The following is a 52746-nucleotide window of genomic DNA, read 5'->3' as shown; positions in this document are numbered from 1 at the left end:
CTAGGTCAGATAGGTTCCCAATCTCTCAACCTCATAATTAGCTACCAAAAATCAAGTTAGAGTAGCTAGCTTGTCTAATTATCTTAGCTGGCATGCCTGCTGGTAAGGTTGGTAGACTTTACAAAAGTAAGTGATTACTAAATATACTGAATAAGACTCACATTCCTTTCAATATTTTACCCAGAAATGCAGAGAAGCATATTTAGTGTCTTTAATTTACTGCAGTGGGCTAAATCAGGGTCACACAGAGTGTTTCTTGGTAGTCTTAAACAAATCTACTTTGAAACAAAGGTATACACCTCACACACATGGTTATGGGCTTTAAAAAAAGAAGACACCTGTACCATGACAGATATAGATGAAATGTATTCCATTTTGAGTTTGCATTCCAATATTACACTGTATATACATCACAGAAGACAGAAATATACTGTACCAAAAACGTTTGACATAGAAAAACCGAATTTTCAGCATTTATTTAAAAAATGTATGTTTATTAATTATGAAATTATGAAAAATATTAATAGCATTCCACCCATGAGGCCACTAGCGGCGATTTGGTCATTTGACTGCAGGAAAGGGCTAGAAAAAGAACCACCAGTCAGGAGGATAGAGACAGCTCAAGAGGTATGCTTAGATACACAGAAAAAATTTACATATTTTTTACATAAAATTAATTATACTGATTATGGCTCTAGAATGCAGGAAAAAGTTGTTTCAGGTGTTTGAAAAATGCTAAATTCTCCATCTTCCCCAGTCATCCCCCAGCCCCTTCAGATTTTGTGGGTGCATGATGCCCCTGGTTGCAACTGTGAAGGTGAATGAGTAATTACAAATCTATTTTCATCATAAGGCTGCACTACACCATACCATGGATTTGATAACTGTCATCTCAATCATTATACGATTTCATGTTATTTATGAGGAGAAATATAAGTAATTGGGGCCCTTATGGAAGAAAGTATTATTGAAATGTAACAGTACAGGAACCTTTGAGAACAGAGAACAGTAGAGCCAATATAATGCTGAACCATAGACACAGGAGGACAGATATTCACACACAAACATGCAGTGTAGTAGCTCAACTCTATGGTAGTAGCAGGGCCGGCTCCAGGCATAAGCAACATAAGCGGTCGCTTAGGGCCCCCGGCAGCTAGCGGGCCTGTCATGCCAAAAAATGCCCCCCGGCCAAAAAGTGTCCCCCTCTGCGTCACAATGTGTTTGTCTGTGACAATTTTGTTGTTTAACCAAGTTTTGTTTAGCTAATAAAATGAAAATTTTACTTCGAACTACTTTTGGGTACCTTGGTAACATTACAACATGAAATCCATGTCTTAAACGTTTCTATGTTTCGGAAATGGCAAAGAAAACGTCTAATCTGCTTGACACATTAAAGTTACTTATCTTACAGATCACAAAGTCAGCTAATTTCCACTTCATTCATATACAAATCCATTTGGTTCATACACTGGCTTTTCTGGCTGTCATGTTTTTATTTTAACCTGCCGTTCCCTTATCTACACTGAAATAATATAATTTCAGTAGCCCTCTATTATGATTCATATTGTTCTGTCTTGCATAGCTCATTAGTGCACCCTTGTGGTTGAATATATATGTACAGTGGGGGAAAAAAGTATTTAGTCAGCCACCAATTGTGCAAGTTCTCCCACTTAAAAAGATGAGAGAGGCCTGTAATTTTCATCATAGGTACACGTCAACTATGACAGACTAAATGAGGAAAATAAATCCAGAAAATCACATTGTAGGATTTTTTATGAATTTATTTGCAAATTATGGTGGAAAATAAGTATTTGGTCAATAACAAAAGTTTCTCAATACTTTGTTATATACCCTTTGTTGGCAATGACACAGGTCAAACGTTTTCTGTAAGTCTTCACAAGGTTTTCACACACTGTTGCTGGTATTTTGGCCCATTCCTCCATGCAGATCTCCTCTAGAGCAGTGATGTTTTGGGGCTGTCGCTGGGCAACACGGACTTTCAACTCCCTCCAAAGATTTTCTATGGGGTTGAGATCTGGAGACTGGCTAGAGCCACTCCAGGACCTTGAAATGCTTCTTACGAAGCCACTCCTTCGTTGCCCGGGCGGTGTGTTTGGGATCATTGTCATGCTGAAAGACCCAGCCACGTTTCATCTTCAATGTCCTTGCTGATGGAAGGAGGTTTTCACTCAAAATCTCACGATACATGGCTCCATTCATTCTTTCCTTTACACGGATCAGTCGTCCTGGTCCCTTTGCAGAAAAACAGCCCCAAAGCATGATGTTTCCACCCCCATGCTTCACAGTAGGTATGGTGTTCTTTGGATGCAACTCAGCATTCTTTGTCCTCCAAACACGATGAGTTGAGTTTTTACCAAAAAGTTATATTTTGGTTTCATCTGACCATATGACATTCTCCCAATCCTCTTCTGGATCATCCAAATGCACTCTAGCAAACTTCAGACGGGCCTGGACATGTACTGGATTAAGCAGGGGGACACGTCTGGCACTGCAGGATTTGAGTCCCTGGCGGCGTAGTGTGTTACTGATGGTAGGCTTTGTTACTTTGGTCCCAGCTCTCTGCAGGTCATTCACTAGGTCCCCCTGTGTGGTTCTGGGATTTTTGCTCACCGTTCTTGTGATCATTTTGACCCCACGGGGTGTGATCTTGCGTGGAGCCCCAGATCGAGGGAGATTATCAGTGGTCTTGTATGTCTTCCATTTCCTAATAATTGCTCCCACAGTTGATTTCTTCAAACCAAGCTGCTTACCTATTGCAGATTCAGTCTTCCCAGCCTGGTGCAGGTCTACAATTTTGTTTCTGGTGTCCTTTGACAGCTCTTTGGTCTTGGCCTTAGTGGAGTTTGGAGTGTGACTGTTTGAGGTTGTGGACAGGTGTCTTTTATACTGATAACAAGTTCAAACAGGTGCCATTAATACAGGTAACGAGTGGAGGACAGAGGAGCCTCTTAAAGAAGAAGTTACAGGTCTGTGAGAGCCAGAAATCTTGCTTGTTTGTAGGTGACCAAATACTTATTTTCCACCATAATTTGCAAATAAATTCATTAAAAATCCTACAATGTGATTTTCTGGAAAAAAAATTCTCAATTTGTCTGTCATAGTTGACGTGTACCTATGATGAAAATTACAGGCCTCTCTCATCTTTTTAAGTGGGAGAACTTGCACAATTGGTGGCTGACTAAATACTTTTTTCCCCCACTGTATCTATTGTAGGTTCTAGGATACAACAATGAATAATGTGGAACTAATAAATACCATCAGAGGACACCTTACAACCTACAATAATGAACACCTTGTGAAACAGCTGTGAAAATCAACCTGGCAATATGTAAGATTTTAATACATAAACTTTGATTATTTTTTTTTACAGTTGTGTCATTAATTTATTTTCACAGATGTTTTGTACACTCACATGGCAATCAGACTGAAATACTGAATTCTGGTGTGTGGAATATAGAGGAGGTGGTTGCTGTGTGGGTGGGAGGGTCTGCCTGTCACTTGTTCTCAACAGGCAGTCTCAGAAGGGGGACTTGAAGAGGGAGACTGCAAAGTCCAGGCACTGCTGCTCTCTTCGTTCTGAGTGTTTGCAGTGCTAGTATTTTTAGTTAATCTGGTATCTCACATATTATGTGCCCAATATGACAGAGCAAGAAAACTTTCTTAGCAGATAATGACAACATGACAATAACAGTAGCTGTAGATGATGTAATGAAAAGTTGGAGGGTGGTTGGTAATGGAGGACATCAGATGGATCCACGTCTGGGTGTTGGGCAGAACCCCTAGGTCCTGGAGAGCAGGAGCAGAGTTAAAGGGAACAGCGTAGGAGACAGAAGTAAACAAGCAAACACAGGTTACACTTTACTGTGAGAAAATTTGATGGATTAGTGCAGTGTTATAAATGTGAGATACATACTTTTCAACAGTTTTGGAAGGTATAGCCTACCTCAAGCTGGTCCCCCTCCGACTCAGAGCACAGAGAATCAGACTGATCCAAACTCACTGGCTCTGGTGAATGGGATACCTACTGGGGGGCTCGGACAGTCGATGGTCCTAAAGTCATTTGGAGAGGTAAATTGAAGAGGTACATTTTTATAAGCTCAGCATAACTACCATTTCTTGCTTTCTCAAATGTCAACCAAAGCTTAACATACTTTGTCTATTGGGCTTCACCGAAGTGTAGGGCGTCAGTGCTTTCAGTGGTCGACCGTCCAACTGCTCCAACTGGAGAGGATTGTTGGCTTCCACCGAGGTAACCCTAGGAAGACAAAGAGAAACATATCAGTGTTAGGGAAACTAAAATTAGCTTCAGGTTATTTTGTGTGCAAATGCAAATTGTTATTATTTGAGATTCTTTATACTCACCTTAACAGATGGTGACCCCAGCTAGGAGCAAAAGAGCAGCGAGGTTTCCCAGGTCTCGCCTTCCTTTTGTCCTTCTTTCAAACCAAATAATTTGCCTGGATGTCGTAGCACTTGGTCCCCTTCTTGATTCTGCTCCAGTAGCTCTCCTTCTCTTTCTCCTGCGCCTTGTCGATGTTCAGTCTCCTTGATTGATAACAGGAATAAATGCAATTATATTTCATATTACAAATACATTTCTTACATATCTCTTGGAGGGCCAGAAAATAAATTAACAGCGGACAATCATTTTTACCTGGTCAAAAACCTCCACATCCTTCTCAGTCCGTGCCTGAAGGTGGTCCTCGAAGGCGTTCTGATCTGGTTCGACAACTTCCACCACATCAGGTGGGGTTTCAGTGATCTGAAGGTACGTTACACAAAAATAGCAAAAGACAAACACAAATTTGAAAGACTACAGTATATGCAATAATTGTATATACAATTGCATTGTTTACCTCAGTCAACAGCTGCGGCTCCCGTCCGTACTCAGTGGAGGCCTGGATGCTGCTGTTGTGTGCAAAGAGAATTACCTTCAGGTTGTTCTCCCACCCTTCCTGGTACCAATCAAGGGACTCGCCCATGGCAGTCTTGAGGGTCTGGTTGGTCCATTCACCAAACCTGGAGGAGGGGGTAGGAAAGCGATATCTATTGACAATGTAAGATATTGAAATATGTCTGATCATGTACCATGAAAAAACAAATTGTAAAAAATAAATAAAACAAACCATTAGTGACAGAATATAACCTATAACATCCGTACTTTGTTACAGTGTTCATGACCTCGGTCACTCAAGATGACCTCAGGAGAACCGTGGGTGTTGAAGATGTCATCATCGCCTTGGAGGTGGCCTCGCCAGTCTTGTCCTTGATGGGTATCATACAAAACGAAAATCTATTTTTGGTTCCAAGCACCCTTTTTAATGGGTTACAGAAAGGAATTTAAAGTTAAGCACATACTCTTCCTTTACTGACCTTAATGGGTATTGCCTCGACCCACTTGGTAAAGTGATCGGTCGCCGTCAGACACCAGCTGTTACTTTGATTTGTTTAACACTTTTTTGGTTGCTATATGATTCCATATGTGTTATTTCATCGTTTTGATGTCTTCACTATTATTCTACAATGTAGAAAATAGTAAAAATAAAGAAAAACCCTGGAATGAGTAGGTGTGTCCAAACTTTTGACTGTTGCTGTATATGTATAGCTAGCAACATGTAGATGACCAACTAGCTAGATGGAAAATGGTTGTTGAAAATTCTGTCCAGTTATCTAATAGAAGTTAATTGCTTAACGTTACCCTGAATTGTGAATATTTCTGAATGTTGCGCCTGTGGTCGAAATCAGTGGTTCCTTCATAGTCCTTCGCCTGGTTGGAAAGATAAAATAGAATCTCCTCGAGGGATGCCATTGAAGTGCAAGCTACATACAAGCAGAAAGCTACAATAAGTTACAGTAGCTAGCTAGCTAACGTTAGCTACTGTAGCTGGCTAGCTGACTAGGCAGGCTGAGGTAAATAAGTACAGTTCTCTCCGCCCTGTGGCAAAATTTGTAGAACTGCAGAAAAGTTGCTTTAAAACTGCAAAAATGTCTCTCTGCCCCATGGCAAAATGAGTAGAATTGCATTAATTTTTGTATACAATTGAAAAATGATCTCCTCCCCATGGCTAAATGTGTAGAACTGCATAAATGCTTTAAAACTGAAACATTTTCTCTACGCCCAAATCTTGCTTAGGGCCGGCCCAAGGTAATACAACCTTTAGCAGTGTTTCCCAAACTAGGTCCTGTATATGCACATTTTGGTTTTTGCCCTAGTAATACACAGCTGATTCAAATAACCAACTCATTATCAAGCTTTGATTATTTGAATCTGCTGTGTAGTGCCAGGGCAAAAAACTAAATGTGCACCTGGGAAACCCTACTCTATGGTAGTGAGACCAGCGCAACTAGAGTGGCCACTATATGGAGAAAGCAGCCTGTTGTCGCCATCTAGTGGTTCATAATAGTACCAGATTCATTAATACGCTGAATTGGTGCACGCCGCTCTTATAGTATTGTCATTAAGAAGAGTCACATTCTGATGAATGTCTTCGCTCCAAGAACCCTAAACAGGCAGCATGCTGATCGTTGTTTTATTTATATGGATTTTCAGTTTATTCTATTTATACCAAATAAGAAATCCTATTTAGATCATTATTGATGATAGCCTAACCATTAGGCTATCAGCTTATCCGAATTGTTCCAATGAAATTAATAGGCTAATGTTGATGAACGAAATGATAATGATGATGATGATACAAATACATCTATAAATATAGGCCTATACTAATGAATAACATAGCTCTCTGAAATAAAGCTTAATCATGTTCAAATGAACGAATGTTGTTGCTAGCATGATCTGTTATAGTACAATATGATATGATAAACATACAACCCTATATTATGTTACTAGCTACTAACAGAGCGAATGTATAGCCAAAGAGATTTCTATAGCCTCGAGTCAAGACAGGAACGTGTTATTATTATCATTATTACCAAGCCCCTCACAGCGTGTGCTGCATGCTGGTCGCCCTCCAGCGCCTTTAACAGAGTTGACCACGCGCCTCACCGAGAGGATAGGAATAATAATCAACCGGTTTCCTTCCCTAACGGAGCGCAGCAAGCAGCAACAGCTCGCAACTTGGAGATCCTCCGATTCAAATGGGTTCTGGTGGATTTTAGATGTATTGTTTTGGCTTTCTCCATCACTATGTTCATTATTGGATTTATCAGTATTGTTGACTGTGGATTTCATACATGAAGATACCATTTTGTTTAATAGCCCAGAGACAGCGGATTCATAACGACTATATAACAGAGAGGACTTCTGGTGTATTTCTGGATTTCTGCTCTTAGGAGTTGATGTTTCATTTGGAGGGAAGCCCGAGCTGTTTGCGCGTGTGTGTCTGTCTGTGTGTGTGTGTGTGTGTGTGTGTGTGTGTGTGTTTAGGTTACTTTGTGAGTGATTGTATGAGGATTCCGCACTTCCATCCTCAACAGTTAATGATGACAGAGAGCAGAGAAGTGTGTTATTGAGACGCATAGCGTGGAAACACACACACAGAAACCTGCACGCACACACACACACACACGCGCGCGCACACACACACACACACAGTGCTGTCACACACTGTCTGCGGATGAGCTCTGTCATGCAGTCGTTCCTCTCTCCAGTGAACAAGGCAATTCTAGTAGCTCTGTTCATCTTCGCCATCCTCCTCATCCTCTATGTGATCCTCTGGTACATCTGTAGAGACGTGGATTGCGACCACGGCATCTGATCTGATTAACACCGGGAACACCACCGAATAACCTAACGGTGGAGGGTGACCCTCGAACACCACCGAATAACCTAACGGTGGAGAGAGACCCGTCTGACAGAGGGTCACCCTGGTAAGTCAGCACGTCTCCTCCGCTTCACGCTCCTGTGTGTGTGTGTGTGTGTGTGTGTGTGTGTGTGTGTGTGTGTGTGTGTGTGTGTGTGTGTGTGTGTGTGTGTGTGTGGCTCTGTAGTGTCAGAACAAGTGTTTTCTCTGACAGGAACATGACAGAAACAGACACAGTCCCGCGCATAACCTGTTTCCCGGTTGCGCCTCCAGGCTCCAGTCCGTTATGAAAGGTATTTTTAAATCTTATTTACCAGTTATGTCTTGAGGCTAAATATCTCTTTGGAGATAGAAACCTGGCAAAAAGGTCAGTTGGGAATTCTACTTTTTTTGGCCAATCACAATACAAAACGAGGAGCATATAAATGTGTCTTCATTTTGGTTTATTGGGTTCTTATTCGCCTGTAATGCCTCCAGATAACAGTAACAGTATCGCTGTGGGCTGGCCACAGAGCCTAAGGTGACACAATGTCCCCCCGACAGGAATGTTCTGTTATCTTCTCCAGTTTGAGCGGAGCAGTAGCGGCTAGAATACCAGATTAGAGCACGAGGACAGGCAAAGACACTGCGCGGGAACCGGCGCCGTCCCAGTGGGCACGTTTGGGCTGTGGCAATACCAATGTATCATCGTTGCGTGTGTGTGTGTGTTCGCCCGTGCGTGAGTGCGTGCGTGGGTTGTGCATATGACAGGGTTTCCCAGACTCTGTCCTTGGGATCCCAAGGGGGGCACGTTTTGTTTGTTTTTTGCCCTAGCACTACAAAGCTGATAAAAATAATAAACTTATCATTAAGCTTTGATAATTTGAATCAGCTGTGTATAGTGTTAGGGAAAAAAAACAGAACGTGCACCCCTTGGGGTCCCGAGGATCGAGTTTGGGAAAAGCTGGATATGAACTGCATAGTCGTGTATTATCTGACATTGGCATTATCATCGAACAGTTCTACATTTAGCAGACGCTCTTATTCAGAGCAACGTAGTCGGCTCGGTGTTTAGAACCAGCGACCTTCGGTTACTGGCCCAACGCTTTTAATCGCTAGGCTACCTGCCGCCTAACACGATCAAACAATAATACTTTATTTTAAAGGATTATTCTTCCCCCTATAGAATCCAATTTCTTACCTGAGCTTTTCTTGTGTCATGCAGCAATCATTTGATGTTTGTCGCTAGTACTCTATTCCCTGACGCTGGCAAACGCGTTCGTGACCTCTGCTGCTGCCCAATAAAGAATATCTAAAGACTACTGTCTTTCAGTGTGGGATTAATCTCTTCTATCATATGCCTTTACAACCCTGCACCCTAATACATTTATTACAATAATAGCGATGAGCATGCCATTTATTCTTCTAATCATCACAGCCATGCCGAGTCAATGTTGCTTTTTACGCAGGTCTTAGACTTCAGCTGACATTTGGCGCTTTGCGTGATTGTATTCAGTATATAATGCACCTTCAGGCATGTCGGCCACTTGGCAGTGTGTGTGTGTCTGAGTGCGTGTGTCTGAGTGCATGTGTGTGTGCATTGTACTTGTCCATATACTTAAATAATAGGCCTACTTAAAGAAATGATAAATAGATCAACAGCCAGACAGTGTTCTGATCCAGCTGAACCTGTATAAACTGACTGACAGAATAATGGCTTCTATCCTGCCTGGAAGAAACAGATAAACCATCCACATACCAACATGAGGGGCTGAAGGACACATCAAGGACACAATGTATAGCCGCCCTTCTCTGTGTGTGTGTAAGATAGTGTATTTCTAGGTTGAGGGTCAGTGAAGCGGTTCATCCTTGTGTGTGTGGAGATCACATGGACCGAGACTAAGTGTGCTTGTCACACAGGAAGATGACAGTATAGGGAACAAATATCTTTAGATTACTAACACTACAACTAGGTTATGGTATGTGAGACAGTCTGTGAAAAATGAAATATTTTTACACAAAAAAAAACAGTTCATCAAGACAACATGGAACAGGCTCCTTTCTTCTAAACAGATGAGCTTACACATAGACAGCGTTCTGACTGGGCTTCGAGTGATTGATGTTGGGTGTTTAAAAAATGCTTCTCTGGGAGTCAGGCCAGTCAACCTTTCATGGTCAACTATAGAAGGGATGTGTGTGTTTGGGTCCTCTGTAGCTCAATTGGTAGAGCCTGGTGCTTGTAACGCCAGGGTAGTGGGTTCGATCCCCGCGACCACCCATACGTAAAAAAAAATAATTATGCACACATGACTGTAAGTCGCTTTGGATAAAATCGTCTGCTAAATGGCATATTATATCATAGACTGTCTAGACACACACACACACACAAACTGTCTGTGTCATCACACTCGTACTCAGACGTTATTATTATCAAACACTCAGTGGTAAAGCCAGAGTCCTGTACTGTGTGACTCAGAGTATGTTTTCAGATGTCAGTATAAAGTGGCCCCCCACGGTTTCCTCTTTGTCTGTGCTATGAGCTCAAGGTCACTGTGATGTGACTTGTCATTATCCTCTCATTCCCTCCCAGTCTCTCCTTCCCTCCCAGTCTCTCCTTCCCTCCCACTCTCTCCTTCTATCTCTCCATCTCCTTATTTACTCCCTTAAAATCAAATGTATTTGTCACATGCTTCGTAAACAACAGTTACGGGCCCTTCCCAACAATGCAAAGAGAACATTTTTGAAATAATAGAAAAATAATAACACAAGGAATAAATTCACAACTGAGCTCGCTCGGTGTCTCTCTCCTCTCTCTGCCTCTAGGGCTTTACAGACGGTACCTCCTTATCCCTCTCTTTAACCCAGGTTAAAACTGTCCCAGGGCTAGCTTACCCTCCTGACACACAGGCATTTGTTAACCCAAGGATTAACATTAAACCAGGGTTAAAAGTCAGCTCAAACGTGTTCCCTGAAGCCCACATTTTTTTCATGTTTTATTATAAAGACAGTAGAAACAGCCAGGTAATCGAAAGAGAAGGTTGTGTGTGGAAATAGCGGTGGGACGGGGATTCAATCCCACACTCGATTATATTGACATACATACACCAAAGGCATTGGAAGTAACCACTAGACCAAACCCCAGGGCCACACTGGCTGTTTTGGGTGATTTCCGGGGTAAATATCAAAAAGTCGGTACTACTAACCCTACTCTGGAGCAGGTCCAGCTAACCCCTGGGATAAGGTTGGGGTTATTCCACTTTCAAACCTCCATTAGCCCTGGGCTTCGAGGCTCCCTTAGCCATTGGAAGTTCTTAGTCCTGGGCTAAGCTGAATGTGTTCTCTGTGTTGGTTAGCACACACACCCTCGAGTCCTGTCATGCTCCATGTCCACTGCACTTATCTTCAAGTTATGCAACATGTAGCACACACTCACTCACTCACTCATTCACTCACACACTCTCTTTCTCTCTCTCTTTCTCAATGTATGTAAATTGTAAAGTATTTTGTCTGTAATGTATTTTTCGTTATGTGTCGGACCCCAGTAAGGCTAGCTGTCACCATTGGCGTCGGCTAATGGGGATCCTAGTAAATAAAATAAAATAAAATACACATAAACACACACACACGTTAAGTCTGTGTTTTTCATGTGAGTAAACATGGCCTCCAGATATAAATGGCGTGTGGTTCAGTGTTGGGATGGGGTCACTCGCTGGAGTGAGGGATTCGGCTGTCTGCCTGTCATTATAAAGAGACCGGAGAAGTGCACGCAAACACAGCCTTCAGTTAATGGGGTTTCTGGGTTGTATTTTACCTACTCTCAGGCTGTACCTGATCGGGTTGAGAGTTTTACTGAATCAAATGTTCTGCCATCATTTCACGTTGCCAGGTTAGTGTAATATAGCTAGGCTAATTAACCAGTTTCTCTATACGAGTATGATGATCTGTATGTGATGATAGAGCTGCTGTTCATGCCAGCTAGAATATAAAATGGCTTTGCCAAAGATTGTTTTGCTGGTCATTTTAGCTGTTTTAACACAAAGCAGGAGCTTAACAGACCATCTCCGCTGCCCACATTTCCTCTCAGCTCCTCCATAAATAGTGGGTTCTGTAGCAATATTGATGTTACTCATATTGATGTTACACAGGAAACGGAAACCAATTATTATTTACCGTCTTCATGTACTTGAGGTGCTGGTTAACAACATGCATAGTAAAGTTTGCTTAACTATATATCTTTGTCTGTCGTGACTACAACACAAAGCCTATTGAAACATGGTGGCAGCGGTACTCAAAAGAACCTGGATCTCATTGATGTAAATGAAGAATACATCCCAGGCGGCAGTTTGGAAAAGTGCTGCGTTTACAAGCTAGTCATCACGTCGAACGTCAACGCCAACTGGCTATCATGAGTGATTCTATGCTAAAAGCTAACCGGCTATTGGACACAAGCAAATTCGTGAGTAGCTAACATTCCATTCTACAAATAAATTGCCATGGAAAATGCACTGAAACCTCAGGGAAAAATAGACTTTGATGATTGCAATTTAGCACTTACCTGGAAAAGATGGAAAGAGGAATTCAATTTCCACATGGCTCTTACAATGGGAGAAAAACCTGATGACTACAAAGTGAAGCTATTGTATTATCTCATTGGCGAAAAAGGCAGAGAGATTTGTGAGACCATCTGTGTGGGCAGTACAAAATACAATCTCTTTGTTGAGGAAGTAATTGCAGCACTGGATGCATTTTGTGATCCCAAGAAAAATGAAAACAATTGAGAGATATAATTTTTTCATGCGCAGTCAGGGCCAAGATGAGAGTTTAGACAAATATCTCACTGAATTGAGGACCCTAGTGGCCACCTGCAACTTTGGAGTAATCACAGACTCTCTTATCAGGGACAGGATTGTGTGTGGCAGGTGTGACCCACACTTAAGAGAGTGCTTACTCAGAGAGACTGATCTCAGTTTAGAGAAATGTGTACAGATTGGAAGAGCTGCAGAACTGTCCAGACAGATAGCTAAAGTCATACATGTGCAGGGCCCTGTAGCAGTGCATGCAGTAACACAGAAAGAGAGACCGAGAGGAAGAGGAGACCCTACAGAGGGACAGAGCATTATACAATGCAGATACTGTGCACAGACACATGAGAAAAAATGAAAAATCCCCTTCATATGTACATAAATGTAAATCCTGTGAGAAAAAAACAATCCCTTCTCTACGGTTTGCAAAAGTGCAGGGACCAGCAAGAGAAACAGAGTCCTGGCAATGGAAAATGTGTCAGCTGACTCAGAAAGCGGTGAGGATGTTCTCTGCATCACACTAGGGCCAAAGTCAGAGAGCATCAACGTGGTACAAGAGAAAACCACAGACCCCAATGCAGCTCTCTTTGCAACCATGCTGGTCAACAAAAAGTCAGTCAAATTTCAGCTAGATTGTGGTGCTAGTTGTAATGTTATCCCTGCAAACCTCATAAAAGCCAGTCACCTAGAGCCCTGCAGTCAGGTATTGGTGATGTATAACAAGAGTACTCTGACGCCACAGGGGAAGTGCACACTTAAAGTGATCAATCCACGCAATAAGAAAACCTACAGAGTTGAGTTCATCGTAGTCAACAAGTATCTGCACAGGCCCATTCTAGTCAGTAAGGCTATCCAGGCAATGGAGTTGATTACTGTGCAGCATCACAACATCCTGGCCATCGAGAAAGCAACAGGATCCTGGACTAAAGAGCAAATAAAACAGGAGCACGCTGATGTATTCCAGGGAGACGGATGCTTACCCGGCAAACTGAAGCTAGAAGTGGATGAGTGAGTGGAGCGTGTCCAGCTGCCAAAGAGAAGAATGCCAGTAGCACTATGTAAACCACTCGTAGGAGGAGCTCGGTGGTCTAGAGAAACCTGAATAAAATGTTCAAAACCCATCACAGATTGGATTAACAGCCTGATCGTAGTGCAGAAACCGTCTGGAAAATTACAAGTGTGTATTGATCCAAAACCTCTCAACAAGGCGCTCAAGAGGAGCCATTAACCACTTCCCACTATTGAAGATGTGCTGCCAGACCTGAACAGAGAATGCGTGTTCTCTGTTTGTGATGTAAAAAATGGATTTTAGCATGTGGAACTGGAGGAGGAATCCAGCTATCTCACCACGTTCTCTACTCCAATGGGACGCTACAGGTGGCTGCGCATGCCAATGGGAATCAGTCCAGCCCCAGAGATCTTTCAGAGGAAGTTGAACCAGGCAATGGAAGGTCTTCCAGGAGTCAAAATCATTGCAGATGACATCCTGATTGTGGGAGAAGGAGACAACGATGAAGCAGCGACTATGGACCATGACAAGAACCTGAGAATGCTCCTGGACAGATGCAGGAAGCTCAATATCAAGCTGAATCTGGAGAAGCTGCAGCTCAGGCTGAAGGAAGTGCCCTACATTGGCCACCTGCTAACATCAGAGGGGTTGAAAGTGGATTCAGGAAAAGTGACAGCCATCAGACAGATGCCTAGGCCTACAGATGTGCAGGGGGTGCAGCGCTTCCTGGGCATGGTAAACTACCTATCCAAGTTCTGGAGCCACGCCACGGAGTTCTGCGAGCCACTGCGACAGCTAACACATAAGGACTCACTTTTGGAGTGGTCAGAGAGACATGAGCTGGCTTTCAAGAAAATCAGGGATACCATTGCACAGACCTCTGTGCTGAAATTGTCACGGATTCAGCCGAGGCTGCTCCTCCTCCTTGCTCGGGCAGGCTTCGGCGTTCGTCGTCTCCGGAGTACTAACTGCTGCCGATCGATGTTTCGGTGTTTGTCTTGTTTGGTCTTTATTGTTTACACCTGTTTCCCATTATGTTGGATTGTATTCCCTATATTAACCCCTGTCTCTCATTAGTTATTTTGTGTGTTATTGTTTGTTGTCATTCCGGCAGTTCTTGTATGTACGGGTCTTTTCCTCCCTGTTTGGAGGTTTGTTGTTTTGTACGTTGATTTTACTGTGTTCAGTAAAATACGTTGCCAGCCGCTCTGTGTCCTGCTTTTGACTTCGCTAACCGCATACACGTCGCGTGACAGAATAACACACCTAGACATGGAGTCAGCAGGAGCGGCGGTGCCAGCTGGATCACTGGAGGAGCGCATTACACAACAAGCGGCCATGATCCAGGCTCTCGGCACCGCCATGGAAGGGGTGATGAACACCTTGGGGCGATGGGAAAGAGGAGGTTTGCCCACACCTCCTCCGACGATACCACCACCATCAGCTATACCCATCGTTTCACCTCCGGAGTCCAGTGGGATTCGGCTCTCGCTCCCGAGGGCTTATGATGGCACCGCGGCCGGGTGTCAGGGTTTCCTGCTCCAAGTGGAACTCTACCTGGCAACCATCCACCCGGTGCCCTCGGGATACGAGAGCGTGTCCGCCCTCATCTCCTGTCTGTCCGGCAAGGCACTGGAGTGGGCCAACGCCGAGTGGGGGGGAATAGACACCGCTACAGTCAACTATGCAGAGTTCACCCGCCGCTTCAGGGCGGTGTTCGATCATCCCCCAGAGGGGAAGGCGGCGGGTGAGCGTCTGTTCCACCTCAGACAGGGGAAGAGGAGCGCGCAGGAGTTCGCACTGGACTTCCGGACTCTGGCTGCCAATGCGGGATGGAATGAGAGGCCCCTCATCGACCACTACAGGTACAGCCTGAGGGAGGACGTTCGTCAGGAGTTGGCCTGCAGGGACACCAACCTAAGCTTCGATCAGCTGGTGGACATGTCAATTCGCCTAGATACCCTGTTGGCTACCCGCGGCGTCCGGAGTCGGGGCCGTCCATTCCATCCTCCAGCACTTCCGAGCCGAGCCCTATGGAGCTCGGGGGTGCTGGTGCTAGGGAGACGAGGAGAGAGACCAGGAGAGAGGCCGTCCCCTGCACCAACTGTGGCCGCAGAGGACACACTGCGGTTCGGTGCTGGGGAGGGTCTCCTAGGAATCGAGGCAGTAGGCAGCGCACTGATGAGTCATTCCAGGTGAGTAAGCACCCAACTCACCCAGAGCTCTCTGTTGTACATATGTGTATTAAAGTTGTGTTTCCCTAGGTTTCTTCTCACTCCCAGCATAAGGCGCTAGTAGATTCAGGCGCAGCTGGGAATTTTATCGATCGCCGGTTCACGTATAAGTTAGGGATTCCTATTGTACCAGTTGATGTGCCCTTCCCCATCCATGCCCTAGATAGCCGCCCTTTGGGGTCGGGATTGATTAGGGAGGTCAGAGCGCCACTTAAGATGAAGACGCAGGAGGGCCATGAGGAGAGATTTGATTGACTCTCCTGCATTTCCCGTGGTGTTGGGGCTTCCCTGGTTAACATCTCATGACCCCAACATTTCATGGCAACAGAGGGCTCTCAAGGGATGGTCTGATCAGTGTGTCGGGCGGTGTGTAGGTGTTTCCGTAGGGGCAACGACGGTGGAAAGTCCGAATCAAATTCCCACCATGCACATTCCTCCTGAGTATGCCGATTTGGCACTCGCCTTCTGTAAAAAGAAGGCGACTCAATTACCACCTCATCGACAGGGGGATTGTGCGATAGACCTCCAGGTAGGCGCTGCGCTTCCTCGTAGTCATGTGTATCCTCTGTCTCAGGAGGAGACGGCAGCTATGGAGACATATGTCACCGAATCTCTGAGACAGGGATACATACGGCCGTCCACTTCCCCTGCGTCCTCGAGTTTCTTTTTTGTGAAGAAGAAGGATGGGGGTTTACGCCCGTGTATTGATTACCGTGGTCTCAATCAGATTACAATCAAATACAGCTATCCTCTCCCTCTGATTGCTAGTATGACGGAGTCATTACACGGGGCGCGATTCTTCACAAAATTGGATCTCAGGAGCGCGTACAACCTGGTGCGCATTAGGGAGGGGAGATGAGTGGAAGACAGCATTCAGTACCACCTCGGGTCACTATGAGTACCTCGTCATGCCATACGGTTTAATGAATGCTCCTTCAGTCTTCCAATCATTTGTGGACGAGATTTTCCGGGATTTGCATGGACAGGGTGTAGTGGTGTATATTGATGACATTCTAATATACTCCGCTACACGAGCCGAGCATGTGTCCCTGGTGCGTCGGGTGCTGGGTAGACTGTTGGAGCATGACCTGTATGTGAAGGCGGAGAAATGTCTGTTCTTCCAGGAGTCCATCTCCTTCCTGGGACATCGGTTGTCCACGTCAGGGGTGGAGATGGAGATTGACCGCGTTTCAGCCGTGCGTAATTGGCAGACTCCCACCACGGTGAAGGAGGTGCAGCGGTTTTTGGGTTTTGCCAATTACTACCGGAGGTTTATCCGGGGTTTTGGACAGGTAGCAGCTCCCATCACCTCCCTGCTAAGGGGGGGGGTCCGGTGCGTTTGCAGTGGTCGGCTGAGGCGGACAGGGCGTTTAGACATCTGAAGGACCTGTTCACCTCGGCTCCGGTGCTGGCACATCCGGATCCCTCTTTGGCGTTCCAAGTTGAGGTGGATGTGTCCGAGGCGGGGATCGGTGCTATACTGTCTCAGCGCTCGGGCACGCCTCCAAAACTCCACCCCTGTGCTTTCTATTCCAAGAATCTCAGTCCGGCGGAACGCAATTATGACGTGGGGGACAGGGAGCTGCTAGCGGTGGTCCAAGCCCTGAAGGTGTGGAGGCATTGGCTTGAGGGGGCTAAACACCTTTTTCTCATTCTGACTGACCATCGTAACCTGGAGTACATCCGGGCAGCGAGGAGACTGAACCCTCGTCAGGCTAGGTGGGCCATGTTTCTTACCCGGTTTGTATTTAAGCTCACTTATAGACCAGGGTCACAGAACGCTAAGGCAGACGCCCTGTCCCGACGATATGACACAGAGGAGAGGTCCATTGAGCCCACTCCCATACTTCCGGAGTCTTGTCTGGTGGCACCGGTGGTGTGGGAGGTCGATGCGGAAATCGAGCGGTCGTTACGTACCGACCCTACTCCCCCAGAGTGTCCAGAGGGACGGAGATACGTGCCGCTCGAGGTCCGTGATCGACTGATATATTGGGCTCACACGTCACCCTCCTCTGGTCATGCTGGTATTGGTCGGACAGTGCACTGCCTTAGCGGGAAGTACTGGTGGCCCACCTTAGCTAGGGACGTGAGGGTTTACGTTTCTTCCTGCTCGGTGTGCGCCCAGTGTAAGGCGCCTAGACACCTGCCCAGAGGGAAGTTACAACCTCTACCCGTTCCACAACGGCCGTGGTCTCACCTATCGGTGGATTTTGTCACGGACCTTCCCCCCTCCCAGGGGAATACCACGATCTTCGTCGTTGTGGATCGGTTTTCTAAGGCCTGCCGTCTCATTCCTATGCCAGGTCTTCCTACCGCCCTACAAACGGCCGACGCCCTGTTTACTCACGTCTTCCGGCACTACGGGGTGCCTGAGGATATAGTGTCTGATCGGGGTCCACAGTTCACCTCTAGAGTCTGGAGGGCGTTTATGGAACATTTGGGGGTCTTGATTAGCCTTACCTCGGGTTTTCACCCTGAGAGTAATGGGCAGGTGGAGAGAGTAAACCAGGGTGTGGGTAGGTTTCTGAGGTCCTATTGCCAGGACCGGCAGGAGGAGTGGTCGGGGTATATCCCCTGGGCAGAGATAGCCCAAAACTCACTCCGCCACTCCTCCACTAATCTTACACCTTTTCAGTGTGTGCTGGGTTATCAGCCGGTCCTAGCACCCTGGCATCAGAGCCAGATCGAAGCCCCTGCAATGGATGAGTGGTTTCGGCGCTCGGAGGAAACATGGAACGCTGCGCATGTCCATCTGCAGCGGGCTATCAGACGGCAAAAGGCGAGCGCCGATCACCACCGCAGTGAGGCTCCGGTTTATGCACCGGGAGATCGGGTCTGGCTCTCGACCCGAAACCTGCCCCTTCGCCTGCCCTGCCGGAAGCTGGGTCGGCGGTTTGTGGGGCCATTTAAAGTCCTGAGGAGATTGAACGAGGTATGTTATAGGTTACAACTGCCCATTAATTACCGCATTAACCCCTCGTTCCATGTGTCTCTCCTCAGGCCGGTGGTAGCTGGTCCACTCCAGGAGAATGAGATACGAGAGGCTCCTCCGCCCCCACTAGACATCGAGGGGGCTCCGGCGTACTCAGTCCGTTCCATCGTGGATTCGAGGCGTCGGATGGGGGGTCTGCAGTATCTCGTGGAGTGGGAGGGATACGGTCCAGAGGAACGGTGCTCGGTCCCTAGGAGGGACATCCTAGATCCCTCCCTGTTGAGGGATTTCCACCGGAGTCATCCGACTCGCCCTGCTCCGCGTCCTCCTGGCTGTCCCCGAGGCCGGGGTCGGCGCACGGCTGGTGCCGCGCGTCAAGGGGGGGGGGGTACTGTCACGGATTCAGCCGAGGCTGCTCCTCCTCCTTGCTCGGGCAGGCTTCGGCGTTCGTCATCCCCGGAGTACTAGCTGCTGACGATCGATGTTTCGGTGTTTGTCTTGTTTGGTCTTTATTGTTTACACCTGTTTCCCATTATGTTGGATTGTATTCCCTATATTAACCCCTGTCTCTCATTAGTTATTTTGTGTGTTATTGTTTGTTGTCATTCCGGCAGTTCTTGTATGTACGGGTCTTTTCCTCCCTGTTTGGAGGTTTGTTGTTTTGTACGTTGATTTTACTGTGTTCAGTAAAATACGTTGCCAGCCGCTCTGTGTCCTGCTTTTGACTTCGCTAACCGCATACACGTCGCGTGACAGAAATACTACAACCCAACAGAGCAGCTTGTACTACAATGTGATGCTTCACAAAGTGGGTTAGGAGCAGCCTTGATGCAGGGAGGACAACCAGTTGCATACGCCAGCAGAGCCCTGACACAGACTGCAAAAGGGTATGCATAGCTAGAGAAGAAGCTGCTTGCAGTGGTGTTTGGCATGGAGAGGTTCCACCAATTCACATATGGACGAACTGTCGAAGTGCAGTCGGATCACAAGCCTCTAGAGAGCATCATCACAAAGCCTCTCCTCAGCGCACCAAAAGACTACAACGCATGATCATGAGACTTCAAAACTACAAGGTCAGTCTCTGATACGTTCCTGGAAGACGTGATGCTGGCCGACACCCTGAGCGACCTGTGGAGGTCGAAGTGGAATCAATCAACATGATACACTACCTGCCTGTGTCAAGCGAGAGACTAAAGACCATCCAGAAAGCCACTGATCTGGACCGGGAGCTCCAGACACTGAAAACATGGATCCTGCAGGGGTGGCCTGAAGTGAAAGAAATTGTACCCTTGGAAGAAGCCATGTATTTTCACAACAGAGATGAGCTGAGTGTGAAAAATTAAATTATCTTCAGAGGTGAGCAAGTCGTTGTGCCTGCTGCCCTCAGGTCAGAGATAATGCAGAGAATCCATTCCTCACACATAGAAATCGAGGGATGTCTGAGAAGAGCTCACCAGTGTGTCTACTGGCTGGGCATGAATTCACAGCTGAGAACATACATGGAACAATGTAGCACCTGCACTGCATGGGGTGTGAAGCAGCAGAAAGACACGCTGAGGCCACACAAAGCACCAAAGCGTCCCTGGCAAAAAATAGGGACTGACCTGTTCCAGTTCAACAACAGATACTACATGGTCACAGTTGATAATCTCTCACATTTCTGGGAAATGGACCATTTGGAGAACACACAGTCTAAATGGTCATTTGAAAACTGAAGACACACTTTGCACGCTATGGGATACCTGACATCCTTTACTCAGACAATGGCCCCCAGTACTCTTCAGATGAGTTCCGAAGTTTCAGCAAGGCTTGGAACTTTAAACACAAAAAAGTCTCCAGGATACCCGCAAAGTAATGAGAAAGTGGAATCGGCAGTGAAAACAGTCAAAAGACTAATGGCAAAAGCGAAGAGAGCAGGTGCTGACCCATACCTGGCCAAGCTGGATCACAGAAATAACCCGTCACAAGGAATAGACAGCAGCCCTGCAATGGCGCTCATGGGAAGACGTACAAAGACACTACTGCTAAAGAATGAAAATCTGCTGAGACCGGTGATGACAAACTATCAGCAGGAGAAGTTCAAAGAAAGACAGCAGAGACAGGCAAAGTACTACGACACCTCTGCTAAGGATCTAACAGTGCTGCAACAAGATGACAGGGTGTTCAGCCACTCACAGGACAGAAACAGTTGTGGCAGAGGGCCACAGTAGTCAGGCCTTCTAAAGCAAAGGTCCTATGAGGTGAAGACAGAACAGGGACAAGTCTTCAGTAGGAACAGGCGAAACCTGAGGAAGAGCAGAGAAATAGAGGAGGATTTCCCCACTGTTGAGGAGCCTGGCACAGAGCCAGTAAACAGAGCACCAGCTGACACCCAGCAGGGTGTGGAACACAACCTAGAGGTGGACGCTGCACCTCAACAAGAAGATCCAAACATCTCAGGTCAAGCACCTCCTGATGTAATCAACACTCCCCACACAAGGTCTGGTAGGGCCATCCGAATACCTATACATCTGAAATACTTTGTGTGAATGTAAATTTATAATTTAAAAAAATAATGTAATGGACAGTCAGAGACATTAAACAAACATTCAGTTCACATTCCAGTTTATTGCAGACATGGACTACAAGCCAAAGTTAGATGGAGTCTGCCTTTGTTTGCACGCACACGCACACACACACACACACACAAACACACACACAGCTCACAGGTATGAGCTGAGGGGGAGGGACAGCAAGATGTCAATCATGTTATAAACTACAGTCTTTTTGTCTGTAATGTATTTTTCGTTATGTGTCGGAGCCCAGTAAGACTAGCTGTCACCATTGGTGTCAGCTAATGGGGATCCTAATAAAATCTCATCACAAATACATCACAAAAACAGACTTACGTGCTGGAAAATAAGAAACTACACCCACCTACATGTCATAAACATGTAAACATGCCATACAAACATCATAATGGCCTAAAGAAGTACACTATAGGGAATAGGGTAGGGGTGTTTCAACACTTGGTCCCTTTCACCCAATCTCTGTGAACTCTGTGCGGGTCGCTTAATTTTTTGTGCATGTGACCCCTCAAAAGAGCCCCCTAAGCGAACCGAACTGAGACCATCTCGAGAGGTGGTCTGAGTTCGGTTCGCTTGAATTCCGTTGTCTGGTTCTCTTTTTTAGGGCAACGGGAACACAAAGCTCCCCAGTTTATCTTGTCATTATTCCCGCACCACACACTAGACTAGTGCAACACCGTTTCCCCTGCCATAACCCTTAAAATTGGTGCCACAAATGAGAGAAGATGATCATGTGCAGGTTCGCAGAAAAAAAACGTGTGCTGTTTTTGGATATTGATTAGCAATTGTCAAGGATGCACATAAATTCAAAAATATGTGTGGAGTTTTCAGTTCAGATTGTTTGTTTTCAATATGTGATCTATCGGCTAAGAGAGCTTCATAAGCTGTTTATTTGATTGTGGGGTTTGAATAGTGTAAGAAGACAACATATTTTGTGAGAATCACAACATATGGTACAAACTCAATTCTAGCTCAATTCTATTCTAGGAGCAGGAGCCTAGATATGGTGTACAATTTTCAATTACAGCATTATTTAGTCTGCAGTTATTCTTCTGCTATTTATTCTGTTACCAATAATATTTACATGTTAATAGTATCTTCTGATTACAATTATTATGTATTTTAACTAAATGCAATCTATTAACTTCCAAAATGTAAGTAGGTATCTAACTGTCCGATAACACGTTCTGATGGAATGGCTTGTCCTGCACATTGTACAAACCCAGTGTCACGGATCCCCCCGGTACTGCTGCTCATTCCATTCACCAGTTCCGGAGGTCTACGTCACCGGCTTTCTAGGCGTCACTGACATGGATCATTACCACCAGCCCCGACTGTCTTGTCTCATTATGCACACCTGGTTCCCATTCCCCCTGATTAGTATGTGTATATATGTGCCCTCTGTTCCCCATTGCCCTTGTCGATTATTGTTCCATGTCCGTTGGTCTCGTGAGTACCGTGTATTGTGCTCTGGTTGTTTACGAGTCTCGTCCAGTGTATTGTGTAGAGGTTACACGTCGCTCTTTGTTTGGGTTACATCCCTTTTGTATATATATACATGCAGGGGCGGTGTGTTCAATAGGGCGATATGGGCGACGCACTGCCAAACGGGAAAAGGAAGGGATTTTTTTTCTAATCAATTATATCACGGCAACAGTAGTTATCAGTGTTGTAATGTCCAATCAGGCTAAAGTCGTGCTTCAAATGGCTCCCCCTTTTTGGGGGCGATTTCAGTCAGGTTGAAAATCGCCCAGAAGTCTGTCATAGACTCCCATGTAAAATCTATTTTTTTCAAATTTCAGAGCTTTCAATACAATCTCTATGGGTGTCTGAGGGCTTGCACTTACGCGCTTTCGTCATACGTAACGTAACCATGAACGTAACTAAGAAAAGAGCGGATTGTGTCTTTGAAAGAAGTTCCTTTTTGTCGGCGAACAAATGAAGATAAATTGGCAACGAAACAATTAGGACCTCCCAGACCAAATTTAATAATTCAACAGGTTTCTACTAAAGGCGGAAAGTCCTACACCCGAGGATTTTCAAAAAATTGGTACGAACGAAAAAATAACATTGCCACTCAACTGGATGAGGGATACAGGCTAGCTGTCCGCCGCCACAACGATGAGGTTAGTGTTGATAATCACAAGTTTACTGGAGAACTGAGACCAAGTAGAGACTTTGGACAGGGTGGATATGGTATAATAAAGGCAGTTTATTCAGAGGTAAAGATATCTGTAATCGCGTGCACGGACCCGTTCGTCAAACTCTTAGGGAGCTATACATTAAGCCCCATTACTTACCATATCAGATAAGAGAAATTGCTGCAGCTACATATATTTTACATCCTGGCCCTACATAGTTCACTATTTGCATCACTTACCAAAATATTACATGTGGTCATATATGCTTGGAAAGTGGAGATGCCATAGAACGTCAAAAAAGTAAACATTGCTGGAGACACATTGCCGTTTTGGAGAAGACATCGCGTTTGCTAGCGAAGAGATTTGTTGTGGCAAATGAACTTGGGCTGGGAATTGCCAGGAACCTCACGATAAGATATATGCATTGCGAGTCTCATGATTCTATACGTATTGCGATTCGATACTGTGTGTCATGGGCCTCTCACTCCACCGGGTTACCACCTTAATTTTCTTCCACTCTGCTCACCACTCTCTCTACTCAGCCTAACTAGCTCCACCTGTCCCTGCTCTGCTCTGCTCTAATTACTCTGCCAGCTGCGCTGCATTACCCACTACCTCTCCCAGTATTTAAGGCCCTGTCTTTCAGCTCTCCGGTGTCAGATCGTCTGCAAAGCTCACACCCGGAACCTGTTTGCTCGCGCTTCTGGCTCACCCTGGTTTTGTGACCCCGGACCTGCCTGTTTTTTGGATACTCTTCTGCCTCAGGAGATCCAGACCTGCTTCTGCCATTACGACTCCTGACTACTCTTCAATCCCGGTAACTCTGACCAGCCTTCTGCCTTGCTACTACGTATTTTGGATTTCCCTTGAACTGTACTGCTGCCTGGTTTCATTCCGCCCTGTTGTGTCTGTGTCTCCCCCCAGGACTTCTGGACCACCCACCACCGGCTTCATAGGGACGCATCGCTGCCACTGGGGGGCACAGACCCAGCGCATTGGACGGGATCCCTGTTACCCCTGGAGCCTTCATTCACTCCCTACTTCCCTTTTCCCTTAAGTTTAATAAACTTTCTGGTGTGACGCAATTGTGGTCCTCTGGTCGTCTGTCTGAATCGTGACAGTACGATCTGACCATTATGGACTCAGCGCACACTTTCCCGACATGGAAACCGATGAGCATGAGCAGCAGTTCCAGCAGCAGCAACAACAACTCGCCATGATCATTCAACTCCTCACCAACCTTACCCCAGCCAGTCTGCCCACCAGCCCAGCCCCCGAGTTACCTGCCCCGGTCATTGCAGCCGCTGCTCCGGAACCCAAGATTGGAAACCCCGAGCGGTTCAACGGCGATTCAACCCAGGTCCGGCCATTCCTGACTAGCTGCCGACTTCAGTTCTCCTTGCAGCCAAGGACCTTCGCCACGGAGGGGGCTAAAGTTGGGTATGCCATCACTCACCTGACGGGCCGAGCTCGACTCTGGGGAACAGCAGAGTTCGAACGTCAAACCCCCGCATGTGCAACCTTCGACCTGTTTGCTGAAGGTGTTTGACCTGGATTCACCCACCGCAGAGGCGTCTCGTGAACTGTTCAGTATTCGACAAGGCAGACGTACAGTCGCAGACCATTCCATCGACTTCCGAACCCTGGCTAGACGAAGTTCTTGGAACACACCATCGTTGGTGGACGCGTTCTTCCATAGTTTGGCTGACTATATCAAGGACGAGTTGGTCTCCCATGAACTGCCTTCCACTCTTGATGAAGCCATCGCACTGACTGTCAGGATCGACAGAAGGATACAGACCCGTCGTCGTGAGAGGGGGCGCCAAGGTCCACCTACTACCGGCATTCGGAGAGATCCGACTGGGCTCCTGTCATCTACTGCCACTCACCCAGGTCAGCTTGATCAGTCTGAGCCTATGGAGATTGGGCGAGCCTCCCTCACTCCTGCAGAGCGCCAGCGCCGCTTCACCTCAAACCTCTGCCTCTATTGTGGAGGTGATGGACATCGTGTGGTAACCTGCCCTTTAAAGGGCCGAAGCTCACCGGGCGTAGGGGGAGTCCGGTTGAGTTCAATGACCATCCAGTCCTCCGACCGCAAACCCCTGCTGCAAGTTCACCTCCGCCTCTCTGACTCAACTCACACCCTGGCTGCTCTGGTGGATTCTGGCGCCCGAAGCCAACATAATGGACATCAAGCTGGCACGCCAACTGGGACTGGAGAACCTCCGTTTGACACCTCCTATTCCTGCCCGGGCACTGGACGGACACTTACTCGGATCGGTCACTCATGTCACGGCCCCGGTCTCGATGGGTCTGTCCGGAAAACCATCAAGAAACTATCCAGTTTCACCTGCTCCCCTCTCCAGGCCAACCCCTCATCCTGGGTTACCCATGGCTCCGCCCGGCACAACCCCTCAGCTCGACTGGGTGACCGGGGTGATCAGGGAGTGGGGAGAGGACTGCCACCGTACCTGCCTGCTTGCTGCCGCACTACCCCCTCGGCCAGTACCTACTAACTCCGCTCCTGACCTCTCCAATGTCCCAGAATGCTACCATGGTCTCAGAGAGGTGTTTAACAAAGCAAGAGCCACATCTCTGCCCCCTCACCGACCGTACGACTGTGCCATCGACCTCCTCCCCTGGAACAGCTCCTCCAAGGGGTCGTCTTTATTCGTTGTCTGCTCCTGAAAGAAAGTCCATGGAGGACTACATCAATGGCTCTCTGTCCGCAGGATTAATCCGTTCATCTTCATCTCCTGCTGGTGCTGGCTTCTTCTTTGTGGGGAAGAAGGACGGATCTCTTCGCCCCTGCATCGACTACAGGGGACTCAACGACATCACAGTGAAAAACCGTTACCCTCTGCCTCTGCTCACCTCTGCTTTTGAGTTGCTCCAGGGAGCCACTGTTTTTACCAAGTTGGATCTCAGAAACGCTTACCACCTAGTGCGGATCCGGGAGGGAGATGAATGGAAAACCGCATTCAATACACCAACAGGCCACTACGAGTATCTGGTTATGCCTTTTGGCCTCACCAATGCTCCTGCTGTGTTCCAGGCTCTAGTGAATGATGTACTGCGGGACATGTTAAACAAGTTTGTCTTCGTTTACCTGGATGACATCTTAATTTACTCCAGAAACCTGTCTGAACACACCCGCCATGTCCAGCAAGTCCTTCATCGTCTTCTGGAGAATTCCCTCTACGCCAAGGCAGAGAAATGTGAGTTTCACGTCAAGACAGTGGCCTTCCTGGGGTACATAGTGGCAGAGGGAAGTATCCAAATGGATCCTGCCAAAGTATCAGCAGTCACTTCATGGCCAGTTCCGGAGAACAGAAAGAAGCTGCAACAGTTTCTGGGGTTTGCTAACTTCTATAGGAAGTTTATCCGGAACTACAGTACCGTTGCTGCCCCTCTCACTGCTCTAACCAGCACCAAGCAACCCTTCACCTGGACCCCAGCAGCCGACAAAGCCTTCAGTACCCTCAAGGTGAGGTTCACCTCCGCTCCCATCCTCCAGATGCCTGATGTGGACCGGCAATTCATTGTGGAGGTGGACGCCTCGGATGTGGGAGTTGGTGCTGTGATTTCTCAGTGGGCTGCGGAGGATAGGAAGCTCCATCCCTGTGCCTTTTTCTCACGTCGGTTGTCCCCCTCTGAGTGCAATTACGACATAGGGAACCGTGAGCTGCTGGCTGTGAAGCTTGCCTTGGAGGAGTGGCGTCACTGGCTGGAGGGGTCCACCATTCCATTTCTCGTTTGGACCGATCATAAGAACTTGGAGTACATCCGCACGGCCAAACGGTTGAACTCCAGGCAGTCCCGCTGGGCCCTGTTCTTCACCAGGTTTAATTTCACTCTGTCATACCGGCCTGGATCACGCAACACCAAGCCAGACGCCCTCTCCCGTCAATTCCAGAAGGATGACACCCCCTCCAAGGACCCTGTGTCGATTCTGCCAAGTCCCTGCATCGTTGCAGCTCTGACCTGGGCTGTTGAGGAACAGGTGCTGGAGGCTCTCCGTAACCAGCCAGGTCCCAGCACTTGCCCAGCTGACCGCCTTTTTGTCCCCGAAGACCTGAGGTCCCAGGTCATTCAGTGGGGACATGACTCCCGCCTAGCTTGTCACCCCTGGCTCCACCCGCACTTACAACCTGCTCGCCCAGAGGTTCTGGTGGCCCTCTCTGAGGAAGGATGTACGGGAATTCGTCCAAGCCTGCCCCATCTGCAACCAACACAAGTCGTCCTGCCAGCCCCCAGCCGGATTGCTGCAGCCCCTGCCTGTGCCCAGACGTCCCTGGTCTCACATCGCCCTTGACTTTGTCACGGGGCTGCCCCCTTCAAGTGGCATGACCGTCATTCTCACCATCGTTGACCGTTTCAGCAAGATGGCACACTTCATTCCCCTCCCCAAGCTCCCAACCGCCAAGGAGACCGCCCAGGTGGTCCTGGAACACGTCTTCCGGATCCACGGACTGCCAAAGGATGTTGTTTCTGACCGTGGTCCACAATTCTCCTCCGCTTTTTGGAAGGAGTTCTGTCACCTGCTGGGAGCCACAGTCAGTCTGACTTCCGGATTCCATCCCCAATCCAATGGGCAGTCAGAGCGGGCTAATCAGGAGCTCGAGAAGGCACTGCGATGCATGACTTCACGCAACCCCCACTCCTGGTCGCAGCAATTGACATGGGTGGAGTACGCACACAATTCTCTGACCTGCTCTGCCATCGGTATGTCCCCTTTCCAATGTGTTTATGGATACCAGCCTCCTCTATTTGCCAGCCAGGAGGAGGAGGTTACTTGCCCATCTGCACTTGCTTTTGCCCGTCGATGTCGCCGCACCTGGTCACAAGCCCGAGCCACACTCCTCAGGTCCGTTGCCAGCTACACTACCGGGGCCAACCGTCGGAGAATTCCTGCTCCCACCTACCATGTTGGTCAAAGGGTGTGGTTGTCATCGAAGAACCTGCCACTCAGGGTGGAGTCGCAGAAGCTGGCACCTCGGTTCATTGGCCCATTCCCTATCATAAGAGTGATTAGCCCAACTGCTGTCCGGCTCCAACTGCCTAATTCCCTGAGGGTGCACCCCACTTTCCATGTGTCTAAGATTAAGCCCATCCATGAGAGTCCGCTGGTCCCTGCTGCGCCTGGTCCTCCTCCTCCACGGCTCGTCGATGGTGGTCTGGTTTACACCGTCCGCCGCCTGCTTCGGTCCAGACGGAGGGGTAGGGGTCTCCAGTACCTCATTGACTGGGAGGGCTATGGACCTGAGGAAAGGACCTGGGTGCCAGCTAGTCGGATTGTGGATAGGACTCTCATCACCGCTTTCCACCAACGGCATCCTGATCAACCTGCAATCCGTAGGGGCCGCCCCAGAGGGGTCCCTAACCGTCCGGCCCGCTCGGCTTCCTGTCCTGTGCCTGATCCTGTCTCGGGACCTGTCCCATCTCCCGACCACGGCCCTCCGGCTTCCTCCGAGGATGAGGACGTTCACTCGGACCGTTCGGAGGAGTTCTAGCCCTCCTCCGGCTCCCCTCCTCCCGCCCGGCGTGGTGTTGCTCTTGGGACTTCTGGGGCCGTCCCTTGGGGGGTTCTGTCATGGGCCTCTCACTCCACCGGGTTACCACCTTAATTTTCTTCCACTCTGCTCACCACTCTCTCTACTCAGCCTAACTAGCTCCACCTGTCCCTGCTCTGCTCTGCTCTAATTACTCTGCCAGCTGCGCTGCATTACCCACTACCTCTCCCAGTATTTAAGGCCCTGTCTTTCAGCTCTCCGGTGTCAGATCGTCTGCAAAGCTCACACCCGGAACCTGTTTGCTCGCGCTTCTGGCTCACCCTGGTTTTGTGACCCCGGACCTGCCTGTTTTTTGGATACTCTTCTGCCTCAGGAGATCCAGACCTGCTTCTGCCATTACGACTCCTGACTACTCTTCAATCCCGGTAACTCTGACCAGCCTTCTGCCTTGCTACTACGTATTTTGGATTTCCCTTGAACTGTACTGCTGCCTGGTTTCATTCCGCCCTGTTGTGTCTGTGTCTCCCCCCAGGACTTCTGGACCACCCACCACCGGCTTCATAGGACGCATCGCTGCCACTGGGGGGGGCACAGACCCAGCGCATTGGACGGGATCCCTGTTACCCCTGGAGCCTTCATTCACTCCCTACTTCCCTTTTCCCTTAAGTTTAATAAACTTTCTGGTGTGACGCAATTGTGGTCCTCTGGTCGTCTGTCTGAATCGTGACACTGTGATTTTATTGCGCACCATATGTCTGTTGCAGAGGGATCAGAAAGCCATGAGAACGAGTTTTGATCAGTCATGGAAATAAAAGTGCTGAAAACAAATTGGCTCCCAATGTGAAAAGATTGAGAACAAGCTATGAAGGAACAATAATGGTGTTTTGGTGCAGGTACAGCCAACTAGCGCTAAAATATTGCGATATTGTCAATACAGTATATCGTAAAGTATCACTATGTAACTCGATTTCTTTCACCCCAATCCCTCAAATTAACGGTAAATAACTGAATTGTTTGCCCCACATTTAGCTAAGATGATTAGCTAGCCAGCTAAAATGTTTTATTTAGTTAGCAGTCGCATCTACAATAGTTTACTGTCAATAACATGTCTCCAAAAATGACGTGGTGTCTCCAATTGTGTTGACATTTTACAATTGCGATGCGCATCCATGAGTATCCACTTTCTGTAGCTCAGCTGGTAGAGCACGGCGCTTGTAACGCCAAGGTAGTGGGTTCGATCCCCGGGACCACCCATACACAAAAATGTATGCACGCATGACTGTAAGTCGCTTTGGATAAAAGCGTCTGCTAAATGGCATATTATTATTATTATTATCTGAAGAGAGCCCCAAACATTGTGTGCAGACATTTTATGCAATAAATGAAGTAGGTTGAATCTAGTAGTTCTGATCTTCTGATTGGTCCTGATGAGTTGGGCGAGGTCCCCCTCCAGGCTACTGTCACTGTTGCATTGGCTCTGAGTCGGGTTCTCTGTCTTCAAATGTTCAGCCTAAGAGAGGGGATTTTTGTGTGTGTGTGTGTGTGTTTAACAGTGATGATGTGTGTGTGTGTGTGTGTGTGTGTGTGTGTGTGTGTGTTTAACAGTGATGATGTGTGTGTGTGTGTGTGTTTGTGTGTGTGTGTGTGTGTGTCCTCAGAGCAAGAACTCGTGAGTTGGAAGAACTGAGAGGCCTATGGCGTGGGTGTTGTCCTTGGCCACCTGCTGACAAGGCTGACAAGATAGGACCCTTTTGTCCATTGTTATTGGATAGGAACAGAACTTATAACCAGCTCCTGACCTAAATAGATCTTAGCACAACATTTTACTCAACATATCATATTCCATATTCACTATAACAAATATATTTACTACGACATTAGCAAGAACCGCCACATCCTCAGCCGGCTAATCCAGTGTGTGAAGTTTTGCGGAGTGTTTGAGTTAGCTTTGCGAGGCAAAGATGAAACTGAGGGCTCCACCAACCCTGGTAAGCCAACACTTTTGAGATCAGTCAATAAATGCTTCTGGTATTGACTTATATGCTGCCCCTGTCTTCATGTTGTTGCTGGACATATCTTTTTTAAAATGTGTGTAGGTCACCTAAATCATCAGAAAAATTGCCCCCCCTGAGAATTTTTTCAGGAGCCGCCACTGTATACATGTTTGTGTTGGGTGGAGTAATAAAAACCCTAATACGTATTCCTGCGCCTGTCTTCTAATCATTATACAACGTGACACGCAGAGTAAATTGAGTGAATTTTGGAAAAAGATCTTGGTTCCTTTCTAAACATAGCAATGTGATTGCAAAGAGGACTCGGACCACAAAATAGGTGAAGTGAACTGGCAAAAGTTCAAAGGCAAGGGCAGTGTGAATACAAAGAGAACTGAGTTATTTTGCTTTTTTTACCCCAGAGTTCTCTTTAGAGAGGACTGAGATCGGTTATTTTAAAGAGGACTATATGTGAAAACACCCTAAGATTTGCAACATGTTTATTACTCCATTCATAAAATAACTTTCATTTATTTCCTTTCTCAAGAGCTGCCCAGACAACATGGCATAGTTGCTATAGTGACGGGAGACACCAGGGGAATCTGCTTTGAGACCACAAGACACATGGCCAGCCTGGGGGCACACATTATCATAGGTAGGCATACAGTAACACACCATACTGTACTCTATAGGCCTACCAATGTGAATGTGTTATACCTAACATAGTTCAGGTGTGTTTGTGCATGTGTATCTCTCTTTCTCGCTCTCTCGCTCTCTCTCTGTCTGAGTGTGTTTACTTAGGAGATTAAAACATCAGTATCCTCTCTTCCCTCCCCTCTTCTCTCTTCTCTCTCTCTAGCTGGACAGCATGAGTGGGAGGGTGTGTCTGCTGTGAAGAGGATTTGTGAGGAGAACAGAGAGGCCAAAGGTAACATACACAGTCCACACAGCCCTGTTTGGTTTTGTGTCTCCTTGGCTCTGGATATTACTGATTGGCTGGAGAGTGAACACACCTTTTCCCAGGTAGAAATCAGTCCCTAGTTAAAAGACAGATTGAACCTCTGCTCTAGTGCGTCACGTCAGTTAGAGGTAGAGAGGGCGTCATTGAAGTAGATTTCCAGGCTGGGACTGTTGTAGGATCGATTTCTGTTCGTTAAGACTAAGAGGCAGGCGTTAAGGGGTGTTGGGTAATTGGGGGGGAGGGGTGGGGGGCGGCGGCATCGTGACAGTGCTCTGAATGACGGGGGTGAGTTGGAAGTGGGGGGAGGTGAGGAGCATCTAGCTCTGTCCTCTGAATGACAATGTGCCGATGGGGCGATGAGGTGGTGGTAGGGAGGCGTGTATGCAGTTGCATGCGTGTGCGTTCGCGTGTGTGCTTGTGTCTGAGTGACAATATGACGGAAGGTTTATTAGTATGTGAGGCAAGAGCTTCTCACCAAATGTCTTCTAGCTCCTGGTGTGTGTGTGTATGGAGGAGAGGAGCGGAGATGGGTAAGCAGAGAGCAGAGGAGAAAGGAGAGGAGACAGAACAGTGTGTTAACCAGTGATGTAATGGAGGATAAACCTAAGTAAACACACCACTGAATAGTGAAGTGTTTATCCACCTAATAGCATTTTTTGCATTAGCGTTAAGCTCTGAGTTTCCCATCTACTGGGCACTATATTAAATATATTACTGCAATAGCTAGACTATTTGATAGACAGTAGCAGTGGTGTATTGGGTCAGAGTGGAGTAGCCCTGGTTACATTAGCAAAATGAAAAGCTTATAGGTGTAAAATGTGCTTATCTCTCTGGCATGGAGCACAGATCCTTTGTTATTATTACAGGTAGAACAGGTGGAGTAGAAGAGAGGGATGGAGGGGTGGAAAGAGGAGGAGGGAAGGAGTAGAGTGCACCCTAAATACCCCATTGTTGAGAGGAAAGTAGCAGAGCACATGTTTTGCTAGAGCCAATCAAAACATGCCACATATTCTCCTTGTTCAAAATATATGTCACGCCCTGACTCAGGGGACGTTTATTTGTTGAGTCAGGGTGTGTATATTCCGTGTTGTGTTGTATCTATGGTGTAGTATCTAGTATGTCTATTTCTATGTTGGCCGGTGTGGTTCCCAATCAGAGGCAGCTGTCGCTCGTTGTCTCTGATTGGGGACAATACTTAGGCAGCCTATTGGCACTAGTGGGTTGTGGGATCTTGTTCCGTGTGAGGTATGTTGTTTGTCTACCTTGGACTTCACGTTTCGTTTAATTTGTTGTTTTGTCGTGGTGTTTATTAAATATAAATAAACATGTATGCATATCACGCTGCGCCTTGGTCCGTCTCGTCTGTAAACGAACGTGACAGAAGATCCCACCAAACGAGGACCAAGCAGCGTGTCCAGGAGCAGACAGCCTGGACCTGGGAGGAGATCCTGGACTTGGGAGGAGATTCAGGCCGGGATGGATCGCCGTCCTTGGGAGGAGACAGTGGTGGCGCGGTATAGAGAGGAGCAGCGGCAACGCGGAAGGCGCCGGCCGAGGAAGAAGCCCGAGAGACAGCCCCAATAATTTTTTTTGGGGGGGCTAAAAGGGTGGTTGGCGGAGCCTAGAGGTAGAGCAGAGCCAACTCCCCGTACTCACGCGAGGAGGAGTGTGACTGGGCAGGCTCCATGTTATGCGGAGCTACGTACTGTGTCGCCAGTGTTCCGGCACAGTCCTGTACGTCCTGTGCTAGCACCACGCATGTGTCGTGCGAAGATGGGCATTCAGCCAGGACGGGGTGTGCCGGCTCAACACTCCTGGTGTCCAGTACGCCTCCTCGGTCCCGCATATCCTGCGCCTGTTCTACGAGCTGTATCGCCAGTGCGCGTGCACAGCCCAGTGCATCCTGTGCCAGCGCCCTGCATGTGTAGTGCGAAAGTGGGCAGCCAGCCAGGGCGGGTTGTGCCAGCTCTCCGCTCCAGACCTCCAGTCCGCCTTCGCAGTCCGGTCCGGCCCGTTCCTGCTCCTCGCACCAAACCAGTGGTGCGTGTTCCCAGCCCGGCCCGGCCTGTTCCTGCCCCTCGCACCAAGCCAGTGGTGCGCGTCGCCAGCCCGGCCCGGCCTGTTCCTGCCCTTCGCACCAAGCCAGTGGTGCGCGTCGCCAGTCCGGTACGGCCCGTTCCTGCTCCCTGCACCAAGCCAGTGGTGCGCGTCGTCAGCCCGGTCCAGCCCGTTCCTGCTCCCCGCACCAAGCCAGTGGTGCGTGTGTCCAGTCCGGCACGGCCCGAGCCTGTTCCACCGGTGCCTGGTCCGGCACCGGTCAGCTGCTCCACTCCGGAGCCAGAGCAGTCCGCTCCACCGGTGCCCAGTTCAGCTCCGGTCAGCTGCTCCACTCCGGAGCCAGAGCAATCCGCTCCACCGGGGTCCAGTCCAGCTCCGGTCAGCGGATCCACTCCGGAGACAGAGCAGTCCGCTCCACCGGTGCCCAGTTCAGCTCCGGTAAGCTGCTCCACTCCGGAGCCAGAGCAATCCGCTCCACCGGGGTCCAGTCCAGCTCCGGTCAGCGGCTCCACTCCGGAGCCAGAGTAGTCCGCTCCACCGGTGCCTGATCCAGCTCCGGTCAGCGGCTCCACTCCGGAGCCAGAGCAGTTCGCTCCACCATCGTCGGGTCCAGCTCCAGTCAGCGGTTCCAGTCCAGACCCAGACGTCAGCCTCTCTCCAGGTTCGGGGTCTCCCACACCAGGGTCCAGACAGGGCTTGGTACTTCGTGGGAGGAAGGAGAGGGGAAGCAGCGCGCCGAGGTCCAGACCTGACCAGGGGTGCAACAGGGAGGCGGAGAATAGGTGTTGGTCACACCCGGAGCCGGATCCGCCTCCGAGGCGGAATGCCCACCCGGCCCCTACCCTGTTATGTTTATGTGGCGCGGTCGGAGTCCGCACCTTTGGAGGGGGTACTGTCACGCCCTGACTCAGGGGACGTTTATTTGTTGAGTCAGGGTGTGTATATTCCGTGTTGTGTTGTTTCTATGGTGTAGTATCTAGTATTTCTATGTTGGCCGGTGTGGTTCCCAATCAGAGGCAGCTGTCGCTCGTTGTCTCTGATTGGGGACCATACTTAGGCAGCCTATTGGCACTAGTGGGTTGTGGGATCTTGTTCCGTGTGAGGTATGTTGTTTGTCTACCTTGGACTTCACATTTCGTTTCATTTGTTGTTTTGTCGTGGTGTTTATTCAATATAAATAAACATGTATGCATATTACGCTGCGCCTTGGTCCGTCTCGTCTGTAAACGAACGTGACAATATAGAACTGGCACGGCCAGTTTACAGCACCATCTGCACATGCTCAGACAGACAGGATGACAGGTACAGGCAGACAGAGGTACAGGCAGACAGAGGTACAGGCAGACAGACAGACAGACAGACAGACGCAAGCTAGCTATAAACACACAGGGTTAGGGCTGGAATTTGTATTATTCAACACACACTTACTTTTTACACACACACACACAGCCAGAGGCATTTAGGGCTTTCACACTGTACATTTTGGTTTCACCCTGGTTTAACTAATGCTAGCCCTCAGACACTTTTAACGAGGGGTTGGAACTGAAATTATTTTCCAATCGTTCCGTTCCGAGCAGAACCCCTATTTATTTTGTTCCACTCCACTGTTCCAACTAGCATAATAAAGGTCTGAACCAGTTCGGACCAAAAAAAATGAGCTGTTCATATACTTCCTTTTCGTTACTTTTTTACCACGTGAAATCATCAACATTTACATTTAGATCATTCATTTATTTCAGCAATTAGCATGGATAGATCAGCTTGCTATGGACCGGGTAAGGTAGTCGTTTACACGTTTGGTTTTATGGACAGATGAGAGCAGGCGCAAGATGCAACTGACAGTTTTTGGGGTGGAGAGAGAGCAAGAGAAAGGGGTGGACATGGAGGGGGCTTGGCTTGAAGAGCTGAGCATCATGATATGTGACTTGATATGTGTATAGGCTACTATAACTATATTATATACGAGACATTAGGAATATTTTTGGAACAAAAAAATAACATTATTAACTAGTTCTCAAGATTTGAAAAGAACGGTTCTGTTCCGGAACACTAGAGATCACTTTTGTTCACGGTTCTGTTTCTGTTCATCAAATAATTTCCTTATTTTTCTGTTCTGTTCCATGAACCGGTTCCAACCCCTGCTTTTAACCCAGCATAAGTTTAGCCCTGGGTTAAAATAAATCCAGTGTGAAAAGCCCTTTTTCAGTCTGAAACACACACACACACACACACACACACACACACACACACACACACAGACAGAGCTGAGGTCCTACAGCATGTCCTGCTGGTGCTGCTGCACTATACTTACTGTATGAGATATTAGGAGGAGGTATTGGTATATTGTAATGTGTATGAAGATAGCAGCAGTATGTGTCCTTTCCTTTTCTATTAGAGCAGAGCCCAGTGTAGGAGATAAATACATTTAGGCTGCTTTGATGTTCCACTACAGACACAGCTAGCAGACATAATCATTTTACAAGAGGGCTGATGATGCTGTGTGTGTGTGTGTGTGTGTGTGTGTGTGTGTGTGTGCGTACATGCGCCCTTACAAAAACCATGAAAAAATAATGTTATGAAAAAAACACAAACATTATCACAAGTCAGACACGTGGTTATCAGACACGTGTGAAGTTTCACATGTAAATCTTTCATGTGTTTTTCGCTCACAACCCTGCCTAGCTTCAGATGCAAACCATCAATGGGATGCAGGGTGTTATATTGCTGGAATTAATGTGCCAAAACTTGCAACTTGTAAAAAGGCAGAGAAATTAAAGGCCAGGGTAACATAACCAAAGATTGGGAAAATTGCAGGAAAGAGCTGTTTTATATAATTGAGTTATAATTTTAAAAAAATGTTAGGCAACCATGAACAATTCATTGGCTCTCACATTTTAAAATGATTTCCTTGCAATATTTTGTTTTGTTATCAATACTTTTGGGTTTATGTTTTGCTTTCAATATCATTCTTTTTGTTTGCATTACTAAGAATGTTGTTCTCGACTTCAGTTGTTTTGCTTGATATTAATGGCACAAAAGTAACTCACACACTAGAGGATTGCACCATATAATAACACTATTACTCTATTAAAGGTGTTTAAAGCAGCAATCCTTAATTGAAACATTAACAAAGTGTTATCCCCGCCACAGTTCTGTAAAAAGCTGAGGGATGAGGCTGTAGAAATGCAACCACTCTCAAATCTATAGACCACGCTATGGATGCAAGGACTGACCATCCATGATATCAAAATTATAGTTTTAATCATGTTTTTAGGCTATACAGTGTTTTTTTTTTACATTTACTTTCTTTACAAACATTGGAGTAAATGTGTATTTTCTTACATATGACACTGCAAATGTGATTTTCACTTTCACATGTGGAATTGCAAGTTCACATGTGAAAAACAATCACATGTAAAAATCTAATTTGCAGTGTCATATGTGAAAAACTTTTACATGTGGAAATCTCACTTTCACAATCACGTGAACGTTTTTCACATATGAACCTGCAAATTAGATTTGATCACGTGATTGATTTTCATATGTGAACTTACAATTCCACATGTGAAAGTGAGATTTTCCCATGTGAACGTTTTTCATATGTGAAACTGCAATTCACATGTGAGGTTAAAACATGTTATTCTCCTCACATGTGAAATGGTGGTGTTAACGTGTGAACTCAAAATGTAATACATGTGAAAAATGATTTCACATGTGAAATTTAAGCTCGACATGTGAACAGCTATTTGAACAGCTATTTGACATCCTTTTGTAAGGGTGAGTGTGGGCGCATGTTTATGTGTGTGCTCAGATGATCTGCCAAAAGGATGATCTATTCGTGTGTATATGTATATACAGTGCTATGAAAAAGTATTTGCCCCCTTTCTAATTTTCTCTACTTTTGCATATTTGTGATACTGAATGTTATCAGATCTTCAACCAAAACCTAATATTAGATAAAGGGAACATAAGTGAACAAATAACACAACAATTACATATTTATTTCATAAACAAAGTTATGCAACACCCAATTCCCCTGTGTGAAAAGGTAATTGCCCCCTTACACTCAATAACTGGTTGTGCCACCTTTAGCTGCAATGACTCCAACCAAATGCTTCCTGTAGTTGTTGATCAGTCTCTCACGTCGCTGTGGAGGAATTTTGGCCCACTCTTCTATGCAGAACTGCATTAACTCAGTGACGTGTGGGTTTTCAAGCATGAATTGCTAGTTTCAAGTCCTGCCACAACATCTCAATTGGGATTAGGTCTGGACTTTGACTAGGCCATTCCAAAACTTCTAATTTGTTGCTTTTTAGCAATTTTCATGTAGACTTGATTGTGTGTTTTGGATCAGTGTCTTGCTGCATGACCCAGCTGCGCTTCAGCTTCAGCTCACAGACGGATGGTCTGACATTCTCCTGTAGAATTCTCTGATACAGAGCAGAATTCATGGTTCCTTCTATTAAGGCAAGTCGTCCAGGTCCTGAGGCAGCAAAGCATCCCCAAACCATCACACCACCACCACCATGCTTGACCTTTAGCTAACTAAACAATAGCAATAGCGAACAGACGCGAACTGGCTGAGTCGATTCAGTGGCTAGCTTTGCACTTGGCTGGCTAACAGTAGCTGCTAGGGGTAAATTATAACCTACAGTTGTGTTTTGTTTTTACTTACTGTTAACCAGAGTCGTTCAAGGGAATTCGGGACATGGGTGACTAGTTAACGTTAGCTTGGCTCTCTCTGTGTGTTCGTGCCGTGGGAGGATTATTATAATAAAAATAAAAATTGCAGAGAGCAATTGCTAGCTAGTATGCTAACTATTCTAGCTAACTAACTGGCTGAATAAGTTGACGACGGACTCGCTCAAGCTGTCGGGACTAACCCAGAACTTTACACAACGTTAGACACGGACACGAATGATCTGCTTGGCGTGTTGACACACCGGTGGTTTGTCGTGGCCGAGTATTGGTGCTAAACCGTGTTGTTGGAGGCTGGCATGCTAATTGGCTGTGGCGTCATAGGATTCGGTGCCCTGGACGGTTTTCACGGAAGAATACTGTACCAAGTTAGCTAGCTGAATAAACTAAGTTAGTCTATTCCTAGAAAACATTGAACCGCTGTAGTTTACAACAATTATAGTTTCTGAGGTGGAAGTTGGGAGAGTTATATTTGGGTGTTTCAGTGAAACGTAAGTGAGGGAGGCCCCGCTCTCTCGCTTTCCCAGATGTTTAGTTTATTTCATTCCGATCTCTGGAATTGCCGTTCTGAGGCCAACAAGGCAGAGTTCATCTCAGCCTATGCTACCCTCCAGTCCCTCGACTTCTTGGCGCTGACGGAAACATGGATTACCACAGAAAACACTGCTACTCCTACTGCTCTCTCCTCGTTTGCCAAAAAGCACATGGACAGATGATTCAAAAGTATAACTTTTTGGACGACATGGTTCTAGTAATGCCTGGCGAAAACCAAACACTGCATTCCTACAGTAAGAACATCATACCAAAGGTCAAGCATGGTGGTGGTGGTGTGATGGTTTGGGGATGCTTTGCTGCCTCAGGACCTGGACGACTTGCCTTAATAGAAGGAACCATGAATTCTGCTCTGCTACTTTTTCATAGCACTGTACTCTTGAATATACTGTTGAAAATGAGATGGTGCATCTCAAGAGATTTCATCCTGCAACATTTCTAATAAATAAATAAACGTGTATGTACTGTGCAGTGTATTTTAGTGACTGCCGTGTGTGTTTTGTGTCCTCAGTGGAGTTTGAGCAGTTGGATCTGGTGTCTTTGCAGTCGGTCAGGCAATTCATCCAGACCTTCAAGAGGCGGGGCCTACTGCTGCACATCCTAGTCAACAATGGTGAATGACACTCACATTCACACACACACACACACACACACATAAACACACACATAAACACAACACACCTCTCCTTATATCTCCCCACTCCCACTTTTCTCAACATCTTTCTCTCCCATTGCTTTCTCTCTTTAGACATTGTTATTCGTCCCATGCTGCATACTGCCAGAGTAAGCTGGCACTGCTGTTATTTTCGTCCCACCTGCAACAGAGGCTGAATAGAAGAGGGTTCCCAGTGAGCTCATGTTCAGTGGACCCTGGTATGGTCGGCACGTCGCTATAGTGAAATCACTATAGGCAGTTGCCTCAGTAAATGACCTTTGGGAAGCCTCTGCCCTGCAACTACAAATGCAAAATTAATCACAGGCTCCTCAACGCTATCACCACACACACACACACACACACACACACACACACACACACACACACACACACACACTGTTTACCAGTTTGCACTCAGTCTCATGTAGAAATAGGTTAAAAAGTCACGTTGTTGTAGAAAAACTGTAGGCTTTTGGTGTGAGTCTGCATACAGTGCCTTGCAAAAGTATTCATCCCCCTTGGCATTTTTCCTATTTTGTTGCATTACAACCTGTCATTTTAATGGATTTTTATTTGGATTTCATGTAATGGACATACACAAAATAGTCAAAATTGGTGAAGTGAAATGAAAAAAATAACTTGTTTAAAATAATTATAAAAGTGCTGCATGCATATGTATTCACCCCCTTTGCTATGAAGCCCATAAATAAGATCTGGTGAAACCAATTACCTTCAGAAGTCACATAATTAGTTAAATAAAGTCCACCTGTGTGCAATCTAAGTGTTACATGATCTGTCACATGATCTCAGTATTTATACACCTGTTCCGAAAGGCCCCAGAGTCTGCAACACCACTAAGCAAGGGGCACCACCAAGCAAGTGGCACCATGAAGACCAAGGAGCTCACCAAACAGGTCAGGGACAAAATTGTGGAGAAGTAAAGATCAGGGTTGGGTTATAAAAAAATATCTGAAAATTTGAACATCCCACGGAGCACCATTACATCCATTATTAAAAAATTGAAAGAATATGGCACCACAACAAACCTGCCAAGAGAGGGCCGCCCACCAAAAATCATGGACTAGGAAAGGAGGGCATTAATCAGAGGCAACAAAGAGACCAAAGATAACCCTGAAGGAGCTGCAAAGCTCCACAGCGGAGATTGGAGTATCTGTCCATAGGACCACTAAGCCGTACACTCCACAGAGCTGGGCTTTATGGAAGAGTGGCCAGAAAAAAGCCATTGCTTAAAGAAAAAATGAGCAAACACATTTGGTGTTCGCCAAAAGCCATGTGGGAGACTCCCCAAACATACAGTGGGGAAAAAAAGTATTTAGTCAGCCACCAATTGTGCAAGTTCTCCCACTTAAAAAGATGAGAGAGGCCTGTCATTTTCATCATAGGTACACGTCAACAGACAAAATGAGAAAAAAAAATCCAGAAAATCACATTGTAGGATTTTTTATGAATTTATTTGCAAATTATGGTGGAAAATAAGTATTTGGTCAATAACAAAAGTTTCTCAATACTTTGTTATATACCCTTTGTTGGCAATGACACAGGTCAAACGTTTTCTGTAAGTCTTCAAAAGTTTTTCACACACTGTTGCTGGTATTTTGGCCCATTCCTCCATGCAGATCTCCTCTAGAGCAGTGATGTTTTGGGGCTGTCGCTGGGCAACACAGACTTTCAACTCCCTCCAAAGATTTTCTATGGGGTTGAGATCTGGAGACTGGCTAGGCCACTCCAGGACCTTGAAATGCTTCTTACGAAGCCACTCCTTCGTTGCCCGGGCGGTGTGTTTGGGATCATTGTCATGCTGAAAGACCCAGCCACGTTTCATCTTCAATGCCCTTGCTGATGGAAGGAGGTTTTCACTCAAAATCTCACGATACATGGCCCCATTCATTCTTTCCTTTACACGGATCAGTCGTCCTGGTCCCTTTGCAGAAAAACAGCCCCAAAGCATGATGTTTCCACCCCCATGCTTCACAGTAGGTATGGTGTTCTTTGGATGCAACTCAGCATTCTTTGTCCTCCAAACACGACGAGTTGAGTTTTTACCAAAAAGTTCTATTTTGGTTTCATCTGACCATATGACATTCTCCCAATCCTCTTCTGGATCATCCAAATGCACTCTAGCAAACTTCAGACGGGCCCGGACATGTACTGGCTTAAGCAGGGGGACACGTCTGGCACTGCAGGATTTGAGTCCCTGGCGGCGTAGTGTGTTACTGATGGTAGGCTTTGTTACTTTGGTCCCAGCTCTCTGCAGGTCATTCACTAGGTCCCCCCGTGTGGTTCTGGGATTTTTGCTCACCGTTCTTGTGATCATTTTGACCCCACGGGGTGAGATCTTGCGTGGAGCCCCAGATCGAGGGAGATTATCAGTGGTCTTGTATGTCTTCCATTTCCTAATAATTGCTCCCACAGTTGATTTCTTCAAACCAAGCTGCTTACCTATTGCAGATTCAGTCTTCCCAGCCTGGTGCAGGTCTACAATTTTGTTTCTGGTGTCCTTTGACAGCTCTTTGGTCTTGGCCATAGTGGAGTTTGGAGTGTGACTGTTTGAGGTTGTGGACAGGTGTCTTTTATACTGATAACAAGTTCAAACATGTGCCATTAATACAGGTAACGAGTGGAGGACAGAGGAGCCTCTTAAAGAAGAAGTTACACGTCTGTGAGAGTCAGAAATCTTGCTTGTTTGTAGGTGACCAAATACTTATTTTCCACCATAATTTGCAAATAAATTCATTAAAAATCCTACAATGTGATTTTCTGGAGAAAAAAATTCTCAATTTGTCTGTCATAGTTGACGTGTACCTATGATGAAAATTACAGGCCTCTCTCATCTTTTTAAGTGGGAGAACATGCACAATTGGTGGCTGACTAAATACTTTTTTTCCCCACTGTATGGAAGAAGGTACTCTGGTCAGATGAGACTAAAATAAAGCTTTTTGGCCATCAAGGAAAACGCTATTTCTGGCGCAAACCCAACACCTCTCATCACCCCGAGAACACCATGTTTTTCATCAGCAGGGACTGGGAAACTGGTCAGAATTGAAGAAATTATGGATGCCGCTAAATACAGGGAAATTCTTGAGGGAAACCTGTTTCAGTCTTCCAGAGATTTGAGACTGGGACAGAGGTTCCCCTTCCAGCAGGACAATGACCCTAAGCATAGCGCTAAAGCAACACTTGAGTGGTTTAAGGGGAAACATTTAAATGTTTTGGAATGACCTAGTCAAAGCCCAGACCTCAATCCAATTGAGAATCTGTGGTTTGACTTAAAGATTGCTGTACACCAGCGGAACCCATCCAACTTGAAGGAGCTGGAGTAGTTTTGCCTTGAAGAATGGGCAAAAATCCCAGTGGCTAGATATGCCAAGCTTATAGAGACATACCCCAAGAGACTTGTAGCTGTAATTGCTGCAATAGGCGGCTCTACAAAGTATTGACTTTGGGGGGGGGGGGGGGTGAATAGTTATGCACGCTCAAGTTTTCAGTTTTTTGGTCTTATTTCTTGTTTGTTTCACAAGAAAAAATATTTTGCATCTTCAAAGTGGTAGGCATGTTGTGTAAATCAAATGATACAAACCCCCAAAAAATCCATTTTATTTACAGGTTGTAAGACAACAAAATAGGAAAAAATGCCAAGGGGGGTGAATACTTTCGCAAGCCACTGTATCTAGCTGTATATTTATGCCAGTGAAGCTCTGCTGGTTGTGTGTGTTTGTATAACAGCCTCTCTGTGTGTAACATTCGAACAGTGTTTTTTTTGTATCCCCAGAGCCTGTCCCAGGGAGCGTCCATGGTCCTCTACACTGCTCTGTCTCCATCTCTGGAGTGGGGGAGAGGAGGCTACTGGAGCAATGGACGCACAGATATAACCTCAACAAACACCTACAACCCCCAGCTCCAGCTCGGCCTCTGGGACTGCAGCTGTAGACTAGTGGGTTTGCAGGATCAGCACCAACCATGACCCCAGACCTCTAACCTCTGAGCGCTTACTCCATGACCCTGACCCCAACACTGTATGGCTGAGACCCAACACTTCATCTGTCATCCTGGCGTTATCTTTGTTTTCACAATCTCCTCACCGCCAGATTGTGATTGGTTAAAGACTGATGACCAAGGCTGGACTGTGATTGGTTAGTGAAGCGGTAAGGCCTGTTGCAAACCAACTTTCTCCCTCTGTTACTGTGAGCCCACACACACACACAAACTGTGTTAGGAGGGTTTATAGTGCTGTTGTGAGTGTATGTAGCACTGCTATGAGTGTTCAAAGTGACCTCTTGAAAATGTATAGCAACCTTATGACTGTTGGTACACAGATCAGAACTTCCAGAACAGAAAGAACCTTCCCTCCATGGGAAAACTTTATTTTATCATAAACAAGTGTCATCAGTGTGTGTGTCTGTACTAGTTATCATTGTGTGTGTGTGATTTTGTCAGTAGCATCCAGGAGCATCCTGTGTCTGTGAAACATATCCTGATCCCTGCCTGAGTGGATGGTCCAGGACCAAGGAACTAGCCAGCATGGTTGTCCCCTGTAGCTCAGTTGGTAGAGCATGGCGCTTGCAACGCCAGGGTTGTGGGTTCGTTTCCCACGGGGGGCCAGTATGAAAATGTATGCACTCACTAACTGTAAGTCGCTCTGGATAAGAGCGTCTGCTAAATGACAAAAACATTTTTTATTTTTTTTTCAATGTAAATCACAGCCTGAAACTGATATTTTCAGTTATTGCGAAATCAAGCAAAAGTTATTTTGTGGAATTCTCCCCAACGCTGTGGGTTACTTCCCCAGGGAGCAGATATCATCTGAGAGAATGAATGCCTTTAGATTGTGTCCCACCTGCCTGCCTGCCAGACACACACTCCTGTTTCATGGTATTTGTCAGTCTTTGTTACTGTTAGAGGTGAGTGGTGGTTTATCAATACATACATATCACCTCTCTCAACATGTCCTGTTGCTGTGTGTGTTTCTGGATAGTGTATGTATGTGTGTGTGTCTTTGAGTGTGCGCTGTTTGTGTGTTTCTTACAGTCATTGGTTTGTATGCATCAATAAAAAGGCTGTACAACTGAAACCAATACTGATGAATGTGGCAGTTAGAGCGGGAGAGAAAGACAGTGAGGAAAAGGAGAGACAGAGCGAGAGAGCTTCTTCCTCTGTGGTGTTTCATCTTCTCTCTGCTGCTACCTCGTTTTCCCTTGCTCCCAGTGCATTGTGGGAGGTAGATTTCCCAGTGGAAATGATGCAAAATTAAGACAAAGACAAACACACACACAAACATAACCAACTGTGCATCCAATCACAGACTTATCTAAACAATCAACTCACACTCATGGCCAGGGGCAGACTGGGACCATAAATTGGCTCTGGCATTTAAAACACAATGGCCCATTTTTATTAATTGAGGCCCCCATTATTATCCAGATAATGATCATTTTGCCCAAAAAACCCAAGTTAGACAGGCCCAATGTGCTGAAACTGGACCAGTCAGTCCGCCCCTGCTCATGGCCCAACCATACCCACTGTGATTTATCTACTAACAGTGCTCTGATTTACAGGCTTATATCAAACTAACTTCCTTTATATGACACACACATTCCCACAGAGACTAGTATATCAGGACAGGGGATACCTACAGACTGTGTGTAACCTTCCTTTAGTTTATCCTCCTAGGGGCTGATTCCGACATAGGAAATGTACGCCTTTCTTACGCACGCTTTTCAGACTTACCTTATGAAGGGCTTTGCAGGCGTGGTTCCCTTGCGCATGCTGAATAAATATAATTCAACTGCTGGAAACCCTCTCACTTGCTGGCCAACAGAATTTATCGTGGAGTTTTCATTCAGTAGAGTTTTCAGTACATTTATCTAAAGCCATCCTTTTAAATTTGGTGTACCTTTTCATTCGAATTTTCTCGACAGACTCACTAGAATATGTGGAGAGAATGGTTCAGTATATTAGGGATCAATGAAAGAAAGCCATGAAGGCCTAAATGCATTCATCTCATTTTCAGCACCAATTTAGTATTTATGAATACTAAAATAACATTTGGAGAGCCTTTACGCACTAAATATATTGGCGAATAAAAAATTCAGTGTTTTGATTCATCCTTAAAATTGCCATATATTTAATTGTTCAATCCATGAAATATTGGAAGATGAGAAAAGTGTACAATAGAGGTTGACCAGTAGTCCTATAAATCTACCCTAATAATCCTCACTAATCATGGAACTTTGACGAAAACAGTCCAGTCGTCGTGAACCGTGCGCCATTCTCCAGGTTTAAACTGATATGGTCTGTGTTCCATAACAATTTAAATAGCTAAATGTCCCAAGTTATTGCACAACTTATAATACGTTAGCCTAATATGATCCACTATTGCTAGTGACCCTCAGGAACAACCACACAAACGTGACAGAGGAAAGAAAGGTAAACTAACGATGTAATGGAATGAAGCAAAATGTAAGGAAGTGAAAGTTATAAATGTATGTGGGTATAACTGACGGTGGCTACCGATAGTGGCTAATATTTAACACGATACAAATTGTTAAAAAAATACATTGAAAAGTCTGGGCATATAATGAAAACTCTAGAAATCATAAATCATTTTGCCGCTATACTGGCATTTGCACATGGCTACAGAAGCCTATAACTTGGGTATCCACATTTCATCCTTGCAAGTTATAAGGGCAGCATTTCATAAACTTCAGTGTGGAAAAGGCGATATGTTGATATGCTTCAGTTTGCTGCCATATGACTGGTTTCACATGTGTTTTCAGCGATCATAAGGTAAAATAGATCTATAACAATTGTCATTTATATTTACAATCCACTTATCGAAACGGCTTACTCATTTACCTAGCTCTTATCAATAGTTCTTAATAATTTTTTATTATATTGCATGGATAATGGTGTTATTTCTATTGGAAAAAAGAAAGTAGATGTTGTTCCACTTGGAACCGGCAGGTTGGTCGACCTTAATAATCGTTTCATCGCTCGTATAGGTGGTGGAATTATGAGGGAATGAAGTCAAGAATACGACGTATCTGTAGACACACCTCCGCTCCGCCCCACTTTCATTTATTTGATCTCCATCCCAAAGGACTAGTGGGTGAATAGCATGATATTTTAATGCTTAAGTTCAAGGTCAGAATAGTCGTGTAGATAAAAGTGCATGAAAAGGGAATAAGGTTCCATTTATGCAGCGCTTAACTTGGGATAAACTAAGGTTATCTGCTGTATAGGGTCCACAGACCTCATTGAGCCAACATAGAGTACTTTGCAATAGGGTGCCATTTTGTACACAGCCCATATAATAACCCTTAGTGTTTGTATTAAATGGTTCTGTCCCAGTCAGACGGGAAAACACACTGGGCTCAACTCAATCAAACACACATTGCAGTATCTAGCCTACACAGTAGCTCTACATTCCATGGTCAGGTGAAATCAAATCACAGAATGGTTTTGGTTCCTGAAAACATACCTTTACTCTCTTTTTTTTTTTTTTTTTTTTTCATTTATCAGACACTCTTATCCAGAGTGACTTACAGTTAGTGAGTGCATACATTATTTGTATTTTACATACTGGCCCCCCATGGGAATGAAACCCACAACCCTGGTGTTGCAAACGCCATGCTCTACCAACTGAGCTACATCCCTGCCGGCCATTCCCTCCCCTAACCTGGACGACGCTGGGCCAATTGTGCACCGCCCCATGGTTCTCCCGGTTGCGGCCTGCTACGACAGAGCCTGGATTCGAACCAGGATGCACAATTGGCCCAGCGTCTAGTGGCACAGCCTTAGACCACTGCACCACTCGGGAGATAGATGTAGATAATTCCAGATTTCAGAATAAGAAGCATGTGTTTGCAGTAGTTTGTAAACAAAGACACTATATGAACATCGCCATGACGTGTTTGATTGAATTCCAGACTGTCGACATACAGAGAGGGCTACAGGAGAATGGACAAGATACAGATCATATTGATTTAAAATTTGCAAAATATATTTTGGTTGAAAATTAATATTTTGCTTTGCTGTGCCTGAACTCCCTCAGATGTAGAATTTGACTGTGAATCTCCATGTAATTGAATTGTGGTAAAACTGTGAACTGTCTTGTCTTGTTATTGTCATGTTTCTGTATAAACCTTTGATAAATGGGGGTGGTCTGCTGTTTGTGTAATATGAAGACATCTAGCCCTTAAACCTGGAGGAGAAAGACTTCTGTTCACTATGAAGACTGTGTCATATGGAGATTCTGGTTAGTGTGAATATGGAGGTCAGTGTTTGCCAATATGAAGAGTATTTTTATGTTGTTGTAACGTTCTCCACCTCCTTCTTTTCTACCACCCAAAGCCTCAATAAACATATCATTGTGCCACTCCACTGTTAAGCATGCTCTTTACTGCTGTGTGTGTGTCAGAATGTCTGATGTTCACCTTGAGAGACATCTATTCAATCCGTATTGCGGAAGTTCAACGTTACAGCGTGATTTATATTTAAAGGCAATGTTCCCGCGTTAGCGGAGACTGAATTCATAGTAAATGCTGTATACAGATGTAGGATCATAATTTGAGCCAGTTTTCTACAGCAGGAAAATAATCCTGCAGCAACAGAAAATGTGAATGATTATGTGGATTATAATTAATGGCCATTTTTTGTAGGGGTTGATAAATGTTTCATTAGGGCAAATCAAGTCTGACATTTTAAAGAGAAAATTAAAAACTTTGGAAGCCTTTTAAAACTTTGAATACACAACAAGTTTGCATTTCCTGATGTGCAGGACAATCCTCAGCAACAAAGGTGATCAAATTAAGATCCTACATCTGTATGTCGGCACATTTGGAAATTATCTTTACATTTCTGTAACGCTTCAGCAACAGACAGCGTCTGAACTCTGGATCCTTCACTGCACCACACACACCCTCTTAGGACCATACTGAGAGTTACATCAGTCACACTGTATTCACACACACACAGTGAGATCTCTCACTGACGTTAGGATATTGAGAGCTGTTAGTTAGCTATTCATCATAGTTAGTCTCCTGAGTCCTGTGTGGCTCTCATACCAGAGTATTGGCAGCATCCATTACCCTGCCCTCAGACACACACACAGTCATTACCCTGCCCTCAGACACACAGTGATTACCTTTCCCCTGTGTAATTAACAACCATCTCCCCTCTGCCGTCAACAATACCTAATGCCTCATTCAGAATCACTCAATGACACAGACTGCTGGTGTGTGTGTTGGCAGCAGAGGAGGGAAGAAGCTAAAAGTCGTAGAGGACATCAGTGACATGAGCAGCCACACACACACACACAATCCTGCTCCCTCCTGCTATGAGTCATCTCTCTCCCATTTGAGCTGCCTCCTCCAAATGCTCCAATTAGACAACAAATATGAAGAACATCAGAATAAAATGGAAGACGAGAATAACAAAACAAGAAAGCATATGAGTGTGAAGGAACAGCACACAGCAGGAAGTCACTTTTTGAATCATTCATTCAGTAATTGATCGTTTCATTCGCTGATTCATCTTAATGTATTTTTGTCCTAGCAGAAATGTTCTAGAAATACTAACAATCACAGCTTACATTTCAGATGGTAATTTCAGGTTTATATGATAATTTCAGGTCACACAGAGTGTGTGTGTGTGCGCATGTGCGTGTGGAGGGATGATATCAGGCATCGCTATTCCGCCTTGGTATTGGAAGACAGATCATTTGTCTTATTTATAAGGCTCACACGCTCACAAACACACACACACACACACCCTCAGCCCTCTCTCACAGGCACAACAGCTCCTCCTCTGCCCACTCATTCCTGCTGCGTCATACCTCCATCCTCTCCTCCAGCTTCTCCTCTCTACATTCCTTCCATACTCTCTTTCAAGTACTCATCCCGACATTCTCTCTATCCTGTGTGTACTCGTGTGTGTGTGTGTGTGTGCGTGTGTGTGTGCGTGTGTGCGTTTGTACTCGTGTGTGTGTGGGTGGGTGTATGTGCCAGGCGTGAACTAGGCTTTAGAATGTCTTTAAGACCTGCTGAAATGACTCCTTCTGATCTGAGCTTTTAATCATCTCTATCAATGACGCGCACACACACACACACCTGTATAAGAGTGCTACTGTACCATGAGAAAACACTAGAGAAAAGGCTGAGGAGGAGCTGACGTGACAGAGATCTAAAGGCTGAGGAGGAGCTGACGTGACAGAGATCTAAAGTCTGAGGAGGAGCTGACATGACAGAGATCTAAAGGCTGAGGAGGAGCTGACATGACAGAGATCTAAAGGCTGAGGAGGAGCTGACGTGACAGAGATCTAAAGGCTAAGGAGGAGCTGACGTGACAGAGATCTAAAGGCTAAGGAGGAGCTGACGTGACAGAGATCTAAAGGCTGAGGAGGAGCTGACGTGACAGAGATCTAAAGGCTAAGGAGGAGCTGACGTGACAGATATCTAAAGGCTGAGAATCTCCAGCTCTGTGAGATCACAGTTAAGACCAGAAGAAAGTCTATCTGACTTTATCCCTCCCCACCACTTCCCTTCTACAGATTTAAGACTTATACATCTAGCTATCTATATTCAGACTGCTGGCAGCGGGAAATACCTGCACAGCCTCTAAAACACATCAGTGAGCAAAACCATCCTCTCTACACAGGCACAAATACTACTAACAAACACACACCTGCCCTGCCTCCTTCCTTTCATCCACAACAGCGTCAAGACTCTCCATTTCAGATGTAATGGAGAGGCACTCCTCCTGAGAGAGGGAGGTGGGGAGTCAGAGATACAGTACCAGTCAAAAGTGTGGACACACCTACTCATTCAAGGGTTTTTCTTTATTTTTACTATTTTCCACATTGTATAATAATAGTGAAGACATCATTTGTTTTTCAACAGGACAATGACCCAACACACCTCCAGGCTGTGTAAGGGCTATTTTACCAAGACGGAGTGTGATGGAATGCTGCATCAGATGATCTGGCCTCCAGAATCCCCCTGACCTCAACCCAATTGAGATGGTTTGGGATGAGTCGGACTGCAGCGTTAAGGAGCAGCAGCCAACAAGTGCTCAGCATATGTGGGAACTCCTTCAAGACTGTTGGAAAAGCATTCTAGGTGAAGCTGGTTGAGAGAATGCCAAGAGTGTGCGAAGCTGTCATCAAGGCAAAGGGTGGTGATTTTAAGAATGTAACACTTTTTTGGTTACTACATGATTCCATATGTGTTATTTCATAGTTTTGATGTCTTCACTATCATTCTACAATGTAAAAAATAGTACAAATAAAGAAAAACCCTTGAATGAGTAGGTATGTCCAAACTTTTGACTGATAGTGTATGTAATGGGTCTGTAGTGGAGTGGGGGGATGAGGGTCATATATGAGAGTGTCACGGTTCAGACAGACGACAAGAGGACCACAATTGCGTCACACCAGAAAGTTTATTTAAACTTAAGGGGAAAGGGATGTAGGGAGTGAGTGAAGGCTCCAGGGGTTATCCCGTCCGATGTGCTGGGTCTGTGCCTTCCCCCAGTGGCAGCGATGCGTCCGATGACGCCGGTGGTTGGTGGTCCAGAAGTCCTGGGGGGGGAGGAAACACAGACACAACGGGGCGGATGAAAACAGGCAGAAGTACAGTTCAAGGGAAATCCAAAATACGTAGTAGCAAGGCAGAAGGCTGGTCAGAGTTACCGGGATTGAAGAGTAGTCAGGAGTCGTAATGGCAGAAGCAGGTCTGGATCTCCTGAGGCAGAAGAGTATCCAAAAAACAGGCAGGTCCGGGGTCACAAACCCAGGGTGAGCCAGAAGCGCGAGCAAACAGGTTCCGGGTGTGAGCTTTGCAGACGATCTGACCAAGGAGAGCTGAAAGACAGGGCTATAAATACTGGGAGAGGTTAGTGGGTAATGCAGCGCAGCTGGCAGAGTAATTAGAGCCGAGCAGAGCAGGGACAGGTGGAGCTAGTTAGGCTGAGTAGAGAGAGAGTGGTGAGCAGAGTGGAAACAACTTAAGGTGGTAACCCAGTGGAGTGAGAGGGCTCATGACAGAACCCCCCCCCCCAAGGGACGGCCCCAGAAGTCCCAAGAGCAACACCACGCCGGGCGGGAGGAGGGGAGCCGGAGGAGGGCTAGAACTCCTCCGAACGGTCCGAGCGAACGTCCTCATCCTCGGAGGAAGCCGGAGGCCCGTGGTCGGGAGATGGGACAGGTCCCGAGACAGGATCAGGCACAGGACAGGAAGCCGAGCGGGCAGGACGGTTAGGGATCCCTCTGGGGCGGCCCCTACGGATTGCAGGTTGATCAGGATGCCGTTGGTGGAAAGCGGTGATGAGAGTCCTATCCACAATCCGACTAGCTGGCACCCAGGTCCTTTCCTCAGGTCCATAGCCCTCCCAGTCAATGAGGTACTGGAGACCCCTACCCCTCCGTCTGGACCGAAGCAGGCGGCGGACGGTGCAAACCAGACCACCATCGACGAGCCGTGGAGGAGGAGGACAAGGCGCAGCAGGGACCAGCGGACTCCTGGGCACAGGCAGGGGCTGCAGCAATCCGGCTGGGGGCTGGCAGAACGACTTGTGTTGGTTGCAGATGGGGCAGGCTTGGACGAATTCCCGTACATCCTTCCTCAGAGAGGGCCACCAGAACCTCTGGGCGAGCAGGTTGTAAGTGCGGGTGGAGCCAGGGTGACAAGCTAGGCGGGAGTCATGTCCCCACTGAACGACCTGGGACCTCAGGTCTTCGGGGGACAAAAAGGCGGTCAGCTGGGCAAGTGCTGGGACCTGGCTGGTTACGGAGAGCCTCCAGCACCTGTTCCTCAACAGCCCAGGTCAGAGCTGCAACGATGCAGGGACTTGGCA

General features: G+C 46.4%; 1 protein-coding gene and 1 long non-coding RNA gene across 4 annotated transcripts; one reads left to right on the top strand and one right to left on the bottom strand.

The window, feature by feature from the left end:
• Positions 1–4051: 4051 nt before the first annotated feature.
• Positions 4052–4767, bottom strand: LOC121572843. The gene is made up of 3 exons (XR_006001924.1): positions 4676–4767; positions 4384–4566; positions 4052–4276 (listed from the first exon to the last, which is right to left on the bottom strand). It is a non-coding gene; the product is annotated as an uncharacterized LOC121572843 (long non-coding RNA).
• Positions 4768–7054: 2287 nt separating this feature from the next.
• On the top strand, positions 7055–44486 carry LOC121572841 (dehydrogenase/reductase SDR family member on chromosome X-like). Of its 3 annotated transcripts, none has more exons than XM_041884875.1 (5): positions 7055–7851; positions 31500–31607; positions 31812–31880; positions 39733–39834; positions 43647–44486. In XM_041884875.1, the coding sequence occupies exons 2-5, from the start codon at positions 31577–31579 to the stop codon at positions 43856–43858; spliced, it is 414 nt and encodes a 137-aa protein (XP_041740809.1). In that variant the 5' UTR covers positions 7055–7851; positions 31500–31576; the 3' UTR covers positions 43859–44486. The 3 variants fall into 3 exon arrangements, with proteins under 3 accessions (XP_041740809.1, XP_041740808.1, XP_041740807.1); XM_041884874.1 differs by lacking the exon at positions 7055–7851 and adding an exon at positions 8004–8077 and having other exon boundaries at positions 43667–44486; XM_041884873.1 differs by lacking the exon at positions 7055–7851 and adding an exon at positions 8004–8077.
• The last annotated feature ends 8260 nt before the right edge of the window (positions 44487–52746 follow it).

This window comes from Coregonus clupeaformis, chromosome 29, assembly GCF_020615455.1.
Source record: "Coregonus clupeaformis isolate EN_2021a chromosome 29, ASM2061545v1, whole genome shotgun sequence".
NCBI classification, from domain to species: domain Eukaryota; kingdom Metazoa; phylum Chordata; class Actinopteri; order Salmoniformes; family Salmonidae; genus Coregonus; species Coregonus clupeaformis.
The sequence above is the reverse complement of the archived record's forward strand: the minus strand, read 5'-3'. Positions and strand labels throughout refer to the sequence as shown.

What these genes read in the sequence shown, in the direction of transcription:
- LOC121572841 (XM_041884873.1), top strand. An exon ending in GGGGGCACACATTATCATAG is followed by an intron (nt 31,608 to 31,811) that starts GTAGGCATACAG and finishes CTCTCTCTCTAG; the next exon opens with CTGGACAGCATGAGTGGGAG. An exon ending in GGAGAACAGAGAGGCCAAAG is followed by an intron (nt 31,881 to 39,732) that starts GTAACATACACA and finishes TTGTGTCCTCAG; the next exon opens with TGGAGTTTGAGCAGTTGGAT.